Source organism: Leguminivora glycinivorella, chromosome Z, assembly GCF_023078275.1.
Source record: "Leguminivora glycinivorella isolate SPB_JAAS2020 chromosome Z, LegGlyc_1.1, whole genome shotgun sequence".
Lineage (NCBI taxonomy): Eukaryota > Metazoa > Arthropoda > Insecta > Lepidoptera > Tortricidae > Leguminivora > Leguminivora glycinivorella.
In genome coordinates, this window is record NC_062998.1 from 27,776,329 (window position 1) to 27,848,417 (window position 72,089).

Here is a 72,089-nt window from a genome sequence, read left to right on the forward strand (position 1 = left end):
CTGCCGCAGGCAGCATCATTAATGAAAGACGGACTCGCCTAGGTGTCCGTAAATTACAACAGCTGTTGTTCTTAAAACAAAACAGACGGTTAAAAGCCTTGTCCTCAAATATGTAAATAATGTAAATATGAATAAAATGTAAAAAAACAAAAAGAAAAACAAAAAAAAAAAAAAAAAAAAAAAAAAGAAACACAAAAAAAGCATCATGTATATAAAAAAGTATGTACATAAAATCGATTGAAAACTTCTAAATACGCCAGCTATTTCATTACTTTAATAAAATTATTCATGTGGGTACAGTTTATAATAGAAAAAAAATATAGGAATAGCTGACAGTCCTAAGCCTGTATAAAGTATGAAGGGAAGTATTCTAGTCGATATTTAACTAGTATGGTACCTACGGCGGTAGTACGCAGTACTCACGGATCGCGTTTACGCCACGGGAATCATTTTGTTTACGCTATGACTCAATTAAGTTAGGTACTCGTAGATACTCGTGGACCTAGTCTTTGGATCTAGTCTTTTTGTGGACGCGTACTCGCAAGACTTAGTCCGCGTTTTACCTAGTACGTCTCACCTCTACTAATAAGCAGGCACCGCTCCATACCTACTTCATAGGAGGTGTGAGTGTGAGTGTGTTCTTTGAAACGCGTTCATTAAAATAATAAAAGTAAAAAAACTACTAATATATACCCTTTTCTATGTGTTTGAAATAATTGATGTTATTTTTAAAACTAAGTAAAACTAGATTCAAAGATGTTTTTTTTTTTTAAAATTGTATAGATAAGTGCAAGGCCTTAATTGCACGGCTACGAGTACCTATGCGTATGCGATGTATGTACTTTATAGCCTGACAAGTTTTTATTTGACCCTCGCCGCGTTGCGGATTTTCAGCTGAACTAATTTAATTCTAATTCAATGGTTTCATCGCAAATATGCCCAAAATAATATTTAAAAAAGTGAAAATAATTATACTTAAGTTGTATTGATTAGTTGGTTTTGTTTTAGCTTAATATATTGCGTGTTCTTATTTACGGTATGGTCTGTAGCTCTGCCGTGAAAAATATTTAAAGAAATAAGGAGGCCGTTTCATCATTGCACCAGTACAAAACAAGGCCCACGTAAAAAGAAAATACATCGACGACTTCGATAAAGGTACAAGATTCATGGATTTTAGGCTGTGTGGAAAGAAGTAGCAAGTCTTAAAACCTAGCTTATAACATTTTGATTCTCTGAAACCATGTTTTAATTTTATACAAATATTAACGCGAAACCGGTACACGCTGTCCCCATTATACAGGGTGGGGCCTGTAACAAAGGCGAAGAATTGAACTCTAGGCTATTCTCCTTATACTGATCAACATTTGTTCGGCGACTTTTAAAAATAACTTGTATTTTGATTTTTATCACCCTTGAAAGTTTTTTCTAAGAGGTAATGTATTGCGAATTCTGTTAAGTCTAAAGTGTGACAGACAACGTCAATGACAACAATAATGGCGTACATTGAAGCTAATATTTATTTTTATGAAAAATTAAAAATTTAAAGACTTCATAATTTTTAAAAGTCACTGAACAAATGTTGATCAGTATAAGGAGAATAGCCTACAGTTCAATTCTTCGCCTTTGTTACAGGCCCCACTCTGTATATGTCGTACGTACATTATTGCCATATGAAAACGGTTTGTAGCGACACTGTTTCAGGCTTTAAAATGTTAAAAGTCAGGGTCTCCCTTTTATTATTTCTGATACTATGTTATTTAGAAAACATAATCCTTATGATGAAGCCTTTCGATTGATGTGACAAAGGTACAGGGTATCTTTTTTCTCGTGTAGCGGGTTCGATTCCCGGTTTAACCATGTAATTAATTAAAAATCTATTAATGCAGTTGAAACTAAGTAAGTTTCAAAAATAGCATCAAGCCTTCTTTTAGCAAAATATCCTATCTATGATATTTTAGGTACTTTCCCTCTATGTGGCATAGATGACGCGTGGCCCTGTATATTTGTTTTGTAAAACAAAAAACGCTAAACATATGTTGGTCAGTTTAAGAAGTCATTCAGTTTATAGTCTACAATTTAATTTTTGCCTTTTTATAGGTACCACCCGGTAGGTACAATGCAGGGCTCCTCAGTAGGAGTTCGTTAGAGAATAGTATGCACCAAAGAGCTAATTCATATTAGGTACATATTTTCGTAATGTTCCATCAGAGCTAGGTCGATGAAAATTATGTATGATGTAGAATATAAATTAGTTCATATTTTAAAAAATATGGTGTTTGTACCAAGAGCCGCACTTGTTATACAGGGTGATTAAAAATTCCTTTCCCTCTTACATTATTGATTTACCCTATTTATTTTGAGCACAGTTTGGTATGGTTTTTCGTGTACGTTAGTGTACGTAGGCTGCACATGAAGGAATTAGCCCATTAAATATACCAAGAACTGATTGTAATTCGACAATTAACTATGAAATAAGAAGTTCATGGAAGGAATTTTGGAAAAAGGACCAGTAAGTTAAAGGCAAATGGTATAGAAGTATCCAAACAGACTTACCAGTCAAGCCATGGTACAACAAGTCATGAATTAATGACTACAATAAAATCGCCATCGTTTTGGTTACACTAAGACACCTGCGCAAGTGCGCACCTAGCCAGACTCGGAATCGTTGGTGATGATGAATGCACCAACTGCGGTAACATTGGTGACGTACAACATATGACCTTTTCGTGTCCAACATATTCCCTGGCTCGTCTAATTCTAGCCACAGAAATAACTGAAAAGGAAGTGCTTGAAATCACAGACGATCCCTTCCGCCGCCTAAAAGTGTTATTACAAAATGTGGACTGTTTTCAACCAATTTACAGGTTCATTAAAAACGCTTTTGGTTCAATTTGACGTTTGACGCAACCTGAAGTGAGTTTAAAATATGTAAAGTGTGAACTATGAAGTTAACAAACTAACAAGCCGTAAAAACGCATCACCATCAAAAATAATGCGGAGAAGGACTTAACCCCTAAATGCATGATAGTGTGCCTGTACCTTTCTAATACTTGTAAAACTTTTCATCCAAAAGTTACATATATTTGTATAAATATGATTTAGCCTACTTAACTTCTAATACTGATTTAGTGTTAAAATCGATGTTAAATATTTTGTTAATTAGTTTTCCCAGAGTCAGAAAACCATTGTCACATAATATTTTTACATTTTTCCCATACAACATTTTTCTGTACAGTTTATAGTCTAAAAGTTAAACGACATACACGATTTCAAAAATGGTTTTTCGCTATCTTCCGTGGGTGTGTAAAGTCGCTGTGGGATTTGGTTAAAATTGTTTCGCTCTCCTGTAAAGTCGCGTTTTGGCTTTTACGCCAATTGAACCCAAAGGTATCGATATATTCATTTCGCGTTAAAAGAAAAAGCCTCTTACTTAATTGAAGTTTACCAATTTCCAGCGCATAACTGCTAACAAGCTGTATTTTTTTTTGTTTTCATAAATAAAATCCAAAATAAGTTAATTTGTCACATGCTGTAAAAGCATCCTCTTGCTTGTTCCGGGTGTATGACAACAGATCCTTTTGAACCATTAATTTTAACGAGCGACCTACGCTTCTCACCTTACTTCGATAACAACATATCATTTGATTTGATTTTGTCGGTGCAAAACGCTCGTACATTGTGAAGCAAATAGTAAACTTAAATTAATAACCACTTAATAAACGGTTGATGAATTTAAGCAATGATCAAAACGTCATTGCGATTGCGACATTTAAGCATGTAGCAGTACAAAGCAATAGCAACATTTTAAAATCAAATTATTTTATTAAATATTTTTTCTTAGTTTATTTTAAATAGATACCATACGCCAATGAAAAAGCGAGCAATGTATCGTATCTATTTTAGATTACGATTCATGAAGTTCCGCAAACGTAAAGGTACAAAAAACACGTGCTCCAAGGAAATTTAACTTGTCTACTAACTGATCCAGAATATTGTTGTGCGTAAAAAACATACTTAGATTTCGTAGTTCTTTGTGAAACCTGGTTTTAAAACGTTATACTTAACTAGTGTGAACATAAGTTTTGAGACAAGAGTTTTCACAAAAAAAAACCGGCCAAGAGCGTGTCGGGCCACGCTCAGTGTAGGGTTCCGTAGTTTTCCGTATTTTTCTCAAAAACTACTGAACCTATCAAGTTCAAAACAATTTTCCTAGAAAGTCTTTATGAAGTTCTACTTTTGTGATTTTTTTCATATTTTTAAACATATGGTTCAAAAGTTAGAGGGGGGGGACGCACTTTTTTTTCCTTTAGGAGCGATTATTTCCGAGAATATTAATATTATCAAAAAACGATCTTAGTAAACCCTTATTCATTTTTAAAAACCTATCCAACAATATATCACACGTTGGGGTTGGAATGTTAAAAAATATCAGCCCCCACTTTACATGTAGGGGGGGTACCCTAATAAAACACATTTTTCCATTTTTTATTTTTGCACTTTGTTGGCGTGATTGATATACATATTGGTACCAAATTTCAGCTTTCTAGTGCTAACGGTTACTGAGATTATCCGCGGACGGACGGACGGACGGACAGACAGACATGGCGAAACTATAAGGGTTCCTAGTTGACTACGGAACCCTAAAAATCGGCAAGATTTAATTATTATTTACGTATACCTATGGTTTTAAAGGTTATTTTTTTTTTCAATAAATTAAGTATATCTAGTAACACCATTATATACTTCGTCGTTCATCGGAAATCTTCGGTTGTCCGGAGCTGGCTCGGGATATCAATGCGATGTTATCTGCGAGACGAAGGTTGACTGCCAATTAGGTTAGTTTAATGTAGAAGCAGTAATATCTACTTTATTGCCAGAGTTACCACGCTAACTGTTCGGTATATTCTGACTTAGATAAGTTAAGGGAATATCAAGGAGAAGTTAAATATTGGACAACAGGAATATCTGAATGGTTGTCGAAATGTAATGTAATTTCTATATTTTCATGTTTAAGTATTACCGTAGTTCTAGTTTTTATGAAGTGTTAGAAGCCGCGTGGTCTGAAAGTAAGCCGAGCAGTGAAGATCGTAAGTACATTTTAAGAACTCTTCTTCTTCTTCTTCCTAACCTTAATCCCAACTTCATTTTGTGGTCGGGCCTTCTTGTGCGTTTGCGCCAGGCCGGTCTGTCCCGGGTTGTCAACGGCGGGGTATTGTGGGTTTTTAGGTCCCTTTCGACAGTGTACCACCAAGTTGAAGATATCTAGTAACTGCCTCTACCTCTCGATCGCTGCGTGCTATCAATGTTCAGCACAGTTTTTACGGAATAGCTATCGTCTCGCCTCATGACGTGTCCATACTATCTCAGTCGTTCCTCCTTGACCTTCTCGGCTATCGGCGCAACTTTAAAAGAACCTCTTACATATTCGTTTCGTACTTTAGCCAAGCGCGACATTTTATGAACTATTAAGGAAAAATTACCAGTGCTCGACACGCTAATGCCCAATAGATGACGTTCTTCTGTCACATTTATTGCCAATGACTTATATTTGAAAGTGGCATCTACTGGGACACTGTCAAGCACTGGTACTTTTACTTATTTAGTTACTCGACTTATTACTGGCAATGCAATAAAGGGTTCACGCCGTTAACGGTTAAGTGTCCAATATTTATTTTAAGTATTAAATAAACGCTGAAACAAATTAAACGAATTGTAACTATAATTTTTGAAGTCAATTTAAAACAAAAATGCAGAAATAGTGAAACTGAACAGTTAAAAAATTAATTCTCCTTCTTTATACTTCAGCATTTGATGTTCATAAAATCGGCAAAACAGTCGGCATACACCTCTCACCCTCTACCAAAACTAGGTCATAGGAAACCAAGACGAAGTTAGTGGTGAGAGAAATGACGTTATCATAACTTGCAATCAGACCGTCGCCTGTAACTTAGCTGCTTGATTTCTTTAATTTAATTTTGATGAAAATCTCGAGCATATCTACAGAACTGGTTCAAGCTTGAAAGTTCTAGTGTTCTCGCTAAGTTTCAACGTCGCTTTGTTCAACGTTATGTGTGTTTGTAGGCACTTTGTTTGAGACATCGATAATTCATGTACAGTCGAGGTCAAAAATACCTTTACAGTTGAGTGTTACAAAAATACCTTTACATTTAAATAATTTTACACACTGCATGACGAAAATATGCTTCCAACACACATGACAGATTCATCTTTTCACTTATCGAACCAAAGTTCAGTTTACAATCTGTCTTCCATAGAAACATTATCACAAATTGTGACATAATAGGTTTACATTGCATGTTACAGAATAAGATATCCTGTGAATGTGCCGTGAATATGTTTACATTTGCAGTAACACGTTTACTTCTATCCAATAGGTTTTTACTTATCACAAAGTCGTATATTACGAATACCTATGTGACTCGGTTGACAGTACATGTTACATTAATAGTCCGTTTTCACATTATCCGATCCGATATCGGATGTCGGAAGGATTTCAATAGAAAACATCCAAGACGGCGCCTGCATTGTATGGGATATCGGTCCGACATCCAATATCGGATCGGATAATGTGAAAACGCACTTAGGGTTTCATTTCATATGATTGTCCGTTTGAAATGAAATATACCTACCTAAGAAGCAAGAAATCGGCAAGTGTCTCCTTCTTAATAATGGTATATAACTCAAGATATTTTTGGTCGTCTAAAGGGTACGTTAAGAAAATGTCCATTGTAGTAAAACGCTTCTCTTCATGCGACTCGACAATCGCGTGTATATTTCAACACAGCAAACACAGCTTCCTCATAAATATGCGAAGGTGCCGAGGTGGGACACATATCGGGACTTGTGAATAAAATCTCAAAGCTTTTCACGCTCCATGAAGTTTCACTTTTTCGCCATGTAATTTTATGAGTTTTGCTGTCGAATAAGATACATATGTATTACCTACCTACATGTCTTCTGAAATAGGGACACAACCATTGCAACCATTGCAATAGATAATTTATATAAGATATGATAATTGATAATATATAAGAATAATTTAGATAATTATACATATATAAGAATAATTTAAGTTCATGTTACAAATTTAGTATCGTTGCAACAAGAGGAAAACAATTGCTGATTTTTTTAATTTAAGAAAAAGCAATTACATTCGTTTTGTATAACCAATAATTGAATTCATTGAACTTTGTGTGTCTTGTAATTCAATGAAAGTTACTAACATTAGGTGCATTTTATTGTTTTACTGGAAATTATTAATTTCCTTTATTTACAATATCTGGGCGACCGAGCTTCGCTCGATTCTATTTTATTGGGTTGGTAAGAAAGTAATGAGCGAATCATAACCAATATTGTAATTTTTATTTAATTTATTATTTTAATCATTTATCAAAAATATAACGGCCTTCGTTATCTACTACTTGTCTCCATCGTTCTGGTAAAGAATGAATAGCATCGGCGAAGAAGTTCTTAGGTTTAGATTCAAAAAACTCAGCTATGTACTGTCGTAGATGGGCTTGATCATCGAACTTTTTTTCATTCAAGGCATTGCTTAGCGATCTGAACAATGCGTAATCCGTAGGTGCTAAGTCTGGAGAGTACGGTGGATGAGGTATCACTTTCCAACCTAGCTCCAATAGCTTTAGCCGAGTCACTTTTGCAATGTGTGGGCGAGCATTGTCGTGTAAGAAAAAAACTTTAGCATGCTGTGGACGATTCTGACAGATTTTTTGGTTTAAATTTTCAAGCTGATTACAGTATACTGATGCGGTAACAGTCATTCCACTTGGTAGGAGTACCCAGTGAATAATACCATGAATATCCCACCAAACGGACAGCATAACTTTTTCGGGTGAGGCTCTGTTTTTGGTGCCTCTATTCCTTTTTCGTTTGGAGCTAGCCACTGACGTTTGCGTGTGTGATTTATATATAAGACCCATTTTTCATCTCCAGTGATAAGATGGTCCAACCAGTTGAATGTGCGGCGAAAAGACAGAAGTTGTATGCAGATATCGGCACGGCGGTTTAGTTGATCTCTATCAAGTTCGTGCGGTATCCAAACACTGTATTTGTAGTTTTTTCCCAACTCGTGTAAATGTGTTTCTATGGTGACATGAGAGCAGCCTAACTCGGTAGCAAGAGTACTACTCGTTAGCCTCGGATCTCCTTCAATTAAGGTTTTTAATTTGGCTACATCAATCTTCACCGGTCGACCAGACTTAGGTTGATCTGATAATGAAAAGTCGCCACTACGAAACCGCTGGAACCATCGTTTCGCCGTGGCCTCAGACACAACTTCAGGAGCAACACGCTGACATATATTACGCACTGCTTCGGCGGCTGAATGGCCAGACTGAAATTCATATAGTAAGCAATGCCTTACATGCACTTTTAATTCGTCCATTTTATTCCTTATATTAGCTCGGCGACAGCTAGTGAATGACTGACGAGAAACTGTGCGACTCGCCCTTTATATACTTTCGATCATAGAAGATTCTAGAACTCTCTCAAAAATTTTATGTGGAATTCAATCGATCGCTCATTACTTTCTTACCAACCCAATAATATATCACGTCTTTACATAAAAAAAAACTCTTATAAATACAAAAACAAAAAAAAGACAAAAAACAAAAACTTAATTTCTGGCCGGGATTCGAAACCCTTGACACCTACGATCTATCTGCGTACATTAGACCGACCTCGTACGACTGAGCTAAGCGGAATCGATGCGCGCGCGGCGAAATTAAGGACCATATTTTACGTTTACAAACGCGGAAGAAAAACTCATGAAAACTCGAAAATTCGCGTTTTCCGGGATCTAAATCGCTTTTTCACCCTCGAAAACCCCCACATAACAAATTTCAGCGAAATCGTCAGAGCGGTTTCCGAGATCGTCGGTATACAGAGTGGGGCCTGTAACAAAGCCGAAGAATTGAACTGTAGGCTATTCTCCTTATACTGATCAACATTTGTTCAGTGACTTTTAAAAATTATGAAGTCTTTAAATTTTTAATTTTTCATACAAAATAAATATTGGCTGCAATGTACGCCATTATTGTTGTCATTGACGTTGTCTGTCACACTTTAGACTTAACAGAATTCGCAATACATTACCTCTTAGAAAAAACTTTCAAGGGTGATAAAAATCAAAATACAAGTTATTTTTAAAAGTCGCCGAACAAATGTTGATCAGTATAAGGAGAATAGTCTAGAGTTCAATTCTTCGCCTTTGTTACAGGCCCCACTCTGTATATAAATAAATAAATAAATAAACAAGAATTGCTCGTTTAATAGTATAAGATTAATTACCGCCTAGGTCAACCTTCCCCGTGCTCATGGCCAACTTAACCCGGAGATGGGGTAGGTTGACTAAGGGCCACTTGCACCAATGAAAATGAAAGGTTAAGCCGAGGGTTAACCCACCATTTTATACGGAATTTGACAGTTGACAGCACTTGCACCCAGCGCCGGCCCGTGCACTCGATCAGAGTAGAGCGAGTTTGAGTTTCGGCGCCCTTGGGAAGAAGTTTTACGATGTAGATAAAAAAAACGCGAGCGCAGCGAGCGCGAAATTTTTTTCATAGTATTACCGTAATTTGAAGATTAACGCAATACCTACAGAATTTATGGATTTCATCATACAGAGTACGAAAGGGGCAAGGGTTGATATTTCGCAGTCGCACTCTAGTATGGTTGTGGGGCTGAACGTGGATATCATGTACATAAAATAACGAACAAAATGGAGTACTATAGTGGCCAAGTCAGGAAAGCAGACTTGAAATGAAAAAGCGAGCGCGGATTTTTTCCTAAGTAACTAAAGAGAACTGATATAAATAGTGAGCGCGAGCGAAGCGAGCGTGATTTTTTTTCCTATTGACGCAATTTATTGAGACAACCCGCTAGCGGGGAAGCAGCGAGCTTTCAAGCTTTGATCAACTGCAGAGCTGCGGTCTTTGGCATATTTTAGGGTATTTTGACTTCACAGCGACTATGTTCCTTCACAGCGCTAATATTTCGCCATCACTATTATAATTAAGACATTAACTGCGAACTCGATCGTCACCATCGGGATGCCCTATTTAGGTATTTTGCCACTAAGTGCCCTTCGGGATCTGAGTCCTTTGAAGTTCGCTCATCATCTGTGACTCACAAAATTGCGCCTCTCTGAGACGTTTTGCGCCTTTGGCTTTATGAGGAACTCCGCTATGGGCTATGGAATATCGGATAAACTCATAATTTTGCATTTGGATAACGTAACTTTGTATTTTGGCGCCCCCTTACCAAGTGGCGCTAGAGCGGCCGCTCCACTCGCAAGTGGCACCAACCCTCAGGGTTAGTGGGCTGTCATCTGTATCGTCTTATCCGTGAAGCTATTAAAAATAAAATTCAAATTTAGGTAAATATGTAGATACAGTCGAGTTCACAAATACCTTTACAGACCCAAATTCAAATGTATGTATACACGACCTTATTGTCATGTGTCATACCCAACATTCCCGTATCTCCAGTTCCAGTACCTAGTGGAAATGAGTTTCTCTCGACCTAAAAATGTATTCCATATATAAATAGCATTAAGTACAACTGGATTCATCGTTTTCTGTAAGCATAAGTTTAATTTATTTAGTTCGACCAAATAGTAAATTGCTGCATTTGCAAACCGCAATCACAAATCTACTAATTTCCATAACTACATCACAACTCATCGCCACAATACACAGTGAAACAATGAAATTAACAGCGCCCACCAAAGTTTCCGTAGAACGAATTCGTGTACCTCCTGTCGAGTTTATAGAACAAGTTTTATCTGGTGTAAACTAGTGAGATTAAGTTTTGCTGAGTTCAGAATGCGAGTTGTAATTAAATAAGATCGGTCAACTGCAAAAGCATGCACCTTCGCAATGCCGGGACTACTTAAATTTTGAACCCCAAGAATCTAATCAAAGTTATCTATTTTTAAATACTTAGTAAACCGGTTATAAAAAAAACACCTACAGGTTGTAATTTTATAACCGGCAATATTTTAGGAGGTGATCATAATGACCTCTGAAACTGAACCCATAACAATAAAAATTGTCTCAATTTTTTACCTTTAATTTTCCGAAATTATGGTCACCAAGCGCGGCGGTCTGGCGGTACATCAGAGTAAACAATCGTCCGCAATGTCCGCGATCAACTCGTCCCGTGTCGTTGTGTGATGTCACCGCTGCGTTTGCGGCGTGTGCGTACCTAAATGCTTCTCGTCGAGGTACAGGGCGTAATGTCAAACTTATTAAGGCACTAATTAAGCCCATGTGTAGTTTTAATATTAAAAAAAAACTCTCCCAATTAATACGGCTGATTAAGGTTGTATTTATAATTTGCGATAGTACTACAAGAATTTAACAAAATAAAGTTAGTTTGATTAGATTATATGATATAAATTTACTAATGTCAAGGAATATATTTAAGCGCTGCTTGGAAGTGGACAAAATCATATTTTCCACAAATATTTTTTATAAAAAGAAATGACATGTTTCTTTATTTTAATATCATATCACGTCAATATATATTTTGAAAAAAAAAAATCTTTCTACATTGGAGATTTTACCGGACTAGGAACCCTTACAGTTTCGCCATGTCTGTCCGTCCGTCCGCGGATAATCTCAGTGACCTTTAGCACTAGAAAGCTGAACAAATTTCAGCTTTTACTAATATGTATATTTAATATCGATCACGCCGACAAAGTGGTAAAATAAAAAGTGGAAAAAATGTTTTATTAGGGTACCCCGTAATGTGGGGAGTGATATTTCCTTCCAATCATATATATTGTTGGATAGGAATTTAAAAATGAATAGGGGTTTCCAAAAATGATTTTTTGATATTGTTAATGTTAAATGTTTAAAAAAATGTGCCCCCCCCCCCTCTAACTTGTATACCATAAGTTTAATAAAAAATATGTAAAAATCACAAAAGTAGACTTTCTAGGACAATTGTTTTGAATTTTATAGGTTGAATAGTTTTTGAGAAAAATACGGGAAACTACGGAACCCTACACTGAGCGTCCCCACACGCTCTTGGCTGGTTTTTATAATATTATTTTCTTTCAGGTACAGGGACAACTACAGGTGACGAATATGAAAAATAGTTATTTTGTTTGTTACGTGAATCCTTCTACGCCAATAACTGTGATTGAAGTCTACAAAAATGATCAGTTCATAGAAAATATGGTCCAAAAACTTGTGCACTTTTATAAAAACTCAACTTTGCCCGAAATTATATTGAGGCGAACACCGAAGGGAGCGAAATGCATTGATCTCGAATAAACATTGATCCCATATAGGTATGTCATGAAAAGCAGGGCCCAAGAATTCGTCAAAATCTTTGTAGCTATTCACAAAGTAGATATGGAATTTTGTAATTCATGTCAAACTTATTAAGGCACTAATTAAGCTCATGTGTAGTTTGAATATTAAAAAAAAAAAACTACCCAATTAATAACGATAGTACTGAATTTAACAAAATAAAGTTAGTTTGATTAGATTATTGATATAAATTTATTTATAATTTGCGCCAAAATCATATTTTCCACAAATATTTAAAAAAAAAGAAATGACATGTTTCTTTATTTTAATATCATATCACGTCAATATATATTAAAAAAAAAAATCTTTCTACATTGGAGGTTTTGCCGGACTAGGGACCCTTAAAGTTTCGCCATGTCTGTCCGTCCGCGGATAATCTCAGTGACCTTTAGCACTAGAAAGCTGAAATTTTGTACCAATATGTATATTTAATATCAATCACGCCGACAAAGTGGTAAAATAAAAAGTGGAAAAAATGTTTTATTAGGGTACCCCGTAATGTGGGGAGTGATTTTTCCTTCCAATCCTATATATATTGTTGGATAGGAATTTAAAAATGAATAGGGGTTTCCAAAAATGATTTTTTGATATTGTTAATGTTAAAAGTTTAAAAAAATGTGCCCCCCCCCCCCTCTAACTTGTATACCATAAGTTTAAAAAATATTTAAAAAATCACAAAAGTAAACTTTCTAGGCCAATTGTTTTGAATTTCATAGGTTGAATAGTTTTTGAGAAAAATACGGGAAACTACGGAACCCTACACTGAGCGTCCCCACACGCTCTTGGTTGGTTTTTATAATATTATTTTCTTTCAGGTACAGGGACAACTACAGGTGACGAATATGAAAAATAGGTTTTTTGTTTGTTACGTGAATCCTTCTACGCCAATAACTGTGATTGAAGTCTACAAAAATGATCAGTTCATAGAAAATATGGTCCAAAAACTTGTGCACTTTTATAAAAACTCAACTTTGCCCGAAATTATATTGAGGCGAACACCGAAGGGAGCGAAATGTATTGATCTCGAATAAACATTGATCCCATATCCCATCATATAGGTAGCAGGGCCCAAGAATTCGTCAAAATCTTTGTAGCTATTCACAAAGTAGATATGGAATTTTGTAATTCATGATACAACTATCAAAATAAATACAAATTACAAACAATACAAACAAATTACAAATTAGAAACGGTCTAGACCCCTTTATCCAAAATTTCAGGAAGCCTGAGGTCCCCGAAGGACGTTTCCCCGTACCAGTCTGGGGTTTAGGTATAAGATTGATTGCAATTGTGGTAGTTCCTACATTGGTGAAATGAAACGTACCGTAGCAGAAAGGGTCAAGAAATCTACCGTTACTGAGCATTTACTAGAGTCAGGGCCAAACCATTGGATTGAGCTTCAAGACCCTAAAAGTCGCTCTACAGGTCATGGTTCCTATAGTAGAAAATACGTGAAGCCATTGAAATTAAGAAGTATAACAATTTTAATAGAGACAGATTTTTTATCATCTTATCCACATGGAACCCAGTCATTAATAAATGCAAAAAGAAAACAATATCGCAGGTTGAAAAACCGAATACTGTGAGTGTTGTGTGTCGACAAGGTGACATCCCTAGTGCACTAAACGTTCAAGTGTGTAGTCATGACCAAGCTCGGGTAGTTCGAAAAACTCGTACAGCTAGAAGAGAGAAGATCCTCCGAGACCAACCCACAATGCCGTCCTTGAAACGTCGGATCGGAGCAGTGTTAAAAACATTATAATACGCGATTAAGTACCGTTTGCAATCTTAAATATTGTAGCATACAGCCCTCACGAGTCTCTCTCCCTTCCACATCCTATAAAAGCGGGGGTTCCGCAGGGCTCAGTCCTGTCGCCCACACTGTTCTCTCTCTATGTTAATGACATCCCCAAAATCAAAGGCGTCCACTACGCGATGTTCGCTGATGACACAGCTTTTTACTCTAGTTCTAAATCCCCAGCCCTACTCACCTCCCTTCTCCAGCGGGCATCAGTCATGCTAGGGGATTGGTTTGACCGATGGAGAATTGAGGTGAACCCAGACAAAAGTGTTGCTGTCATTTTCAGCAAACAAACGGTGGGAGGACTAAATTACATCAAACAAAAATACCCAAACATCAGGCTCCAAGGCAAACCCATAGAATGGAGTGACTCTGCAAAGTACCTTGGAGTCACATTGGACTCACACATGACTTTCATTAAACACATCAAAACAGTCGTAAACAGGGCTGCTTTCATCTTAGGTCGATTGCACCCCATGCTAAACCACAAGTACTTACGCTTCAGTCGTCTTTGCCCATACCTCAAAGAGAAACATGAAATCCCTCCAGACTTTCCAAAATAAATTCATTAGAAGAGCAGTTAATGCAGACTGGTACATCACAAATATAGACATCCATCACGACTGGAACCTCCCCTCCATAAAGAAACACTTTTATGGTCTGTTTCAAACCGACAACGAGATCGGACGTGACAAATGTTTAATATTTAATTTTAATTTTATTGTCACTTACAAAAATCGCGAACACAGACAATTAAACGGAGTGCACAATATTAACTAGGTCAAACGTTTGATTCTTTCTTTTATGTAGAAGAATGTTAAAATGAAAATGGGAGACGACAACCCTTTCAATCGGAGTGGACTAACGCCGCGAAGCCCAACAAAACCACAACCAGCTGAACCTGCCATCGAAGAAGAAATGGAGCAAGATGTTGGCCCCCCGAAGATGATTCCTACCGTGGATATCCATGGGTGGATTAAAAACATAGAGCATGCCCTACAAACGATCTCACTCTAGCATCAAACTCGACCGGCAAGATAAACGCTGAGCAAAGGACCAAAATTCAGGACATGTGTAGACAAGTTACTCACTACGCCGCGGCTATGGCAGTGGAATACCAAGGCCTGAAAGGCAACGCTCGTCTCTCTTACCACGCCCATCAAGCCCAAAAAGAAACAAGAGAACTCTCAAAACAATTCCAGGAACTCAAAAAGAGCATTGACGAATCCTCGAAATCCACCCCAGTACCTGTTACCTTTGCCGATGCCCTCAAAAATAATGATAAAAGGTATGTCCAGCCCACAAATATTACCTCGGTAACAATTTTTCCTACGGATAAACTAAAATCTAGCGAGGAAACGAAAACACTGGTACAGAAAATAATTCGGCCGGAAGAGCTCAACTTGCACGTACGAGGTCTAAGAAAAATCAAGAATGGTGGTATAATAATAAGCACCGAATCGAAGGAGGACATCGCCAAGCTTAAATCTGTGCAGTTAACCTCCTCTGGTCTCATTGTGGACGAAGCGCAAAAACGGAAGCCCAGAATCGTAATTGTCGGAGTCCCCTCAAGCATGGAAGAGACAGAATTTTTTAAATGCCTCTATCATCAAAATATATCCGATAAAAGCAACTGGACACTAGAAACATTTTTGGCCTCGTCTAAACTTAGCCACAAATCTGGGAGAAAAGATGCCGACACCTGCAATTACATTATAGAAGTCCCTGCAATTATACGGAAAGCCCTAATTAAAAACAACCGGGTATTTGTAAACTGGTCCTCTTGCCCAGTTCGAGATTTTACCTTAGTCACTCTCTGTTTCCGTTGCCAAGGTTACGGACATGCCGCTAAAACTTGCCGAGCAGTATCCAACACATGCGGACATTGTGGCATTATAGGACACGACAGAAAAGAGTGCCCCAACAAAGACGAGCCCCCGAAATGTGCAACATGTATGCAGTACAAAAAGCCCTGTGACCACCGAACTGGCGATGCTGAGTGCCCAGCAAGAAAACTTGCCGAAAAAAGGTTTGTTGATTCAATAGATTATGAAGGCGCCTAAGAGCGTCACTACGAGTGTAATATTATTGCATTCTATTTTATACTTTCTCTTAGATAAGTAATAACCTAGTTTTTTTCCTAAATTTATGACTAATAGTGTATTAGCTGATTTAGATAGCCTCTCTGTGTCGGAGTGCATAACATGCGATATAGAAGATTGTAAACAATATATTCTCGCCCACCCTAATCCTCTGACTATATTAACCCAAAATATACGCAGTATTTATAAAAAATTCGATAACTTCAACGTATTTCAACATAGGCTTGGCCACGAAAGTGATATAATCATTTTGACAGAATGTTGGTTAGCAAATCAGAATAATCTACCGAATATGCCATCATATAGTATGTATCACAGTAAGACAAATTGCAACCAAAACGACGGAGTAGTAGTATATATCAAGACCAACTTAAATATATCAGTTGAAGAACCTGATATCTCAGACTGTAGTCGTCTAACAATTAAAATCGGCACAGATCTTGCCATAATTGCCTTATACAGACCACCTTCTTTTAGAAATACAAATAGCTTTATCGAGTCCCTCGATGTCTATTTGGGATCCCTAAAATCTTTTAAAACTACTGCACTAATAGGGGACATAAACATTAATATTCTACCGGAGAATAGCGACCCCATGTCGCAAAACTATTTGAATCTATGTTCATTTCATGGAATGCTTCCCGCCCACATGCTTCCAACACACAAAAGCGGCTCTTGTTTGGACCATATCATGCTTAAAACAGTTTACCCCGCTCTTACAATCGTTACCAATTCTACAGTTACCGACCATAATGCTGCACTTCTGACCCTCTTTCGTAAAACACATAAAAATACGAGTAAGCAACTTTTTGCGTCTAGATTAAATAAAAACAAGCTAGAAAATGACTTACGTAACATTGACTTTGGCCCAGTTTATAATTCTACTGACGTAAATAGTAGCATGTCATACCTCATTAAAATGACACAACAAGCAATTTTGAACAACACAACAAAGATACGTATTAAAAATAACCTTTATAACATAAAACCATGGATAACACCAGGACTTGTGCGATGCATGAGACACAGAGACAAACTGCATTTAAAAGCCAAATCGAATCCACATAACTTAACAATACAGTTAACGTATAAAAGATATCGAAATTTCTGCAACGACATTCTAAAAAAGGTTAAAAACAGTTATGACCAGGCACAACTGCAGAAGGCGGGAACAAATAGTAAATTACTCTGGAAATGTATAAAAACCATAACATATACAAGCTCACAACGAGAGTCAACTTCAAATTTATTAAGTATATTACCATCGCAACTATCATCTGTTAATCACGTAAACAAGTATTTTGTAAATATCGGACAAGATTTAGCCAATAAAATCCAAAGCACTTCGCCTCAAATGCAACATGATCCAGCATGCTCAGATAACGATCAAAATCAAACAAAATCATTTGTACTACTAAATACGGACGAATTGGAAGTAGAAAGAATGATAATGAGCCTAAGAGACGACTCTGCAGTTGGCTGGGATGGCATTTCAAATAAATGTTTAAAGCAATATAAGCATTTACTGCTCCCTCACTTAACATACATTTTCCAAAGATGCCTCACCGAGGGGATCTTTCCCAAATGCCTAAAAAAATCTCTAGTCATTCCAATTCACAAATCTGGCAACAAAGACCAAATATCCAATTACAGACCTATTTCTTTATTACCCTCAACATCTAAAATATTAGAAAAAATTATTAATAATAGAATCATTCAATATCTAGAAAAAAATAAGTTATTGTCGAAAACACAGTTTGGTTTTAGATCTAATTTGTCAACCGGCGATGCAGTACATGAGCTAACAGATTACTTGGTCCAGGAACTGGATAAAGGAAACCAGACAATAGGAATATTTCTTGATCTCGCCAAAGCATTTGATACAGTTTCCATTCCCATACTTCTGCAGAAACTCGAAAAACTAGGTTTTAGAGGTACTCAGCTCATGCTACTTACAGACTACCTAAACGAACGTGAGCAATGCGTAAAAATCAATGACGTTATTAGCGCAGATATGAAAACTACACATTATGGAATACCACAAGGAAGTTGCTTATCCAGCACTCTATTTTTAGTGTATATAAATGACCTTTGCAATCTAAAAATGCAGAATGGAAAAATCATCTCCTACGCTGATGACACTGCCCTACTTTTTTCCGCGAAATCAACACAGGAAGTCTATGAGTATGCACAACGTGGTTTTCAGAAGGCCACTCAATGGCTACAACGTCACGTACTAACTCTCAACTCAGCTAAAACTAATTATATAAAATTTAACATGCGCAAAAATAACCTCGACACAAATAATTACAAACTATACGCCCATTACAACTGTACAAGCCTTGAAATCAACCGATGCACGTGTCCTGAAATAGCTATTACAAAAAACACTAAATATTTGGGTATTATAATCGATGAAACTCTCTCTTTCAAAGACCACGTCGAAAAATTGTGCAGTAGAGTGCGCAAGCTGATATATGTTTTCAAAAAACTACGAACAGTCGCGTCAACTCAACTAATCAAACAAGTTTATTATGCGATATGTCAGTCGGTGATCACATACTGTATTTCCTCTTGGGGCGGACTAGCTAAAACTACTCTTCTCAACCTAGAAAGAGCCCAGAGAGCCGTTCTAAAGGTAGCTACTTTCCGCCCATTCCTCTTCCCATCTAACCTTCTTTACAAGTCCTTTGGGGTCCTTACTGTTAGACAATTGTTTATTTTGAACATTGTATTAAAACAGCACGCCGCAACCCCGTACAACACTGAACATACTAACAAGAGGCGCAAAGATATTGTTTGTCAACAAAACATTCATAGGAAATATGCCTTTTCTATGAGATTTTTCATCGCTCTAGGTCCTTTTTTATATAACAAGCTTAATGCAATTTTAGATTTATACTCACTTAGCTACACGAAGTGTAAGGAAACTCTCCGAAAAGCCCTCCAAAATATGACGTACGAAGACACAGAGAATCTACTATTAGTTATAAAATGAATATATAGATAGGTAATAGGTAGGTCTAAACACACATTGAGATAAATAAGATTATTAATATATTATGTATAACAATGGTATTGATCTGCTAAAGCAAATAATAATGTAAATAGTTATATTATATAAATAACTTAAGTAGTGAAATGAATAAATGATAAATAAATACATTTTGTAAGTGAACATTAAAATTGAATTAAATTAAGTTTGAACCTTGTTTTGCCGTACCTCTCGCCTGAAACACAGGGTTTCCCTAGTTCGGGCAAATGTAAATCATCGATAATTTTAAGTATTTGTTGGATGTAATGTAAATATGCAATACTTGTTTTCAATAAAAATTATGTTTATGTACTTATGTTTATGTTTACTTTCAGGACACTTCGAGACGCTTTTTTGATAAAACTCCCCACCACCCAAACGCCCTTATTAACACAGCATCAAATTACACCCCTAATACCTAACCCAATCCCGGGCAGGAGACGCCCAAAAAACGTGCTAGATGACCCCGACGATGATTTCACAATAAGATTAAAAACTGATCCTTACAGAGATTTTCCGACAAACCTAATTTTTAAAATAGATTTAACTAACCTCACCGACACAGAATCTGAATACATAATAAATAAAACACAGGAACTGTCAGTACAACTTCAAACGGGACTAAGGGTGGGTGTACCCCTAAATTTTGCAAGTGACCTTATTCACGCGGCTAGAACCGCTCAGAGACAGGCTGCGGAGGCCGTTGCTCTGAGCAACATTTAACTTTTAACATTAAACACTTAAATTTTAATTTTAAATATAGTAATTCACACTCATAACAACGCCATCGGCCTGCACCTCCTCCTCTCGGGCTTGACCCGGATCGCCGCTACACACTCCTGTTGACTGACAGACAAACATATACAAAAACAGTTACTTTTACCTCCTGACTCAAACAAACTGATGGATTTAAGTACTGGTAGTACTTAAATCCATTTAAATGGGTCAAGACCCAGCCCCCCTCAGGGACTGGGCACTCTCTTTTTTCTCTTCCCCGGGATGTCCCTTCGGGACATCCCGGCGTCCTCTTTTGGATATGTTGGAGCATTGCTCCAAATTCCAACCACACTTATAAAAAAAACCTCAATTCCACGGACTGGTGGTTTTTACTGTAATGTTTTCGATTTGCTTCTATTCCTTTAATTATCTTTATTCCTTATTTCTTTGTAGCACTGATTCCTTTTTCTTGAACTGGTTTGTGGTTGTAATTTCCTTGGATATGCTCTTGTAATCCTTATTTCTCTGTTTACTGGCGTCTGTCTGTAACTGCAATGATTTATGTTCAAAATTAGATTTGATCAATGCAGTTCGCAACGGCAAAACTTACCTTTCTAGTCTACAACATTTTTAACTATTTGTTTGAAGAAAAACGTTGAATCGTTTCATATTTTAATTTGACATGTTTTATTATTGATTGACATCACCGTGTCAATCAATATTCTTTCAAAGTTTTAAACTGACTAAAGAGTTAGAGTATGTATACTTTTAATGTAGGTTTATTAGTTTTAGACCATATTTTATAATTGGCTAGCGATAATTTTTAAATTTTAAATTTAGTTCCTTAAATTCTCAAGCGGCCCTCATGTCAAACCCGTCAGTCATTATTTCGTCGTTTCTCAAGAAACAACGAGTTATAAAGGGTCCGTGCGGGGCCTGGCTCTTCAAGAAACCCTCTTCACGTCCTCTCCTCTTTCGGCGAGCTGCGGGCCGTGTATCTCTGCTTTCCAAACGGCCTGAACGTGTGACCTCGTCAGCTGGCCTGTCTGCTGGGGGCTCCATACGAACGCTGCTGGTCGTGCCTGACGCTCGAGCACGCAGGCTGCATCACTGCGCTGAGGCGTGGATCTGCGCGCCGCGCACGCTTGCCGCTGCGCGCCGGAGCCCCGTGTCTTCCTGACCGCTGCACGCCACTACTCCGAGTCTTCCCATACGTTGCGTGCCGCTGCTTCGGAACACATTTTGGTGTTCGTGCCCACTGCGAGCCGCTGCTTTGAGACTTCGGAAAATTACCTGACTTATTTTCACATACCTCGTGTCATATCGCCAATTGAAGAGCCGTACGTATAATAAACTTACCTACCCCTGATTTACTTATTTTCATTTCATTCCACTTTTCGAATTCTCTTCACCCCTAGGTCAGCGGTTACGTACCCTTGCAAAAGACTCTTGTAAGAGCACGTAACGCTACAATATGTGTAAAATTCGTGTACATCAGTGTACCGTAGACAGTAGTTTTAGGCCTTTATAGGACCATAAAGTTGAATTCCCATAAAGTTGAAATCTCGAAATGTTGAATTTCCCAGAACGTTGGATCTCATGTTGAAATTGCACTATGTTGAATCCTAAAATGTTGAATTGGCAAAAAGTTGGAATTTTCAAAAAGTTTATTTGCGTAGATTATGTCATTCAGTATGCGTGTAACACAATCTCTCCGTCCTACCGTCTTTATCCCTTCTTAACCGTGGTGTTGTGTACATTTGTTGCCCGTGGTCCTACCGCGTAGTCCTACTGGTAGTACCACGGGCTTTTTTTCATGTACGTAGTTCTATCAGTAGGACTACGACCAAATTGCTTTGCCCTTAGTTCCACTAGAAGTGATAGCATTTTTTAACCGTCGCCTCATATCTCAAGAAGGACGGTTATCAAGTCGTCTGTATGTTTTTTTTTCTTTTTTTTTGTTCCTTGATATCTCCGTCGTTACTGGACCGTTACTTTTTTGATTGAATGTCTATGCATACAGATTGGTACCATTTTTCTCAGAACCCAGTTCTGATGATGGGATCCTGGAGAAATCGAGGGAACTCCTCGAATCTGAAAGGCATACATATGGTGATTTTTGTGTTTTTAAAGGAACAGCATGCATTTAGGTACGGAACAGTGACATTTGGTGCAGTGGAACTGCTGATGATGGCCAGAACGGAACTCTTCAAATCTGAACGGCACGCTTATAGTGACTTTGGTATTTTTATAAGAACAGCATGCACTTTCGTCCAGAACAGTGACATTTGGTGCAGTGGAATTTCTGATGATGGTCAGAACCGAACTCCTCAAATCTGAACGGCACGCTTATAGTGACTTTGGTATTTTTATAAGAACAGCATGCACTTTCGTCCAAAACAGTGACATTTGGTGCAGTGGAACTGCTGATGATGGCCAGAACCAAACTCCTCAAATCTGAACGGCACGCTTATAGTGACTTTGCCATTTTTATAAGAACACTAGAACAGTGATATTTGGTACAGTGGAACTGCTGATGATGGTCAGAACCGAACTCCTCAAATCTGAACGGCACGCTTATAGTGACTTTGGTATTTTTATAAGAACAGCATGCACTTACGTCCAGAACAGTGACGTTTGGTGCAGTGGAACTGCTGATGATAGTCAGAACCGAACTCCTCAAATCTGAACGGCACACTCATAGTGACTTTGGTATTTTTGTAAAAGCATGCATTTAAGTTCAGAACAGTGACATTTATTTAGTTATGTTTGTTAAGCATGTTGAGTTTTCAAAAAAGTATAGTTTTTAAATATATCAGTTACTTTTGTGAAAGATTTATATATGTAGCGATATCGAATAGGCAACTGAAACAACGTGAAATTATTTTGCACGAAAACACAAAAAAGCTAAAACTCAGCTACAGGGATGTGGGTAAGAGCGTGCGCAGACAGAGAGCGGTCTGCGTTCTGTCAGAGTTCCGCGTTCTGATGACCGTTGACCGCTCAAGCGTTCCAACGCACACAGGCGGCGTTCAAATTCCCGCGTTCTAGTTTCGTTTGTGCCTTCGTACGTGAAACATGTCGCTGGTGGAAAGTTCGTCCGAAGAAGAAGAATTGTTGCTCTTGTGGAGCTTACAAGCTTCTAAGAAGAAAAGAAAGTATTGGGTGCACCCCATTAACACAACTAGAGAAGAACAAGGCGAATTTAATAGTATTTTTGAGGAGTTACTTGAAGATGAAAAGCGATTCTACATTTATTTTCGCATGTCGATAAATAGTTTTAATGAATTGTTTGACATCTTGAAACCTCATATCGAAAAGCAAAATACTAACTGGAGGAAGTGTATATCAGCAAAAGAAAGACTGGCCGTATTTTTAAGGTATGTATTTATTAAGGATTAAAAGAAAACATCAACAGTATTTCTTAAAAAAAAACATAACAGTATTTCTTCTTGTATTTGCAACAAAAACAGTGTGTTTAAAAGCAAGTGAGCCCTTAATAAAAAAATAAAAATTGCCCGTATTGTGAAAACAGAATTAATTATCTTACGTATTAACGTAACGTGACACATTTTCGTAATATTCTGTAGCTATTTGTAATGTCGTTGATTGTTGTGAACTTGGTGTTGACTGTCGTGAACGAACATACACTACAGTGTTGTTATCTTGACTAGGTGCACTAGGACTAGCCGGTTCCAGAAACTGTTCTGAGACAGGGCTGGGTACAGCCCACGAACTTGAACTTAGTTCATATGCACATGCAGGACTTGGAACAGACCCCGAATTTGGCGTAGAACTACCTGCTTGGTTAGATAATTGAGATGAAACTCGAGTAGCATTTGCATCACTGCCTTCTGCCAATTGTAGCTCGTATCGGGCAAATAGAGTAGCCATTTTTAATTTAACCATACTTTGAATTTTCGGCGGGAATGTTTTAAATGTTTGAGCATAACTTAAAAAAAAATAGTCGACTCCATCCATTTTGTTTTTATTTTCATTTTTGTTTTTTAAATACTCCAGTATTTTATCGCTGGAGTCTTCGCTCGTTCTTATTCTTTTTCTTGAAAATGGCTTGCTTGGACCAGGTGTCGCATCACTCAGAGTCATATCCACCGAAGAGTCGTCCGTAATGTTCGTGTCGGTGTGAAAAGTTGTATCTATGGTGGCTTGAGAAGGCTGACTATTACTTTCTGTTGGTCTTCTAACATTGTAATCATCCAAAAACCTCATTTGTGACGCCCATGGCCAAGTCTTATACTTTTTATAAGACTGGCCTGTAGAAGACTCATTATTTTTTTTGAATTTTCCGTAGCTGTCTCTCAGACTCTTCCACTTGGCTATCCATAATTTACCTAAAAAGAGAAAAAAATTGTTTCAGGTACCTTGCAACAGGAGATACTTATAAAACAATTGGACATTCATACCGTATGGGGTTTACAACTGTTGGTTCAATAGTGAAGGAAGTAAGTCAAGTAGTATGGAAAACATTACAACCAATATATATGCCAGAGCCCACTCAAAGAACATGGAAGGAGGCAGAGGCTGGTTTCAATGAGAAATGGAGATTTCCAAATTGTATTGGTAGTATTGATGGAAAACATGTTTATATAAAATGCCCGCCTAATACGGGAACATTACATTTCTGCTATAAACAAAGATTCTCTATTGTGTTGCTTGCGGTCGTGGATCCAGATTACAAATTTATTTTGATTGACGTTGGCAGCTATGGAAAAGACAGTGATAGTACGATTTTTCAAAGGACGTCATTCTATCAGAAAATTGTTAACAATCAGCTGAACATTCCTGAGTCAAAGCCGTTGCCAGGTCGAGAAAAGCCAGTGCCTCATGTTTTTATTGGAGACGGGGGTTTCAAATTAGAAAAATTTTTGATGAGACCTTTCCCAACTAATATAACCACACAGGATGAAAGAAAGAAAACATATAATAAGAGACTGAGTAGTGCAAGACGTGTCGTGGAGAGCACATTTGGCATTTTGGCTCAAAAATGGCGGGTATTTTTAAGCCAATAGAACTCAATGTAGACACTGCTGTTGATGTTGTAAAAGCAGCGTGCTGCTTGCACAACTACCTCAGAGTAAAAGGAGATTGTCACATCCATGATGATGAACCAGAGATAAATAACGATCAACAAAATACCGCCTTTCAATCTTTTCGTCGAACAAATACGAATAGAACAAATAATACAGCATATGCAATTCGAGATGAATATATTACTTATTTTAATCAATAGGTGTTATAATATACCAATAAATATAGGTAAAGATATGTATTACAATAATACGTAATAAGTATTAAAACAATAAATATAGATAAGTAGACCGTGATTACCTTTTTGATTTTTGTCGAGCTCCCGATATTTCGACGCAGTTGCAGGCATCATGATCACAGAATCAATATAAGTCTAATGAAAATAACCGTGAATCATTCAACTCTTAGATAAGTAGGTAAAAATAATTATGTATTAAATAGTAAAAAAATTACAATAATGTGATGTTTTACTTACTATCTCCAAATCCCAATGCTGTGGCAATTTGAAGCCAAGCTTCTGCTTTTTTGTCACGATTTTTATAGTCTACATCACTTAAATCGTACAATAAACTCCTTTCTCTAACTAATTCAATCAATTTTTCGGTATTTGCGACTTCGGACATCGCGGCGTTCCGGCGTTCGCTGTCTCGGCGGGAATAGAACGCTAGAACGCGACGTTCCGCTTTGCCCGCCGCGGTCAGACTGCCCGCTGTGTGCGTTGTCGCTATAGACGCGGTCCATTCTAAAGAACGCAGAGCGCGGAACGCGGAACGCAGAACTCCAGACCGCTCTCTGTCTGCGCACGCTCTAAAAGATTAAAATTACCACAATCCACTGTTTGTTGCGTATTGAAAAGGTTTCGGGAACGCCTAACGTTAAAACGAAAGCCAGGAATTAGTGGGTTGCAGGGTATAAATTATTAAAAAAAGAAGGAACGCATCTTAAGGATATTTGCTTCAAATTGTATGATGTTACCTCGTGACGTGGCTAAAAAGTAAAGATGTCCCAATTGTATTTTCAAAAGGTGAAACGTAGAGCAGGGCTAAGAAGTTGTAAAGCACAGAACGGCACCAGATTGGAATATAAGACAGAAATCAGCAGCAGAAACTCGATTGAGAAACTATACGAAAATGTATTAACAAAATTTGACTGCGTTCTGATGGATGGTGAAAGTTACATAAAATCCGATTTCTAAGAAATCCCTGGCCAAGAGTTTTATACTAGCAAAAGTAGCACAGAGGCTCCCAAAGACTGTCAAATAAAAAAAGATCTAAGTTTCCAAAAAAAAAACCTTCTTTGGCAGGCAATTAGCAGTTGCGGGAAAAGAAGCAGCTCTTTTGTCACTACCGGAACAATAAAGGGCAGCATCTATCAAAAAGAGTGCTTACAAAAGCGATTACTTCCGTTTATTAAGAAACACCACTCCTGGCCTTTATTTTGGCCGACCTTGCCAGGTGTTACTACGCGAAACCTGTCATGGAGTGGTACAAAGCAAATGGTGTAGCCGTGGTACCGAGATATAGCTATCCACTAAATTGCCTATAACTCCGGCCTATTGAGGAATATTGGAGTATAATGAAAGGGTTTCTTAAAAAGAGAGGCGGGGAGGTTAATTCCGCGGAGGAGCGGCGAAAACTGTGGACCTGGCGACAAAGAGGTATCCTGACGTGATGGTGCAAACTCTTATAAGTCGTGTTCGAAGAAAAGTACGATCGAGGGCTTATTCGTCGAGAAACCTTGACTAATTATGGTTTGCATTTCTCTCTCTCCTCAGCATTATTATTCCCATCTGATTTTGGGGTCTGCTTTTCATGTCCTTTCCTTCCACTTCGCACGATCGGACGTGTCGTCGACTGAAACGTCGCAGGCTCTCATGTCTTTTGCTATGGTATCTGCCCATCTCATCTTCGGTCTTCCTCTTCCTCGGGACCCAGCAATGCTCAGATCCATAGCAACGTTTCCTATGTACTCAGGAGGCCTTCTTTTCACGTGTCCATACCATCTCAGTCGACTTTCTTGTAGCTTATCGGCGATATCACGTACTCCGAGGCTACCGCGAACATGTTCATTGCGTATCCTGTCGAGCCTCGTTACTCCGCACATCCACCGAAGCATCTTCATTTCTGTGACTTGGACAGACCGGACATGTTCCTGCTTCATAGCCCACGTTTCACTCCCATAAGTTAGAACTGGTCTTATTATGCTTTTATAGACAAGGTCTTTAAGCTTCACAGGCATCCTCCGGTCGCAGGTAACACCCGTCACTTCACGCCACTTTAGCCAGGCAGCGGCGATACGGTGCTGCAAGTTCCCTTCCAAATTTCCTGAAGCATGTAACATGGTACCCAAGTATTTGTATTCGTCACATCTAGTGACTTGTTGTCCATCGATAACGAGAGGGTCTTCAAGTTGGTTGGGTTTGTTACACACCATGTATTGGGACTTGGAAATACTTAGCATTAGCCCACCCGCTTCTAACTGACGTTTCCAATCACCGAGAGCATCCTCTAACTCTTCTCGGGATGTTGTGCACATGGCTACATCGTCTGCGTAAATAAATGTCCATGGCGCTTTGGTTTGGGCATGTTCAGTGAGCGCATCCATCACCAGACAGAAGAGATACGGACTTAGCACAGACCCCTGGTGTACCCCTTCTGTAACCGCTATTGGCTTGGTTTGCCCCACTGTGGTTCGAATTACGGATTTCACGCTTTTATACATGTCAGCTATTATGTCAATGTACCTCTCTGGGATATTTTTCTTGCGAAGACTCCACCAGATTGTCGGACGAGGAACACGATCAAATGCCTTTTCCATGTCTAGAAAAGCGATGAAAAGCGGCGTGTTTTTGGCCCTGAATTCCTGTGCAACCAAGTTTATGGCAAACATAGGGTCGATAGTGGACAGCCCCGGGACGAAACCGTATTGGTTCTTTGATAAGGAGCTCTCTGCTCTTAACCGGGCATCGATCACCCGTTCATACAGCTTCATCGTGTGGCTCATCAACTTTATCCCGCGATAGTTATTGCACTCGTATCTACTACCTTTGCCTTTGTAGAGGGGAACGATGGTGCTTATTCTCCATGGGTCCGGTATAGTTGAACATTCCCAGGCTTTCAGAAATAGATGAGTAAGAAGGTATATTCTTTTCTCCTCCAGGCACTTCCAGGCTTCAATGGGGATACCATCAGGACCCGTGGACTTCTTATTAGACATTTTCCGTAGCGCCGCTTTAACCTCCTGGGGTGATATAGGTGGGATGAGCCCGAGATTTTTCTCGGCCACTGGGAGGTCGACCGTTATTGTTGTCGTATTTAAAAGCTGGTTGTAATAATTATACCACACTGCCAAAATTTCGTAGTCCTTGTACAAAAGCTTCCCATCAGTGCCTTTGATAACTCTGGTTTTTATGGGATCTTGTGATGCCTTATTTCGGGATTTTGCCAATTTATATATCTCCTTCTGCCCTTCTCTACTTTCAAGGGTAGCGTACAGAGATCCTGTTGCGTTTCTTTTTGCAATGGAAACCGATTTTCTCGCCATCTTTTTCGCCACTTTATAGGCGTCTCTATGTTCTTGGGTTTTGGTGGACTGCCAGATCTTGAAAGCCGCCTTCTTTTCTTGCAATGCTGCTTGAACCGTGGCACTCCACTACCAGGTCTCTTTGAGTGTTTTCCGCCCAGGTTTGGTACGACCAAGAACTTTATTGGCCGCTTTCATAATCCCAGATGATATTTGTTTCCACACGCTATTCACATCATCTTCCATGTTGATAGTCAGCTCTTCCAGATCTTTCCTAAACTTTTCTGCCTTCTCTCCTTTTAGCAGCCACCATTTAGTAATGTCCGGCGCCCTATCTTGTTTTGAGTTAGGCTTTTGGAGAAAGGTCATGTCCATAACTACCACACGATGTTGTGAACTAACGCATTCGCCAGGAATCACTTTGCAGTTTTTCACTCTTCCTATGTTTGCTCTGTTCGTAAGGATGTAATCTATCTGTGTACTATGGGGGCCACTTTTATAAGTTATCAGATGTTCGGGCTTTTTCTTGAAGAAACTGTTGACGATAGCCAAGTCATGGGCCAAAGCCGCCGACAGTATGGTTTTACCAGCATCATTCAGACACCCATAGCCATACCCTCCGTGCACCCGGCACCCGGCCGAATAAATTGCATTTTGCTCCTATGTGGCCATTTAAGTCTCCTCCAACAACGCATGCTTCTCCATTTGGTATCTGCTGCAGTATGCCCTCCAGGGTGGTCCAGAATGATTCTTTTTCACTGTCTCTAGAACCAACTTGAGGAGCATAAACGGATAAGATGTTGATAGTTTCACTTTGTACTAGCACTTTTACATACATTATGCGATCATTTATCCGATTTACTTCTAATACGTTGTTCAGATGTTCCTGACTGACCACTATGGCTACTCCATTTCGTCCGTTTGTTGAGCCCGTGTACATCATTTTGTAGCCTTCACCGATGTTTCGCGCCTTAGAGCCACGCCATTTGTTCTCCTGCAGACACGCAAAATCTATTTTTCTCCTGTGGAATAGCTCTGCCAGTTCCTTCGTCCTCCCAGTTAGTGAACCAACGTTTAAAGTTGCGAAGCGGACTTTCAAGTTTTGCTCTGGGACTAACGTCTTTAGCCGAGTCCGTCCTTTACTCGGTAGCCCTCGCACATTTGTCGCAGATGTAGGGCGATGTATCTGCGCGTCGTTTTGCGGCGACGCCCTATTTGCAGAATGTGCTCTTATAACTTGCCTTTTCATTTTTCTTTCTAGGGAAGTGGCTGTAGGTTAGGTTTATTAGCCCGGTGCCGATTGCCATCTGACGCACCAAAACCGACCGGTTTACGATCGGAAAACCCGTGGATACGATGGTTTAATCCTAGACGCAGGTGTTTTAAGCCCACGTTAAGTGCCGTCCAGTTATACCGCCGGAAACTCGGTCGCCATTGCCTCGTCAGTTATCCAGCAGGGAGCACCACGATGACTGCTAGAGTCACCGCCGCCGGCTATTCGTACGAACCACCGGCGCGGGCAGGTGAGGTTGACATTTGGGTCGGATAAGATCTTAATTCCGTTCTCCCCTTACTCCCGGTCCGTTTGTTAATGTAGGTAAGAATTTAGAATGGCGGCATTTTGTGAACATCAAAGGAGTGAGCCTTCTGTTGTACTATTATATATTCTGTGAAAATACATATTTCTACATAATCCAACATTCGCAAGTAGCTTTCACCAGAACCCGAAAGGCGACGGTTTTTTTTTCTTAAAAATTATTTCTGGTTCAGCTGTACTGGCATAGTATTTACTCTAAGAAGTATTTGAGGTAAAAAGGATTTATTATACATTGATGATTATTAAATCACCATGTCATGTTGACGTTGGTTTTATTAAACGAAAAGGCGGTACTGTACTGCTATTTTCCAGACACCAATATTATAAATTGAGGTCATATAAAGAAGGCTCAGAAATTTGGAGGTGCTCTAATTATAAAAAACCGGCCAAGAGCGTGTCGGGCCACGCTCAGTGTAGGGTTCCGAAGTTTTCCGTATTTTTCTCAAAAACTACTGAACCTATCAAGTTCAAAACAATTTTCCTAGAAAGTATTTATAAAGTTCTACTTTTGTGATTTTTTTCATATTTTTTAAACATATGGTTCAAAAGTTAGAGGGGGGGACGCACTTTTTTTTCCTTTAGGAGCAATTATTTCAGAAAATATTAATATTATCAAAAAACGATCTTAGTAAACCCTTATTCATTTTTAAATACCTATCCAACAATATATCACACGTTGGGGTTGGAATGAAAAAAAATATCAGCCCCCACTTTACATGTAGGGGGGGTACCCTAATAAAACATTTTTTTCCATTTTTTATTTTTGCACTTTGTGGCGTGATTGATGTACATATTGGTACCAAATTTCAGCTTTCTAGTGCTAACGGTTACTGAGATTATCCGCGGACGGACGGACGGAAGGACGGACGGACGGACAGACAGACATGGCGAAACTATAAGGGTTCCTAGTTGACTACGGAACCCTAAAAAGAAAAATGTACGGGTACAATCAAGATTAAGGTAAACATGTTCATATTATTTATACTCTAAGATTACGCAATCAGTGACTTTGGGTAACTTCAGCATCTACGTATACGTGTTCGATCATCTTTTCCCAAAAAATAGAGACCACGCCAGCGTACAATTACTCAAAAGTAAAATGTCTAGTTATTCGGTAAACGAAGACAGATTAGGAGTCGTGTTTTCTGCGGTTTGGCAGTCAATATATCTATTCAAAAACTTGCTAATATATTTAATTGCTAAACGGTGTTAGGTAGGATTGACGTACTATTTAATCATCTGCGGTAATTGCCTTTTTGTTTTGAGTTCATATTATGATGTCTGTTTTGTAGGATAATAATGTACACAAGCAGAAAATACATACATGTCGGCCAAATGAAGAAAAAAAAGCTATTGATAAAGCGCTGTCAAATTTGAAAAAAAATGTGTACAATGAAGCCATTGTAGAATTGGCAGACGCTGGCCAAACTTTATCCAAGAAATTCCTTTGCTATCGGATATACAACACGGTCTATATACCACAAGAAATAAAGCAATGGGTGTATCCAAAACTGTGTTTAAACATCTGGAAGCCGTTGAAATCCCGGATAATTTTTCATCGTTTGTTTTAGCCGACTACACATATGAGTTCATATTATGATTACTGGAACCGAAAAACTGCGTAGGTGCGTACTTCCTATGATGGACAAGGAACAATTTACAAAACCAAAATTTACAAGAAATAATCCTATGTTAAAATAAACCAAACTAATTGTATTTATGGTATATAAAGTTGACTCATTGAGTATCAGTTGGCTTTAAAAGTAAAATTTTAAATTTATTTCACTGTCCATAATGGGGGATCCATTACTGGAGAACTGCCGTCCATAATTGGAGAAAAAACACCTAGTTTTAATTTGTTAACTATGAAGAAACCAATAGGAGTATCTATTCTGCAATACGCTTGAAACGTAAAAGAAGGATAGGACATTCAAGATTTAACACGCATAGCGGTAGAATTTTTACATTTATCAGTGAAATATCAAAAACAGGCGAATATTTTCTTAACTGTCCATGATTGGGTCCGTTACCTTACAAGTTATTTTATTTTTTTAATGTTCAATCTCACCTATTTATTTTACCTACGTAATTTAGAAATGCTAGGCTCAAACACGTGAGAAGTTAAAACCTAAAAAGCAAGGCCCTCGTCGACGCTCGAGCGTGACGTGCAGCAAGGCAGGTCGTGCGGCGTTCATGATATAATAACAAACAAACGTGTTATAAACACAACACCCCCAGTATATTTAAATAAAAATGTCATCATTCACTCCAAATTTATTATTGACAGATAAGGCAAAGAAGATTAAAGATAAAGAAAGAATATATTTAAAGATTACATTCTGCATCGGATTGTACACCCGGTATAAGTGAATAAAGGTGAGCGTCAGAATGGCGGGTGTATTGGGTTGGCACAAAAGTAATGACACACTCTACAAAACTCTATACATTTCCTTTCTTAAGTTAATTGTTTTCGATAATATTCTAGTATGTTGTAGAACATTCTAGGTACTTCTAATGTGAGGGTATATAAAGCCGCCCTCGTGATTGGTTTAGTTAGATTGAAATAAAATGGACGAGCGACAAGTTCGAACACTTTACTTATACGAGTACTTGTTAGGCCACAGTGCGCGGGCTGCGGCTGACAATATCAACACTGCATTGGGCGCTGGAAGTACAAGCCATGCCACGGTGTCCAGATGGTTTGACCGTTTTAAATCAGGAGACAGGAGCCTTGAAAGTCAGTCACGCTCAGGGCGACCACCTGCATTCAATGATGACGATTTACGCCGCGAACTACAGTCGAATCCTGATGCTACTACTCGTGAATTAGCGGAGGCACTTAACTGCAGTCACCACGCTGTGGAATACCATCTGCATGAGCTTGGGTATCGAAAAGTTTTGGCTCGATGGGTACCGCACATCCTTACCGACGCCAGTCGTGCAGTCCGTGTCGCCATCTGTCAATCACTTTTGCTACGACCCCGACGTAAAGAGTTTTTGACTGATCTGGTTACGGGAGATGAATCATGGATTTATTATGAGAACGATACACGTCGTGTTTTTTGGCTGCCTCGAGAAGAAACGCCACCAACTCAACCGAACCTGAGTCAAAAGAACCACTTAAAAGTTTTGCTTCGTTGTTTCTGGGACTCGCAAGGCATGCTGTTTCATGAACTATTACACAATGAAACTGTAAACGCTAACAAATATTCAACACAGCTCACCGAACTATCTTCTGCTATCAAGAAAAAACGACGAAGACGAGCCACTGTAATTTTACTTCATGATAACGCTCGACCTCATGTCGCATCTACCGTTCGCCAACAGCTGCAGAACTTGGGCTGGGAGACGATACCCCACCCACCTTATTCTCCAGACCTCGCACCATCAGACTTTCATTTGTTTAGAGCCCTGAAACGACATTTGCGGGGTAAACAATTCAATGATTTCCATGATGTACAGGTGGAGTTGAACAACTTTTTCGAGGCACAGCCATCAGAGTTCTGGGCGAAAGGCATCCAAACTTTGCCGGATCGTTGGCAAGAAGTCATAGATGCTAATGGTGATTACATCATCGACTAAGCTTTTTGTACTGTAATAATAATAAAAAATATAAAACGTAAACCAAGTGTCTCATTACTTTTGTGCCAACCCAATATATCAAGCAATCCTGGTGTGGTATACGCCAAAATTCGAGCAATGTGCTCTTTGAACTCCAGAGACATTTAAGAAATTAATGACACCCGCCATTCTGACGTCAGGTTGGCGGGTGTACTTCCAGTTCTAGCTAATGACTGCCTACTCAAGGGTGAAAGTACTGCCTAAGGTTAGTGCTCGCAATGTGCTTCCACATGTATGAAACGCAATGCAATGCAGCATTAACATGCAGGCGCTTTTCACAAAAAAGTGATACTTATATTAGCTAAGGGTGAAGTCACATCTAGACCAGGAAAAATAGCTTGACCTGGACATAATTCGATAACCGTAATTTTCTTTTTCTGTCGTATAAAGTATCATTAGTGATAGTTAAAATACAAATTATTAATCAAATTAGGGTTCTGATTCAATTTAAAAAAAAATAAAAACGAACTTTGAATATTTTTTGATTTTATAACTAAAGTATTAAATGTAATCCGGAAAAAGTGCTCGTATTATGTTGTGACACCTGCATTTCATATAAAAACATCTAATTTTTATAAATAATTCATACAGAACTATCATTTATAAAGAAGGTTTAGTAAGTTACACATTTTCAGGCGTATTTCACTAGAAAATATTGTTAACCGTAATCCTGCAATTTATTATGAATATAATATTACGTGTGTTGATAAATTATTAAAACTTATACCAATACTTTTGGCGCTTGTTCAAAATCTTAAATATTGATAATTTTAGGAAAGGAAAAATACCTAACTAAATTGAAAGATGGTAAATTTTGCCGTTAATATATTATTAGTACTATACGAAATCAATTAAACAACAAATATGTAAGATTCATTACTTAATTGATATTTTTCTTACTTGCGCTTTAATATGAACGTTATTACCTGCAGAATAAGGTCGTGCACAGAGTAGGTATAGCTAGTATAGTAGTAGCGGGAACGGGCGGCGAGTCGTCAACACGTGTTTCGCTCGGCGATATCAAGGGCGCCGCGTTTTCAAAACGCTTCGATAACAAATATTTCACCGTCCAGTATAAGAGAGCTCCCTTATTACAAGTGACAAAAGTCATACAAATCAATTAGTCCGATAGGTCACGTTAAACTGGTCAAGTCGTTAGCTCAATAATAGTACCTATCGAGCTTGACGAGATGCTTGGATCACAACAACGTAATATGTATGAAAGCTTGCGGCGGCGCTTAAGACTGTATTCTTTCGAGTCGTGTGTAACGTATTTTGGCGAGGCAAATTTGAAGCACAGTGCGTGTCTGTCTCACTCACTCTTACGGTAAACCAGCTAATGAACTGTTTCACTTTCAGAGGATTTTTGAAGTAATTTGGGTAATGTGACATTGTCGCGGTGAGGTCTTTCCGGTACAAATTTATCGGTGGATCTTTTCGGATTTGTGGACGATGAGCCGATGCGATGTCGCTTCATTTTGAAGTGTCGACTCTCGCAAGGGAGTTCTTAGAGGACCGCGAGGAGCGCGTGTGACTGTTGAGTTTTTGAATGATTTGAAGTTTGTGAATGATTTTATTTTGTGTGTATTTGTGTGGGCATGAGGTGTTTGTGTTGCGAGAGTCAAATCAATAATATGAGTGGTACAAATTTTATTAGGGGGCCTCATGTGTGAGAAACTCAACACTCGAATGCTGCGTAACAATGCGAGCCGAAATCGCCTAATCGGAAGTGTCCGACTTGGTATCGACTAATCTATACACGTTGTAACATGAGAAACCAGAAATCAAAACCTGGTTTCTGGTATCTGGTACCCGGTAACCGGTATCCGGTATCCTGTATCCTGTATCCGGTAACCGATATCCGGTATCCGTTATCCGGTAACCGGTATCCGGTAACCGGTAACCGGTGACAGGTCTCCGGTATCCGGTATCCGGTAACCGTTAACCGGTAACCTGTGACAGGTCTCCGGTATTCGGTGACCGGTAACCGGTAACCAGTAACCAATGACCGTTAACCGGTATCCGGTAAACGGTGACCGGTATCCGGTAACCGGTAGACGGTAACCGGTATCCGGTAAACGGTAGACAGTAACCGGTAACCAGTATCCGATATACGGTATCCGATATCCGGTTTCCCGTGTTCGGTTTCCCGTTTCTGGTTTGGTTTTGGTTTTGGTTTTAGTTTTAGTTCTGTTAGTTTAAACAAAAACAAAACTGAAAACGAAAACGGAAACCGAAACGGGAATGGAAACGAAAACCGAAATCGAAACCGAAACCGACACCGAAACCTACACCAAAACCGACACCGAAACCAAGACCAAAACCGAAACCGAAAAAAATATTTAAGTTTCTAGAAGTAAAGAGTGACAGAGATAGCACTATAATCATTTAAGTTCCTGGTAGTAAAGAGTGACAGAGATAGCACTCATGTTAGTCAAACTCGTGGTATGTGCACTTCCCGCACACAGTAAAGAGTGACAGAGATAGCACTATAATCATTTAAGTTCCTGGTAGTAAAGAGTGACAGAGATAGCACTATAATAATAAAATTTATATTCCTGGTAGTAAAGAGTGACAGAGATAGCACTATCATAATTAAAGTTCCTGGTAGTAAAGAGTGATAGAGATAGCACTCATGTTAGTCAAACTCGTGGTATGTGCACTTCCCGCACACAGTAAAGAGTGACAGAGATAGCACTATAATAATTTAAGGTCCTGGTAGTAAAGAGTGACAGAGATAGCACTATAACAATTTAAGTTCCTGATAGTAAAGAGTGACAGAGATAGCACTATAATAATTTAAGTTCCTGGTAGTAAAGAGTGACAGAGATATCATTTTTGTTATTTAAATTTCTGTTAGTAAAGAGTGACAGAGATAGCACTATTGTTATTTAAATTTCTGTTAGTAAAGACGTAAAGAGTGACAGAAATATCACTCACGTTGGTCAAAGACGTGGTTTATGGACTACTATTTGGACCCCCCAATGTCACGCTTTTTTAATCCTTTAACATGGATTGTCACATTTAGTATGACGTAATATATGAATGACGCCTAAAGATTGAGAGAGACAGCAATATTGTTCTTCAAATTCGTGGTAGTGAGAACAGGGTGCGTAGCCGAATGGCACAAACGCTCACGAAACGAAACGCTAGTAGATAGGTATCTATCTCTATCGCTCTTGCGTATTGGCGCGACAGAGCCAGACTGCGTTTCGTTTTCGTTTCGCGTCGGAGAAATGGCATTCGGCTACGGGGCCTGAACAGAGACAGCACTATGTATCGCGCGGCCGCCGACTACGCAAGTCACCGCGTAATTATAATAACCGTTCGGCTCCTTTTTAGATCGTGTACAGTCAACAACACAGCTGGCAAGACAAAGTGCCAAAAATATGTATAGAGTATTTTATTTCCTGTACAAGTGTTGGTACTTGGTACATTAAGGTGTGTGTATACATATATTTGGCACTTTATCTGTATTCACAGCTGAGTTGCTGACTGTACCATTGTACCAATAACGATCAACTATGAACTTTTGTGGTTTGTTTTAAATAGTTCTATGCAGATATAGATTAGAATACCTATTCTATCGGTACTTTTTGTATGGGTACTTTTTGGTAAATTCATTATACGCGATTTAATCCGTTTCCATAGTTTTATTTCATGAGTAACTATCGCGGTAACCGAAGACAATATTACTTTTTGTATAGGTTATTATAATAACTGGACAAAATAATTATAATCAGTGCCGGCGCACTCCGCGATCACGATTCTTTCGCCGAGCTACAAGGCCTTGATATATAGGATGTATTATTTTATCAGCAACAAAAATATGTGATGATATTGAATTAAGGCAAAACAAGACATATAAACGCTCTCCATTATTTCCTCCCTGGTTTATGAAGCTAGAACAATGATTTTTAACACATACGAAATTCGTACACTGAAATAAAGTGATGATACTATAAATATACTCGACATTCAAAGTCGATAATCTAGTGACGTGAGAAGTTATTGATATAATAGAATTTTGCACAAAATAGGCTCACCCTTTGATGTTGAAAATGCCGCACACGAGCAGCCGACATTAAATTCTATTGCACGGCGCGAAGGTCGAAAGCCGCGCCCGCACCTGGGCGTAGGTAGCGAGATCGGGTGCACATGCGCTTACCTTTGAAATCGCCGACACGCAGGTGTCGCCGTTCGCCCTCTCTTTTCATTTATGTTTCTGTTTCAATCGGTTAGCCGTTTGCCGGCCGGCAATAAAGGTTGTTTTTTTAACCGACTTCAAAAAAAGTAGGAGGTTCTCAATTCGACTGAATGTTTTTTAGGGTTCCGTAGTCAACTAGGAATCCTTATAGTTTCCCCCTGTCTGTCTGTCTGTCCGTCCGTCCGCGGATAATCTCAGTAACCGTAAGCACTAGAAAGCTGAAATTTGGTACCAATGTATCAATCACGCCAACAAAGTGCAAAAATAAAAAATGGAAAAAAATGTTTTATTAGGGTACCCCCCCTACATGTAAAGTGGGGGCTGATTTTTTTTTTCATTCCAACCCCAACGTATGATATATTGTTGGATAGGTATTTAAAAATGAATAAGGGTTTACTTTTACTAAGATCGTTTTTTGATCATACTAATATTTTCGGAAATAATCGCTCCTAAAGGAAAAAAAAAGTGCGTCCCCCCCCCTCTATATTTTGAACCTTATGTTTAAAAAAATATGAAAAAAGATCAAAAAAGTAGAACTTTATAAAGACTTTCTAGGAAAATTGTTTTGAGAAAAATACGGAAAACTACGGAACCCTACACTGAGCGTGGACCGACACGCTCTTGGCCGGTTTTTTTTGTATGTATGTTACTCGATATCTCCGAGAATTGTGGACCGATTTTCAAATTATTTTTTTTAATCGAACGGGTATAACCCCGAGATGGTCCTATTGGCACCAAGTCGGGGTCTGATGATGGGATCTTGGAGAAATCGAGGGAACTCTTCAAATGTTATAGGCACATGTAATGTTTTTAGTGTATTTTTAATAGGTACACCAATATTTACGATTGATGGTAAAAATTTTAATGTCGCTGAGCTGATGATGGAAGGTCAACTCCTCAATGGTTAGGAGTTAAAGGATAATTCTTTCACTACTGTACGTATATAATATCAATAGGAACCACTAAAATCAGTAAATAAATAAATTTTTCTTTAATATAAAACCGCCTTCAAAAATAAGCGCGTTACAAAACACGGAGAAACTAAAACGCAAAAAATAATAAACCTTTGAATTCAGATTTCTTATCGTATTGCAATAATCTAAACATCCAAATTATAAACAAATCAATTATTTTTGGAGTCGGGGCCAGCCTGGGTATGGTTGGGTGGGGCAAACAGGCATGAGGGATAAGAAATCTGAATTCAAAGGTTTATTATTTGCATTTTTATTTGACATTTTATAAACTGTACGAAAAAGATCCGGATATTCATGCAACTTTTCCATGGTTTCGAAATATCTGTAATGTTCGGATAATTTTCGCATAGGGTGAACCCAATATCTCCTGTGCCTCTGCATATTGAGAATTTGCAGCAAGGCAAACGCATCTTCATCATCGGACGAGGAAGACGTTTCCGCAACGAAATCAGCCTGTATAATGACGCATCGAGCCGTGTTTTCACCTCTTGTGTGTAATTTAGATTGCGTCCGCGCCCCGTCCGCGCCTCGTCCTCGCCACGCCCGCGCCACGCCACGTCCGTTGTGTTTATTTTAGACGTAAGACGCGCCCCCAGGCGGCGCGGCGCGCGCCACGCCGCCTGGGGCGCGTCTTACGTCCTTCCTATACAAAATGTACTGAGGAGACGATTTTTGAATTACACTCAGGTGGCGTGGCGCGGACGTCCGTTGCGCGCCCCGAGAACGCGACGCTCTGGTGTGGCCGGTACCTTACGTCCCTAACCTATTAACCGATCCGCCGCGGTGACGCGGCCGGTGCGCGGCGCGCTCTCCCAGGCCCGCGCCCCGCGCGCTCCCCCCGCCCCGCGCCAGCCGCTCTACGACAACTTTGCACCCTTTTAAATTACTGACATTTACAGTTTCTTAAGCGCGACCTTCACAGTATTAATATTGATAAAATCATGATTATAGTACAGAAAAACCTGGTCTTAAGCAAAAAAATCTCAGTTACAATTTATACCTACTGAGAAATTCATGTTTATTTAAGCGTTAAAAATATATGTTTAAGATCGGTGATAAATGTCTATATATACTCAATACAATGCAAATTGATATATATATCATGGTCACCATTTTTACCTACCTAGATATTCACATTAAATGAAAACGGTAAAAAAAAGTACACAATCAGATTTATTTTCTGTGTAATATCGCTAATAACTGATCGCATCTGAGTGCACCACAAAGTTAATCTAACAAAGTTTTCGGTTAACTATTTTGCTGTTAGCGAAAAGTGGGATAATGTACTTTATCTCATGATTTTTATAAGATATGAATACGATCGTATTTTTTTTTATCTATGTACATAATTACTATTTGATGCTTAATAATAATACCCAATAAAATATTAAAAAGGACGAGTTATTGAATTATGTCCAGGGTACCTTACTTTTACTCCACTAATCTATCAGCATCGAGCCTCATTTTGTGTCATGAGAAATCGCTCGTTAGTTGCGTAACTACGCATGTTCATTCTAACGAGTGTACGCACGCATGCTTCCATCTTTCCGTTCGCAAACGTTTTCATACCAACGAGCGATTTCTCATACATAAAGAGAGACCCTTAAGAATAACATTCAAGTTATTCCCGGCCGTTTTATTAAGGGTCCTGTGACATATTGAATGACGTTTCTTGTAGTGATGCCAAATCGATACTTATAATTTTTTTATGTATATGGCAATGATTGTGTATAAACCAGCCAAGTCAGTTAAAACGGTCTTCATTAAATAATAAACTTATTTATTATTTTGACCAGAATTAATGTCTACTGTCAAATTACAAACATATATAGAATATAGGAATCATACTACCTGATTACTTATTTCAAATTAAAATAATATTTTTGAATAATGGATTTCTATAAAATTTTATCGCTATACATATATAAAAATTAAAAAGCATAAAAAGTGAAAGTTAAGTAATTTATTTGTTTATTTACATGTTTTTAACCGACTTCAAAAAAAGAGGAGGTTCTCAATTTTTCAAACGTAGAAAGCAGCTTCAAGACCTTCAAAAGGTATCTATTTAACCTGAGTACCAAAAGCAATCGCTTGCGTGTGGATAAATTTATTTTAAAACACATAGAATTTATCGCAGGAGAAATTAAATTGGCCATGATGAAAGAAAGTAATTTAAAATGTGTACCTGGAAGTAAAGAGATGAAAAAAAAGCGAAAATTATTTTCAGAAATTAAAAAGAGAAAAGAAATATCAGACGATTCCATTTTTTCGGAAAATCCTTGTTTAATAGAAAACTGGAAAGATTAAGGGGGAAATAAAATTAAGAAAAAGAAGAACACTAAAGTTAAGTACATCCCATTATTACAAAACGGTAACCTAACCAAAACTGGAATCAAACAGTTAATTTTGACAAATACCTGCGCTTTTGACTCAGTGAGCCAAGTTTTTGCAACTGCTTGCGCAGATGGATTCAATGTTGGTACTGCTATTTTTAGTAATACGACAAATAATTTTTGCAATTTTGTAAAAAACATGATTGACGGAACGACAAAGCAAGAATTATACAAAAAAACCGGCCAAGTGCGAGTCGGACTCGCCCACCGAGGGTTCCGTACCTACAAAACTTTTACGTTAGTCACATAATTCTAAAGACTGGGCTAGGCTAGAAGTATAGGTTCTCTAATGGGCATAATTGTGTTTAGCGCCACCTCTCGACGAATTCGCGAACTAATTAGCACAGCTTGCGTGAGGTTTTTTATAATGTTAACCAAATTCAACATTTTTAGGGTTCCGTAGTCAACTAGGAACCCTTATAGTTTCGCCATGTCTGTCTGTCCGTCCGTCCGTCCGTCCGTCCGTCCGTCCGTCCGTCCGTCCGCGGATAATCTCAGTAACCGTAAGCACTAGAAAGCTGAAATTTGGTACCAATATGTATATCAATCACGCCAACAAAGTGCAAAAATAAAAAATTGAAAAAAGTGTTTTATTACAGTACCTCCCCTACATGTAAAGTGGGGGCTGATTTTTTTTTTCATGCCAACCCCAACGTGTGATATATTGTTGGATAGGTATTTAAAAATGAATAAGGGTTTACTAAGATCGTTTTTTGATAATATTAATATTTTCGGAAATAATCGCTCCTAAAGGGAAAAAAAGTGCGTCCCCCCCCACTCTTACTTTTGAACCATATGTTTAAAAAATATGAAAAAAATCACCAAAGTAGAACTTTGTAAAGACTTTCTAGGAAAATTGTTTTGAACTTGATAGGTTCAGTAGTTTTTGAGAAAAATACGAAAAACTACGGAACCCTACACTGAGCGTGGCCCGACACGCTCTTGGCCGGTTTTTTATTTTATTTTAAAGTAGGTGTTTTATGTAAAATTTCGTAGCTATAAATTTTAACACCCTTATTCATACACTAAAGTATCCAGCCGATAAAGTTCGTTTGTCCCTTTCTATCACACCAATACGTCGGAAAGGGACAAACGAAATTTATCGGCTTGATAACTTTAGTGTACGTTTATGAATAACGGGGTAAGTAAGTATGGTAAACATCAGAAAGGGTGAGTAAAACAATCTGAAAGGTTCTAAGTTTAATTTAAAGGTTTTTTTAATCTAATCCAAATTTGGTTATGGTAGCTGAAAAAGTATACAGAATTGTATAACGCAAGTTTCTAGCGGGAAATTACTAAATAAATATTATTTAAATTTTAACTTCTGATTAGCAGAAACGTCTGCGCTGGAGTATCGATTCAGAGGCCGTGAGTTCAAGTCTCACCCAAGGCAGACATTTTCCACTTTTAAATTAAAAATATTATTTAGTAAATACATTATCTATTGTTGTATTTTGCCTTGGACCTTATAGTACCTATAGGTACTCTTGTATATGCGAACTATAGCCAAGCGATAAAAGGTAGCTGAATAATGTCAGATTGTACGACAACGAGAGACGTGAGCCGACTGCGCGAATGAGTCGCGCTTTCTTACGTCAGAAATTGCTTGACAAATATATCGGGTGCACCTGCCCGGTAATTAATGGACAACCTTTTAACCACCAAGAGGGCACCTTACAGAAAATCGACATTAAGGTTTAGTAAAAGTCGCCTGGTTTTCGAGATTTTCATACTTTTTAAAATTTTAGGTAGTAGGTATTAAAATTTTAAAAATTGTGAAAATCTCGAAAACCAGGCGACTTTTACTAAACCTTAAAGTCGATTTTCTGGACCAATATAAGGTGCCACTCTTGGCAAATAAGGGGTTAAAAGAAAACGAAACTATGGCATTGCAGTGACAGGTTGCCAGCCTCTCGCCTACACCACAATTTAACCCATATCCCATAGATTTTCTGGACCAGTATAAGGTGCCCTCTTGGTGGTTAAAAGGTTGTCCATTAATTACCGGGCACCCTGTATAATATCAAGTCGTACGAGAGCAGCGAACGTGTGCAGGCAGCGAAGGGAGCCGACCGCGCGAATGATGAGTTCGCGCGGCGAATCCCGCGTGACATCGTCCATCGACACCCCTCCTCCCTCCCAAACCCGCCCGCAGCGGCGCGCGGTGTCTCCGCCCGCCTGTGTATCGTCCTTCAATTTCTTTACATATCGAAACTTATTACTGAAGAAGAAGGTTCAAAATTGAATTAATACAGGTGTATAGATATGTATGATAGTGTGTATGTACGATAAAAAGTATAATTCATACACTTAATTGTAAAAATGTAATGTATAGGGATTAATTAATTTAATTGGCAGCGGCCGAAGATCGCAAACGTCGCAAATATGCCGGTCTCCTGCACAACCACATATTTGCGGCGTTTGCGGTGGAAACCCTAGGGCCATGGAGCGGCGATGCCCTTAACCTTTTCCGCGTATTAAAAAAAAAACTCCGGGAGACCTCAGGTGACCCTAGGGCTGGCTCATTCCTTGGCCAAAGAATTGGCATTGCTATTCAGCGAGGGAATGTAGCCAGCCTCATGGGCACACTTCCACAGGGGACGGACTTGGGGGACCTTAGATAGTTTTTATTTATTTTAGTTATATCTTTTCATTTTGCTAGTTTTAAGATTTAGTTTAATTTAGGTTGTATTTTAGTAGTTTTAGTAATTTATTTTATTCTTTTAATCGATTGTTAAAGTTTGTGTAAATAATAAAATTACTTTTCCTAGATAGGTAATTATTGATATATGGCAAAACGAAGGAAATTGTTTACACCTCCGCAAATAAGTATCTAAAGATAATTTTTAATTTACCATGTTACTTCACGTACCTAGGTACTTATTTTAAAAACCCTAAAAATGTCTATTGAGTTTCTGCCACAGACCACCATGTGGTTTCTGCATATTCTGCGCTGTGCATAGAATTTGCAGAGACATTGCACTTGCAGAGAGCGCACGCAGACACCGGCGCGGCGCCAGTGGACGCGTCTGTGTGCGTGAGCTAGGTATGCATACAACTACAACTACTGTAGGCACCGCCCCCCTCAGTAGATCGATGCGATAACATCAATTTTAAAACTTCCCGAGCCTCGTGGCGCCCACCATACAAAATTTTTGCTAGGGAATTTTGATTCTTATTGTACTTGAGATTGAATTCAATTTCAGTTACCTATTCGAAAAATTTAATAAACAAAAGAAATTATATTTTATTTGTTTATGAGAGTTAAAATTCCATTGAAACCATTATGTACTTTAGAAAGTACATTCGGCGCCACGAGGCTAGATCACCTACAAATTCGACACTCAAAAGTGTCCGATCGCTTAGTTGCAAATGTGTGCGTCTAGTTGACAAACGAAAACTTCGCAATGTAGTAAAAACTACTTTCATTTTTTTACAAAAACAACGTTATTTCTTAGTAATTAAAGTTCAATTTCAAATACAAGTAATTGGCGGTTATGGCATTAATAAATGTGATCATCGCGCAAGCCATAAAATTTTATTACCGCAGGTGGCAAGTGTGCATATTTTTAAACAAATCCACGTCTTATTGCAACCAACATAAGTTTAATTCAGTTCGCGCTGCTGCGCGGTAGTTTAGAACGATGCGATAGTCCATCGATAATGAGATAATCACCTAAAAACGCGACGAACGCCGTCCACTGCCGCGATCTAGATAATGAATATGACACTGAATTGTGCAAACTATTGGACATAAACCGTGGACGTGGCCTTGAGCGTTCGGATGAATCGGATGGTGTCCTACCGCAATCTGAGGCGCTGAATGTTTTAAGACTGTGCACACTTACGCCGTGTCTTGCGTGGGCGACGGTCGCGCGACCGTCGCCTTCACGTCTCATCGCATCGTCTACTTCCATATCGATAAGGTTTGATTTCGTATGCGTCGCATCGCCGTCGCGCGACCATCGCGCGACCGTCGCCCACGCAAGCCATCGGCTTATCAGTCGCGGTCGTCAGCCGCGTCCGTCAGACGCGTTCCATAATTTGTTTCAAGCTTTATACACAAGTTTTCCTTTCAATAGCAATAGCTAACGTAACGCTTGGCTTGAGTAATAAAAACTATATAGTTAAATTAATGAAATATGTATAAGTAGGATATTGAAATCTTCTTTCTTCGTTGAGCCATCACAGCTAACTTTAACTTACAAACGGTCTTAAGCACCTGCACTTCTGAAGGCGCTTAAGTCATTTTTGCTAATAAAAAAAACCACAACGTTCTATGAACATTGGTCAAGTGCGAGTCGGTTTTCGACTTTTCCATACAAAGAACTCATGAGCGCCTGAACGACTATGATGGCAAAGTTAACGTTTCGCACTTTCAAGACTTTACGTATATATCTCGGAAACGATAAGAGATAGAGCAAAATGGACTTCAAATTTGGGCTTTCGGTGGCACAAATTCTATGTTTTCGTCAACATACACCTTTTTTTGGACCGATTTGAATAAAATTTTGCTCAGTCAATTTATAAACAGTCTTAAGCGCCTCCTTTTTAGTAGGAACTTAAGTCATTTTGTACAAATGAAAAAAAATTTGAACAAGTTCTAAAAGAAAAAAGACAGAAATGAATTTCTTTATACCTGTCCAACTCACTTACACAATTTTAAGACGTTTAGTAACTACTTGCAGCGGCAGTGAGTGAAATTCGTAATCTGAGTTTTTTTCTCTTAAGTCCGACTTACGCTTGACTGTAGATTTCTAATAGGTTTTCCTGTAATCTACAGGGAGAGGGCTATCTCATGTATTTTTTTGAAAATTTTAAGCTAAGTAGTTTCGGAGATAAGGGGGGGAATGGTCATTTTTTGCTTATTTTCTTAAATTACTTCTAAATTACCAAAACAAAAAATATAAAAAATATATATTTCAGATGCTGATAAAATGCTCTTTCATTTGATATGTAACACAATATAGTTTTAATAACTTTGATTTTTAATTTTCAATTTGACCCCCCAAAAGTGACCCCTGTGATTAAATTTCATTTAATTAAATTACATGTCCGTCTTTGGGCCACAGGTTTACATAAGTGTGCCAAATTTCAAGTAAATCGGTCCAGTAGTTTCGGAGAAATCGGCTGTGACAGAGGGACAGACAGACACGCGAGTGATCCTATAAGGGTTCCGTTTTTCCTCTTTGAGGTACGGAACCCTAAAAAGGGCACAAATTTTGGAAAATTACTTCGAGAGCAGACATTATAGAGGAGCAAGAGAAATAGCGTGTCATTGTAGTGTCACTCATATATTTGAGAGAATTTTAATGGGTGATATCTACAGTGCAGATGTAAAAGAAAGCTGCACGAGCGAAACATGCGCTAAAATAATGTTGAAAGAAAATTAGCTTTCCTCACACTGGACACCAACAAGACTGGAATTTCAGAGGCAGCAGACTCCATGTTGTCGGAAAATACTATTGTGACTTGCCGTCGCAATGGCTGCGAAGGGATCAGAACATTTACGTACAGTTTACGAAACGTTGTAAGCTTCGAGCTAGAATATTTACCTTCTGGACCAAAAGATAACCTGAACAGCATCGGTCACTACAGAGCACATTGCTATAGGCAAAATAAATGGACATGCTTTGATGATTTATGTAACACAACCCGAAAAAGTCAAAAAAATATGATTATGCACTGCCTGATTTACGGTCAAAAATGATAATATTAATAGGATAACATAATGTAAAATAATATAAACTTTGCTGCTTGCTGCATTTTAATAATGTTCATTGATTTTAATAAACGCAACAAACAGCAAAGTATGTAGTAGTCTGCTTGAAATAATATAAGCATAGACTACTATAAAGATATCTCTACTGTGATTTTGTATTTATCTTAGAGATTCATAGATTACAATGGCAATGTGATACTTTCTAAGACTGTAATTATTTATATTTATGTTTAGTACCTACTAAAAATAAAAAGACTGATTTGTATATTAGGTACATGGTTTTATTTCTATCTTTCCGAATGTATGATCACGGACTTTAATTGTTTATCCACTTCTAACTCGTTTTATATTGGACACACCATAGTAATAAAATAGCAAAATTATTGTGACGTCTAAATGGCTCAACAATTAAAGCCCTTGAGTAAACCTACAACCTACATCTTAAAAAATCGTTAGGTTCGCATTGCACGTATAGAGTATAGACATATCGGAAACTTTAAGAGGTTACGTGTTTTTATTGATTTCCGTCAAAGGCCATGCCAGGATAAGCTAAGTGAATCTGCCTCCAGCGAGTTTTGGCTTGAATTTTTTTTTATTGATTCGTCTTTGTATTAGTATCGAGTATGCCAAATTTCAGCTCACAAAACTTTATAGTTTAGTAATTAAAAAAAACGATTTTTTTTAAATTATTATAAATGGGCTTACTCTTGACCACAGACTAGCCAATTTGAACATTCTTCGATATTTTTTTTCTGGGCAGCCGATTTTTTTTTTTTTTTTAAGTATTATCATGCTAGCGACACCTGCAGATTTTTCATCAAACTAGCCTCTTTAATAAGCCACCAAATGAATATAAATACTTAATTTTATCTGTGGTAGAACAAGGTGTTTTTTTTTATTTGAATACATCACAATACATTTTACTCCCATACACGCTTGTTAATACGAATCGCTGACAAACTCCAGAGAAACGTGCATGTTCGTCATAAACACTGGCCACTAATAAAAATTAAAAAAATACATATATGAATATCTTTTTTTATAAAAAAAGTCACAAGTTGCAAAAAAATTTTCTTATACAATTTGTATGAAAAAAAAAAAATTTTTTACATGGTGTTTTTCTGATGCCAATGATGACTGTAAAACACTCTGAAACACAGAAATCCCCCTTACCTCCCTTGTTGCACAATATACCATTTTATGACATGTGACGTCAATTACTTCACACAATATTACATTTGTGCCGTTGTATTATGGGTCCTGTGACACATTTTTGTTCATATAGCCTTGGTTTTAGGACGTCTGGTCTGGTTTTTATGTTAGAGCTCAAGATTTAAGTGTTGGAGGTTGTGATTTATGATAAACTCCATAGACCAATTGTCTGTCAAAGCAAGCCACTATTTATTATTTTTCTTTATGTCATTCTTGTTCAATCATTCTATGTAAATAAACGTATACAATATTTCGATCTACTTAATATACTTTATTATGGTAGCAAATCACGGAGTATTTATATGAATTTACAAGATATATATTCTAAATGAGTGAAAGAAAATAAATTACGCCCATAACGTAAATAAATTTTCAAAAATAAGTTCGCTAATTTCAAATTTTCAAAACAAATTCTATCAAGAACCGTCATTATGTCAACTTCCACAACAACGTGTAAAATTGATATTGGTTGATTAGAAGGTAAAGAAAATTGGACAACATGGAAATGCAAGGTACTGTTACTGCTAAGAGGTACTCCTGGAGGCCTAGATGCTATCAACGGCAATCTAAAGCCACCGACTCAGCCAGTCTCAACAGCAACCGTCGATGTCATGGCAACTTATAAAGATGCTCTACAAGAATATAACAAGACGAATAGTGCAGCTATGCTTATCTTAATGGCTAATATGTCTGACGTTACTCTACAAAAAGTCATGAGATTAACCAGTGCTAAACAAATTTGGGATGAGCTTCACACCCTATTTGACAGCACGTCAGAAGATAATTTGTGCTACAGGTTCTTCAGCTATCGCAAGGATCCCCTTCATGACATGTCAATGCACATATCTAAGCTTAAAAACATATGGCATGAACTCAAGGTCGAACTTCAAAAGGATAAGCATGAACTTCCTGACATCTTACTTATTTGCAAGATTCTTGAAACGCTCCCCGATGACAGTTACTTCCCGTTCAAGTCAAGCTGGATGCTTATGTCTAAAAAGGATCGTAACATTGACAATTTGACAGCTCAAATATGCAGTTACGAAAGATCTTTGACAAGTAAAGAATCTGAAACATCTGAAGCACAAGCACTAGTGTCACTAAATTCCGCACGTAATAAAGCTAAGAAGAAAAGCGGGTATTGTAAAATTCTTGGACACAATGTCAAACAATGTCACAAATGGATTTCGGATGGAAAATCTCCAAAAGTTGAACCATCGAAAACCAAGACTGTTAATACAAACTTGAACCTTACTCTAATGCAAGTAGAGGTCAACGGGACAGTCACAAATCTAGTAGATCCTGGGAATTGGTATGTCGACAATGGAGCTACAAGTCACGTAACCTGTCGAAGTGATGTATTCTCCAGCTTTCAACATTTCAATCATGAAATCATGATGAAACGGTTACATCTGCCAATGGATCTAAAAACAAAGCGATTGGAAAAGGAACAGTTGAATTATTAGCAAAAGTTCATGGTCATCAAGAACGAATCCAACTATGTGATGTCTGGTACGTCCCTGAAATTAAACGAAACCTATTTCCTGTACTTGCTGCTCAAGATAAACTTGATAATAGTGTCTTTACATCTGAAAGAGAATCCTGTCAACTGATACATGTTGGAAGAGTTAAACTGATTGGATCACGAATCAAAAATGGAGGTCTCTACAAACTAAATGTTACTGTATCGAATCAAAATCCAGAATTGAACGTGGTGTCAAGAGAAAACACTTTACAGCTATATCACGAGAGATTTGCTCATCAAAACAAAAGACATGTTAAACAAGTGATTGAAAAGGAACATGGCATTAAAGTTAAACTTGATTCAGAATTATGCACTGGATGCATCTACGGAAAAGCACACAGACATAAATTTGGAACAAGACAACAAGCTAATGCACCAGGTGAGATTATACATACCGACGTATGTGGCCCTTTTCCAAATTCATTCACAAATTTGCGCTATTTTGTATTGTTTAAGGACGCTACAGCAAATATCGTCATGTTTACTTCATCAAGCATAAGTCAGAAGTTAAAGACAAACTCGTGCAGATGATCAACGAAACGAAGACTATTGGCCATACCATAAAAACAATACTTAGCGACAATGGCGGTGAATTTAAAAATGAAGCAGTTGAGAAAATTCTTCAATCTCATGGTATTCAACACCGATTGACAATGCCTTACACAGCTGGCCCCGTAGCCGAATGGCATTTCTCCGACGCCAAACGAAAACGAAACATAGTCCGGCTCTGTCGCGCCAATACGCAAGAGCGATAGGGATAGATATCTACTAGCGTTTCGTTTCGTGAGTGTTTCGTGAGCGTTTGTGCCATTCGGCTACGCACCCAGAGCAGAATGGATCCAGTGAAAGAGAAAATTGCACTCTTGTAGAAGCTGCTCGCGCCATGATGCACGCTCACGAGGAACTCCCACTTGCCTGTTGGTCAGAGCTCGTCAATACGGCTGCTTATATCTTAAACAGAACCGGACCAACCTCACAAGAAGGAAAATCACCATTTGAACTCTGGTTTGGAAAGAAACCTGCAATAAAACATTTGAGAGTTATTGGAACAGAATGTTTTGCTCACGTTCCTAAACAGAAGCGAACAAAAATGTCCAGAAAAGCCCAAAAATCGTATATTGATTGGGTACGAAGGTGATGATGGCTATCGGTTACTTGGTTTTAACAAAAATAAAGAACCAACACTTATCAGGTCGAGAGATGTAACCTTTAACGAATCTATAATCAGATCTGTTGGATTAGAATCAGATGCTCCTAATGCAAATGATCAAGAACCCACTACTGAAATAGAAATTCATTTCCCAACGGCAGAGGAAAATCATCCAATCTTTGATGCAAGGGAGGATATAGAGCAAGAGGACGAAGTATCTTCTGATATGCCTCAAATCTGGTTACCTATCAAAAAGTCGAAAATTGTAATGTCGATTATTAGAAGCCCGAAAACACTTCCCATTTTATTAATTCTCCTAAGTTTTATTTGCCCGAAAGTACTTTTCCCCTATTATTATTTTCCCGATTCTTATTTCGCCGTAATTTTGTTTCGCATATGACGAATCATATGCGAAAAAACAAAACGAATAAACACTTATTTAAATCTCTAAGAATAATTTGACAGCTACATTTTGTCGCGTAAAGTTTTTATTCCGAAATATTATTTAAAGGTTGAACACGCCAAAAATGGGGCACACTTAAATGTTTATTATAAAAAAAATATAATAAATAAATAAAAGATGTTTGATTTAAATATGAGCAAATTTAATGTATTTTAAATGCAAACCATTAAGAGCGCTTTCAAAAAATCTGCTTGCTCGCATTTCGACGCCGGCGGCGCTGGCGTGCGCCTGTGTGCAGACGCACACTATAACCAGAAGCATAACGATTGTAGCCTGCGGTACAGACATAACGTGCGATCCTCTTCGAACCAACCTTACGTGCGGCTAGAGCGAAAGGGATAGTATTCATGGTCGGTACCGCCACGCCGTCAGTAGCGTTGCGGACTAACCATTATTGATACTTGCGTAAAAACACCACCATATACATATATTACATATTTGCATACATGATTTCGTGCATAAATACTTGACCTTTTAGTTTAATTATTAAACTTATCACAGTTTTTTTTATTAAAACGTGTGTAGCCTTGGAAGAAATAAATTAAAAAACTTTTATAATATAATAAATTGTGTATATAATATTGTCTTCTGTCACCGCGATAGTTACTCATGAAATAAATTTATGGAATCAGATTATATCGCGTATAATGAATATAATCCGTTTTCTTAGTTTTATTTCATTTTGTATATGATATGTTTTCTAGGTTCTTTTCGGTGAAGGAAAACATCGTGAGGAAACCGGACTTATTCCAATAAGGTCTAGTTTACCCCTTGGGTTGAAAGGTCAGATGGCAGTCGCTTTCGTAAAAACTAGTGCCTACGCCAAATCTTGGGATTAGTTGTCAAAGTGGACCGCAGGCTCCCATGAGCCGTGGCAAATGCCGGGATAACGCAAGGAAGATGATGATGTTTTCTAGGTACATATATATAATGGAACTAAGATCGGTTTTCTTTAATTTTAAGTAGTTTTTTTATATTTAAAATGTGTTTTTAGGGTTTCGTAGTCAACTAGGAACCCTTATAGTTTCGCCATGTCTGTCTGTCTGTCCCTCCGTCCGTCCGTCCGTCCGCGGATAATCTCAGTGACCGTTAGAACTAGAGAGCTGAAATTTGGTACCAATATGTATGTATATCAGTCACGCCGACAAAGTGCAAAAATAAAAAGTGGAAAAAATGTTTTATTAGGGTACCCCCCCTACACGTAAAGTAGGGAGTGATTTTTTTTTTCATTTCAACCCTAACGTATGATTTATTGTTGGATAGGTATTTAAAAATGAATTACTGAAATCGTTTTTTGATAATATTAATATTTTCGGGAATAATCGCTCCTAAAGGAAAAAAAGTGTGTCCCCCCCCCCCCTCTAACTTTTTAACCATATATTTAAAAAATATTTAAAAATCACAAAAGTAGAACTTTATAAACTTTCTAGGAAAACTGTTTTGGACTTGATAGGTTCTGTAGTTTTTGAAAAATATGGAAAACTACGGAAGAGCCGAGCGGCTATTTACCAACGCGGCTTTAAAAACCGGCCGAGAGCGTGTCGGGCCACGCTCAGTGTAGGCACTGAGCGTGACCCGACACGCTCTCGGCCGGTTTTTAAATATTATGTTGTTTTAATTGCATGGAGCACAGGAAGGTCCACATCTATGTATTAGTTTTTTTGTAAGGAAATACAACTCTACGCTACGCCTACCTGCTTTAGTTGACTGTTGACACACTGAGACAGTGGATGCGCCAGAGTATAAAAGAGTGATTACCATCTCTTGTCAAAGATCTTGTTGAGACGAATCAAACGAACCCAAACACGAAGTGGTTTCAAGACCTGGTCGTGGAATACTCTTGACTACCTTCCAGCTTCATCATCAGATCCTGGGTACCATCTCTTGTCAAAGATCTTGTTGAGACGAATCAAACGAGCCCAAACACAGAAGAGTTTCAAGACCTGGTTGTTGAATACTCTTGACTACCTTCCGGCTTCACCATCAGATCCTGGGTACCATCTCTTGTCAAAGATCTTGTTGAGACGAACCAAACGAGCCCAAACACGGAGTGGTTTCAAGACCTGGTTGATGAATTCTCTTGACTACCTTCCAGCTTCATCATCAGATCCTGGGTACCATCTCTTGTCAAAGATCTTGTTGAGACGAACCAAACGAGCCCAAACACAAAATGGTTTCAAGACCTGGTTGATGAGAACTCATGACTACCTTCCGGCTTCATCATCAGATCCTGGGTACCATCACCTCTTGTCAAAGATCTTGTTGAGGCAAATCAAACGAGCCCAAACACGAAATGGTTTCAAGACCTGGTTGATGAGAACTCATGACTACCTTCCGGCTTCATCATCAGATCCTGGGTACCATCACCTCTTGTCAAAGATCTTGTTGAGGCGAATCAAACGAGCCCAAACACGAAATGGTTTCAAGACCTGGTCGATGAGAACTCATGACTACCATCTGACTTCATCATCAGATCCTGAGTACCATCTATTGTCAAAGATTTTGTTGAGACGAGTCAGTAACCTAAAATGATATTCAATAATAAATAATACTTACTAAAAATATTAGTCAAGTTAATTAGTTAGATACCAAAGTCGTCAACCCAAGGATCAAAGTTTTCGGTCGCAGTATACATGCAACAGTACAGTCAAACACGCACACAAGTGCGGTTTTGGACACGGCGGGTGCCGCACACAATGACAAAATAACTTCGCGATCGTCGAGCCGCGTGCGGAGCGGACTAACATACGTCCTACCTCTACAAGCTCTGCCGCGGTACTGACATCGCAAGCGCGCGTAACCGGTAATAAGGAGGCATTTTTAAAAAATCGTCAAAAATGTTAAATTGCAATTAATAGAAAACTTTTGCATAAAATCTGTTTGAGTAAGCGTTGCAGATTATTTTTATATTAAAACTACTTCAAAAACACGTAAGTTTTCGAAGAAATTGACACTTATTCTGAGGTGATTTCTGAAACAAATTGGATTCATCATATCCTCATTTACTCTATTCTTAAGCCTTATAACAAAGAAGTAGTCTCAGAAGATTGTAGTACAGGATATACATAATACAAATTTACCACTTGAAGCATTCAAAACTATCCAAATTTTACAAATTAGACGGACTAAGTCAGCACTTTTCGCGGGTTTTCCTAAACATGCACCAGAAAAAAAATCATAATTAATTAAATGAGTTAGTTTTTAAAAATCCAGTCTCACAACATGTAAGTTAAGAAGATGTCCTAATCGAATCCTGAACTTAATAAGTCTTTTAGATGACGGAAAGTGTAGCATTTTGCCGACTAAAACTATCAATTTTACATTATTAGTGACGTTTTCGTTGAATGAAACCCTCTTGGGAGCCTCTGTGCTACTTTTGCTAGTATAAAACTCTTGGCCAGGGATTTCTTTCCTTAAGATGCGTTCCTTCTTTTTTAGGGTTCCGTACCTCAAAAGGAAAAAACGGAACCCTTATAGGATCACTTTGTTGTCCGTCTGTCCGTCCGTCCGTCTGTCAAGACCCTTTTTCTCAGGAACGCGTGGAGGTATGAAGCTGAAATTTATATCAATTACTCAGGTCTACTGTCCCTTGAAGCTGTGAAAAAATCAAACTTCTAAGCCAACGCAATCAAAAGATACAGCCGTTTATGCCGCAAATTTTCGACACTTGCAAGGGAATCAAAACCTACAGGGTGCTTCCCGTGAACTCAGAATCTTGAAATTTGGTACGAAGCAACGTCTTATCTAGCATAGATAAAGGAAAAATTACGAAAACCATAAATTTTTAGTTACATCACATAATATATTTTTTTTTAATAATTTTAACCTTACTACCCATTTCCTCATAAACGCGTAGAGGTATTAAATTGAAATTCATACCAAATACTCAGGTCTATAATACCTTTAAGCTGTAACAAAATCAAACTTCTATGTCAACGCAATCAAAAGAAACAGCAATTTAAGCTGCATATTTTGAAACTCGCAAGTACTCGCAAGGGAATCAAAACCTAAAGGGTACTTCCAGTCGACCTAGAATCTTGAAATTTGGCATGAAGCAACGTTTTATAGCACACATAAAGGAAAAATTCCGAAAACCTTAGGTTTGTACGGAACCCTCGGTGCGCGAGTCCGACTCGCACTTGGCCGGTTTTTTTTATCCTTTATACCCTGCAACCCACCAATTCCTGGCTTTCGTTCTAAAGTTAAGCGTTCCCGAAACCTTTATACCCGAAACCGAATACGCTACAAACAGTGGATTGTGGAAATTTTAATCTTTTACCCACATCCCTATAGATGAGTTTTGGAGTTTTTGTGTTTTCGTGCAAAATAAGTTCACGTTGTTTCAGTTGCCTGTTTGATATCGCTACATATATAAATCTTTCACAAAAGTAACTGATATATTTAAAAACTATACTTTTTTACAATTTATTTGGCATCAAAAAAAATTCTATACCTTTTATTATAATGAAGCAGCAAATGAATTTATATGCCTCAGTTCTGGCGTGTTCAACCTTTAACCGCTATATCAAAAGTCCGAAATTCGAATTAACGCATTAAAATTCCTATTATAAGTTTAGTATCATTTGACAGCAATTTTGTATGGCGTATAGTTTTATAATTCGAAATACTACTAAGCCCCGCAGTATCAAAAGTTCAATAAATCCTTAATTTTCTAACAAAAGTTTGTTCCCGACCCTCACGGTCGCAGTTCTTACTTGACCTATGAGTCCTTGCCATAAGAGTTGGCGGCAAAGGCTTGTTTCTGTAGGGTCGCAGTTCTAACCTAACCTAACCCACTTTCTTACAAATATTTGTTTCTGTGAGGGTCGCAGTTCTAACCTAACCTAACCCACTTTTCTAGCACAAGTTTGTGTCTGAATGGTCGCAGTTCTAACCTAACCTAAGCCACTTTTCTTGCAAATGTTTATTTCCGTAAGGATCACAGTTCTAACCTAACCTAACCAACTTTTTTAGCAAATGTTTGCTTCTGCATGGTCGCAGTTGTAATCTAACCCACTTTTCTAGCAAAAGTTTGTGTCTGAATGGTCGCAGTTCTAACCTAACCTAACCCACTTTTCTTGCTAATGTTTGTGTTTGTGAGGGTCGCAGTTCTAGCCATACCTAACCCACTTCCCTAGCACAAGTTTGTTTCTGTATGGTCGCAGTTCTAACCTAACTTAACCCACTCTTATGGTAAGGGTTTGTTTCTCTATGGCCGCAGTTCTAACCTAACCCACTTTTCTTAGCAGATTTGTTTCCGTGTTGGTCGCAATTCTAACGTAACCAATTTTTTTTGTAATCTAAATATATAAAAGAAGAAGCTGACTGACTGACTGACTGACTGACTGACTGACTGACTGACTGACTGACTGACTGACTGACTGACTGACTGACTGACATATCAACGCACAGCCGAAACCGCTGGTCCTAGAGATTTCAAATTTGGCACGTAGGTTCCTTATATAGTGTAGAGGAGCACTAAGAAAGGATTTTCCAAAATTCATCTCCTAAGGGGGTCAAATGGGGGTTCAAAGTTTGTATGGGGAAACAAGATTAGTTTGATTATTTTATTCGAAACTTCACAGGAAGATTCCTTAAGACATATGACTGAATACGTGTTTCAGGTTTTTTGAAAATTTAACCCCTAAAAGGGTGAAAAGGGGGTGATAAAGTCAAAAAATCTATATGGGTATCGTTTTTATGGTTTATCGGGTCGCTGATCACGATAAATACAACGTTTTTTAAAATCTAACGAGGCGGAAGTGAAATACCTTCTCCCCTGTTGTGGTGCAATGGGGTTTAAATATCAAAAAAATATATAAAAGAAGATATTGACTGACTGACTGACATATCAACGCACAGCCGAAACCGCTGGTCCTAGAGATTTCAAATTTGGCACGTAGGTTCCTTATATAGTGTAGAGGAGCACTAAGAAAGGATTTTCCAAAATTCATCTCCTGAGGGGGTCAAATGGGGGTTCAAAGTTTATGGGGAAACAAGATTAGTTTGATTATTTTATTCGAAACTTCACAGGAAGATTCCTTAAGACATATGACTGAATACGTGTTTCAGGTTTTTTGAAAATTTAACCCCTAAAAGGGTGAAAAGGGGGTGATAAAGTCAAAAAATCAATATGGGTATCGTTTTTATGGTTTATCGGGTCGCTGATCACGATAAATACAACGTTTTTAAAATCTAACGAGGCGGAAGTGAAATACCTTCTCCCCTGTTGTGGTGCAATGGGGTTTAAATATCAAAAAAATATATAAAAGAAGATATTGACTGACTGACTGACATATCAACACACAGCCGAAACCGCTGGTCCTAGAGATTTCAAATTTGGCACATAGGTTCCTTATATAGTGTAGAGGAGCACTAAGAAAGGATTTTCCAAAATTCACCTCCTAAGGAGGTCAAATGGGGGTTCAAAGTTTGTATGGGGAAACAAGATTAGTTTGACTATTTTATTCGAAACTTCACAGGAAGATTCCTTAAGACATATGACTGAATACGTGTTTCAGGTTTTTTGAAAATTTAACCCCTAAAAGGGTGAAAAGGGGGTGATAAAGTCAAAAAATCTATATGGGTATCGTTTTTATGGTTTATCGGGTCGCTGATCACGATAAATACAACGTTTTTTAAAATCTAACGAGGCGGAAGTGAAATACCTTCTCCCCTGTTGTGGTGCAATGGGGTTTAAATATATATAAGAAGATATTGACTGACTGATTGACATATCAACACACAGCCGAAACCGCTGGTCCTAGAGATTTCAAATTTGGCACATAGGTTCCTTATATGGCGTAGAGGAGAACTAAGAAAGGATTTTTCAAAATTCTCCTCTTAAAAGGGTGAAATGGGGGTTCAAAGTTTGTATGGGGAAACAAGATTAGTTTGACTATTTTATTCGAAACTTCACAGGAGGATTCCTAAAGACATATGACTAAATACATGTTTCAGGTTTTTTGAAAATTTGACCCCTAAAGGGGTGCAAAGGGGGTAAAGTCAAAAACACAATATGGGTATCGTTTTTATGGTTTATCGGGTCGCTGATCACGATATATACAACGATTTTTAAATCTAATGAGGTGGAAAAGAAATTTTCTCCCTGTTATTGTGCAATGGGGTTAAAATATCCAAAATAGCCATAAGTATAGCTTTAGTTTTTATCTTTACTTCTGGTTCAAGAGATTTCAAATTGACACGGAAGTTCCTTAGAGGCGCACTAAGAAAGGATTTTTCAAAGTTCACCTCCTAGCATGATAATTTGACAGGGGCAAGGACAGGGACAGGGCCAGGGACAGGGACAGGGACAGGGACAGGGACAGGGACAGGGACAGGGTCAGGGACAGGGACAGGGACAGGAACGGGATAGGGTTAGGGATAGGGATAGGGATAGGGATAGGGATTGGGATAGGGATAGGGATAGGGTTAGGGATATGGATATGGATAGGGATAGGCATAGGCATTGGGATTGGGATTGGGATTGGGATTGGGATTGGGATAGGGATAGGGTTAGGGGTAGGGATAGGGATAGGGATAGGGATAGGGATTGGAATTGGGATTGGGATAGGGATATGGATAGGGATAGGGATAGGGATAGGGTTAGGGATAGGCATTGGGATTGGGATTGGGATAGGGATAGGGATAGGGATAGGAATAGGGATAGGGATAGGGATTGGGATTGGGATTGGGATAGGGATATGGATAGGGATAGGGATAGGGATATGGATAGGGATAGGGATAGGGATAGGGATAGGGATAGGGATAGGGATAGGGATAGGGATAGGGATAGGGATATAGGGATAGGGATAGGGATAGGGGGATAGGGATTGGGATTGGGATTGGGATAAGGATAGGGGTAGGGGTAGGGGTAGGGGTAGGGGTAGGGGTAGGGGTAGGGGTAGGGGTGGGGATAGGGATCGGGATCGGGATCGGGATAGGGATAGGGATAGAAATAGGGATAAAAATAGGGGACGGGGACGGGGATAGGGATAGGGGAGGGACGGGGACAGGGACGGAACGGGGACGGGGACAAAGATAGAGATAGGGACGGGGATAAGAATAGGGATTGGGGTCGGAATAATCGGTCGGCAATCGATATTTAGGCAGTGTAAAATGCAGGTGGCCCAGTGGGAAGGTATTAGTAAGTAGGCATCGGCGAGTATCCTGCATCCGTAAACTATTACATTCAATGTGCTGTAAGAAGATCGTTGTTTGCTTGCCTTTTATATGTTTACGTTTGCAATAAGTATAAGCAAAATGGAAAAAATTGTAAGCGATAATGCAAGGAAGTACTTTTTACCCTACCGACCATAGCGTCGAGATACTGGCTATGTGGGTTGTATGAAGTTTCCCAGTATAAATATTTATATAGGTAAAATACATACATATTCGCACCTACGCTGTGGTCGCTGTGTAACAATTCTACAATCATTGCAAGAATTTCTTTTAAAACAATATTAATATGTGTAAGGTACAGTCAGCCAAAACCGGACCGTACAGCAAATAGATCAGTTACAATGGCCCCCCAGTCGAGAATTGCCCTGCTTTACCTTAATCGAAATAATCGCGGACAGATGTACCTACAAAGAAACCTACGGATCCAAATGAAAATCTTATTTTTTGTAAACGTTTCAATAAGAATACTTTTATTACGCGGGCGAAGCCGCGGGTAAAAGCTAGTGTTTCTATAAAATGATATTAGTGAAAATGACATTTCGATGTCGCGTAGCATCGGATTTATGAAAAGGTGGTTAACAAATTGGTTGTCAAATGATAAAGTTGGCAACCGTTCTTCTGGTTATAGAGTTTCGGGAAAACGATAATGTGGCATAGCAAACTAGCGATATTTTAAAAATATGGTAAACAATGTATTTGGATTATAAAAATTCTGTCAACCGTTTTCGGACAAGTGATAATCGGACAAAAGATTTTCGAAACATCGATAGGTTACCCTCAAATTTCAGATGATTTACCATGTCAACAAGAGGAAGATCCTGTAGAAAGGTATGATACTCCTGAACCTGATGGATGTCGAGTTAACTACTCTGATGATCATGAAGATCATGAAGAAAATGATGATCATGATGAAATTCCTCAAACGAGAGTTCTCAGAGATAGATCGAAACTAAACCCTCCACTTTGATATGACGACTTTATCATGTCAGCTATAGTTGAAGATTTAGATGAGCCCAAAACTTACAAGGAAGCCATGAAGAGTCCTCAAAAAGCTGAATGGATAAAAGCTATGGAAAGCGAGGTTAAATCCTTAAACTTAAACAAGACATGGATTCTTGTAGACCAACCTAAAGATAGAAAACTAATCTCTTCTAAATGGGTCTTCTTAAAGAAAACCAATGCAGATGGAAGTCTTGATAAGTATAAAGCCCGACTCGTAGCGAGAGGCTTTACGCAAGAAAAAGGATTAGACTACGACGAGACCTTTAGTCCTGTTGCTAGAATGGCAACTATACGGTCAATTCTTAGCATTGCAGCGAATGAAAGACTTTCCCTCACGCAATTCGATGTAGCTACAGCTTTCTTAAATGGTTCGATAAGTGAAGATATCTACATGAACCAACCAGAAGGTTACAATGATGGCACTAATCGAGTATGTAAATTAAAGAAAAATTTATATGGTCTCAAACAAGCACGGAGATGCTGGAACAAATGTATTGTTGATTACTTGAAATCAATCGGATTTAAGCAATGCGACATGGACCCATGTTTGTTTATTCGGAACAGGAATGGAAACAAAATCATAATGGGACTATATGTTGATGATGGCTTGATCGCCTCTACTAATCAGAAGGAATCTGATAAATTCTTAACTGAGTTGAAAAGAAGGTTCAAGATTACAACAAAACCAGCGTCATATTTCCTTGGTTTAGAAATTAGAACCATAAAGGTTTCACAAAAACACTATGCAAACAAACTTCTAGAAAGGTTTGGAATGAGTGATTGCAAGCCTGTAAGCACTCCTATTACTTATAAAGGAAGCACAGACAACGATGTCAAATTCCCTTACAGAGAAGCTGTTGGTGCACTGGCGTACCTAATGACCGGAACCAGACCAGACATTTCATATGCCATAAGTGTTGTTTCCAGAACACTAGCGAATCCATCTCATGAAGATGTCCTGAGAGTAAAACGCATTTTCCGTTATCTAAAAGGAACTATTGATTCGGCTATTGTATATAAGAAAGAACATAAACCCGGAGTGTTAGAATGCTATAGTGACTCTGATCACGGCGGTGATTTCACTACTGGACGCTCCACTTCAGGCATACTTTGCTTATACTCAGCAGGTGCAATATCCTGGGCGAGTCGAAGACAGACGCGATTTCGAGCACAGAAGCTGAGATAGTCGCAGCAAGCGAAGCGGCCCGAGAGATAGTCTGGCTTCAAATAAAGCGTAAAAGAGCGTAGCCGTGTTTGCATAGAAAATCGGCCCTTTCGCCAAATGTTCACTGTAATTTTTTTTTAAAGAGCTCTCATGACAAATATTATTTACTGTAAGTTTGAGGTTTCTATCTTTTTTATTTTCTGAGATATGATTTTTTTTATTAATTTACATAATATCCATTTTTTTCAACATTGGCTAATGCGATTCACTTGAACTTTTGGGACAATAATATACATGTAATGACTCACATGTTCTAGCAATAATATTTAATAGTGCCGAAAAAAATCTTGGCTTGAAGTAGGAAACAAAACTTCAGTATTTTTTTCTCGCTTTTTAGAAAAGCGACACCTACAGTTCTTTGTCAAGTAATTGCTTATATAAAGGCCTGCAACATATATTTTTTTCAAAATAATCCAGTAGGTACTTCATACTAGAAAATGGAATAATAAAGGATACTACTCATACCGCAAACGAGCTACACAGTAAATAGGTCAATTTTAGTCGCAAACCTCTTTATTATTAACAATATTGGTACTGGAAGATTGCATTCATAAGGGTATTACATAAGATGTCAATATTAATGTCAAGCTGTTATGAAAGCATTTAATGCGGTTTCGATTAGATTACTTATCATTGTTTTGCAGCAATAGTAGCAATTTACGGACTTTAAATAATTGATACCAATAATATCATGACACCAAAAGTGACACCTACTAGGAAATGTGCTAATTGTGCTAAAAACTTAAATAAAACTAGAGGGAAAAGGAAAGTAATTACAGCAGAAGACCTGACGTTTTATTCGAAGTTTTTATCGCCGACACAGGCGTTTTGTATCGGCGATGTAATCTGTCCTAGATGCCGAACGAAAGCATATCGTGTACGTAGTAATACGCCAGTGCTACCTGAGCCAAATACAAGTACAAGTATAAGCTTTGATCGCATAATCTAGTTCGTCTAGTTCATCAATGGATGACACCACTTTTGTTGTACCTACACATTCAACAAGTACAGACGTTCATGAAGATTATGTTGAGTTGGCAATTCAACGGACCGTTTCTTCACATGGGTACTGTTTTATTTGTGGGAAGAAGTCAAACTTGAAAATTATATCTAAAAAAGCCAGACTGGATGCGTTTGAAAAAACTATGATTTACATTCCAAGCAAGAATAGGTGTTGCTCTTCTCATATAATTAAAGATCGTATTTATGAAGATGATTTGCATTCCCTCAGAATTCACTCTAGCAAGTGTTCACTTAAAGAGACTGATGTGACACAATTGTTCGAACATATGAGCATTAAATGTAAAGCCTCAGTATTTGATGCGATCGACGATCAATCTATTCCAGAGAAACAGATCCTTATTTTGACTGGTTTAACTTGGGAAAATATTATTTCTCTAAAAAATATGTTGATATCTGTTATTGTGAAGGTTGAATATGCAATCGACTCATGCTTGACCAACTTTAAGTTTGGAATCTCAGTTGTCTATGTGCAGACTTTTGAGTTTTCAAACGACACTCTTTTGACAGGACTCATGATGTAAACATGATTGTGTAAATCAATATTAATAAATTATAAATAAATAACGTTCGGATAAACCAAAGTGCCTTCCTATTGTTCCAAGGACCTCCTGTGGGAATTACCACAGGTTATGGCCCATACGCAACGCTAAGGAACATTGTATTCAAAGCTAGGAAGTGTTTGTATTTTTCAGCATTATTTAGTCAGCTTTCGTACGGCGAGAATAACGTTAGCAACCACAGTTGTTGACAACATAACCTTAGCAACGGGAGTAACATCATAGTTAAAGAAAAACCGTAAGTAAATTACATCATGGACAGCAAGGACAACATAAAGACTTTGAAATTAAATACGAATTATTCTAATTGGAGAAAACTAGCTAAATTATTTCTGGATGCAAAAGGAATTGGAGCCGATGATAAAGGTAAAGACGCAAAAGCTAAATACTATATTTTAAATTCAATAGATGAAAATATTTTACATTATGTGATTAATTGCTCAACCACAAAGGATATTTTTGAAAAATTAGATATTGTCTTCAATTACAAAGTGGAAAAAGACAGTCACCTCAGAGTTATAGAATTTTATAACTACAAATTTACTGGAGATATACTTCAAGATATTAGCAAATTGCAAAATATGTGTTTTGAACTAGAATCTACCGCAAATAAAATAAATGATGACATGCTTATACAAAAGATTTTGACCATTTTACCTTCAACATTAAATTACTTCAGGACTGTATGGGAGGTAACTCCGAAGTCTGACCAAACCATACATACTTTGATCGAACGAATTCAAAAAGAACTTAAGCTTGTTGAAAATAATTATTCAATAGTAGTCAATTCAGATATAAATAACCAAACAGAGGAAGCAATGAAAAGCAATGAAAGAATTTGTTTTAATTGCAACCAACGAGGGCATATTGCGAGATTCTGTAATAATAAAAAATGCACTATATGCAATAAAAGTGGCCACACTTCCAGTGAATGTTTTTCTACAAAGGTATGTAGGAAATGTAACAGGAAGGGACACATTGAAAAATTTTGTCGCACTTTTAGTCTGGTGAGTGAACAACTGAAGCATACAACTAGTATTAGAGCCATTATTGATTCGGGTGCATCCTCTCACATGTTCTATAATAATGATGTCATTAACTCCACAGAAAATGTAAATATAGAAATAAGATGTGCTAATGCAGAGAACCTCGTCGCACAAGCCATAGGTACAGTAAAAACAAATGGTTTTGAACTGGAAGATGTACTACATGTTCCTGCAATTTCTAGAAACCTGATATCTGTAAGTTCAATCACTGATCATGCAGCTTCTGTACTCTTCGTTGGAAACAAGGTAACTGTAAAGAAATATAATCGCATTATTCTTACGGGATATAAAACTAGAAACGGTCTTTATGAAACAGAATTTTCTGCTAACACTGTTCGCGAGGTTTTGCTTTCTGAGAACGCCGATATTTGGCATCGTCGGCTAGGTCACGTATCGGATGTGCCGCGTCTAGCTAAACTGGTGAACGGTATCAAAATTGGGGGGGAACATAAAGAAAACTTTTGTGAAATATGCATTAAAGCAAAAATGACTAGAAAACCTTTCAAAAATAATAGAATTAAAGCAAAATTTCCTTTAGAAATTATCCATACGGACATTTGCGGTCCGATAGAAATTCCCACTTGGGATAATAAAAAATATTTTATTACTTTTTTGGATGACTTTACACATTTTTGTGTTGTCTACTTAATTACTTTTAAAAGTGAAGCCTTTGATAAAATAAAACAGTTTGTGACTTTAGCGGAGAACCATTTCAATACAAAAGTTAGGAAAATCAGATGCGACAACGGAAAAGAATACTCGAACAATAACCTAATGTCTTGGTGCAGCTCTAAGGGCATAATTATGGATCTAACAATACCCTACACTCCTCAATTAAATGGAAAAGCAGAGCGATTAAATAGAACCTTGTTAGAACGAACGAGAGCATTACTATTCGATGGTCGAGTTCCAAATTATCTATGGGGTGAAGCTCTTATAACTGCAAGTTTCTTAATCAATAGAAGTCCTACCGAAGGCAAAGACAAAACTCCAGCAGAGATGTGGTTTGGCATCAAACCTGATGTATCACATGTAAGACGTTTTGGTTCAACAACTTATTATAAAATAAACTCTGGTGTACGAAAGCTAGATGTCAGATGCAAAAAGGGAATCCTGATTGGCTATATCAGGAATGGTTACAAAATATGGGTGGATGAAACAAAAACAATTGTAAGAGCGAGGGATGTAAGAATAAATGAAGATGAGCAAGGTATATATATAAATGAAGAAAATGATGAAAGTATTAGAGGTCTTTGGACAATCGACGAAGAAACTGAAGAGACAGTTAGAGAAGGCACAACACAAAATGAAGATCAAATAAACAGGCAGGAAGAAAATCAGGTCAGAAGAGTCAACAGTAATGAAGGTCGAGAAGGAGATACATTAAGAAGAATTGAAACAAGTAGCAATGGAGAGGAGGGTCGAGAAGGAGGTACATCAAGAAGAGTTGGAGGAAGTAGTAATATAGAGAAGAGTCGAGAAGGTGATATGTTAAAAAGAAAAGTAAGAAGTAGAAATGCAGAGAATGTTCGAGAAGGTGTTATTCATTTAAGAAGATTAGGAAGCGAAACAAGTGAAGATGAAACAAAAGAAGATGAAACAAAAGAAGATGAAACAAAAGAAGATGAAACAAAAGAAGGTGAAACAAAAGAAGGTGAAACAAAAGAAGATGAAACAAAAGAAGATGAAACAAATGAAAGAGAAACAAATGAAGGCGAAATAAATGATGGCGAAACAAATGAAGGTGAAATAAATGAAGGCGAAACAAATGAAGATAAAACAAAAGACAATAATGAAACAAATGAAATAGAAACAATTGAAGAAGAAGAAAATAATGAAGTATTTTATGATGGGAATGAAGAATTTTTTGATAACGAAGAAGTTGAAAATCGAGTTGGAAGTATTGAAAATCAAAATATTGATAGTGACGTTAATCAAAATAGAAGAGTTCAACCTACCAGAGACCGCAGATTACCTGATAGATATAAAGATTATTTAATGAATTATGATACTGAAGCTTCAATGTTAACCTACGAGGAGGCAATAGAATCAAAAGAAAAGGATAAATGGAAAAAGGCAATAAAAGAAGAAATAAAATCACTTGAAGAAAATAAGACGTGGTCATTTGTGGATGAACAGGAAGCAAAAGGAAGAAAATTAGTTACTAGCAAGTGGATTTTTACAGTAAAGTCTGATGGCAGATATAAAGCCAGACTAGTTGCAAGAGGCTTTCAACAAAAGTACAAAATAGATTATGACGAGACGTACAGTCCGGTAGTTAATAGTACGTCTTTAAGAATCTTACTATCTATTGCAGCGGCAAAAGGGTTAAAAATAAAACAGTTTGATGTGAAGACAGCCTTTTTACATGGAGACTTGAAAGAATGTATATACATGAAGGTACCCAAAGGCTATAGCAACAAAGAAGGCAAAGTATGCAAACTAAACAAGAGCTTATACGGTCTGAAACAAGCTCCACTAATGTGGAATATTAAGTTTACAGAGTTCTTAATAAAGATGGGGTTCAAGCAGATGAAACTTGATCAATGCATTTTTGTTATGGAGGGTGAAAGAAAGATTATTCTTGCGGTATATGTCGATGATGGATTAGTTCTTGGAGAGAAAGAAGAAGATCTAGTGTACATAATAGAAAGAATTAGAAAGGCTTTTGAACTAAGAGTCTTAGATGAAGTCACCAATTACATTGGTTTGGACATTAAGCAAGATGAAAATGGGATTAAAATTTTTCAGAAAACATACAGTGAGAATATCATTAAGAAATTTAACCTAAACAATGCCAAAGAATGTAAATGTCCAACAATTCTGATAGAACAGCATCCGTCAGTAAAGGTTGATACTAAGTCTCATGAGCTTTACCGAGAGATGATAGGGTCATTGTTATATCTTTCGAATAAAACGCGACCAGACATTAGTTTTCAAGTGGGTTATTGTTCGAGGCATCAAAATTCTCCAAATTTAAATGATTTGAATAATGCTAAGACAATTTTGCGATTCCTGAAAGGCTCAACAGAAAAAGGGATTCACTTTAATAAAGATGATAAAGTACTCAGGGGTTATTGTGATTCGGATTTCGCGGGAGATCCAGACACTAGGCGCAGCACTTCTGGTTTTGTGATTTGGCTGAATGGTGGACCAGTGGCATGGAGCTCAAGAAAACAATCAGTAGTCGCACTGAGCAGCACAGAAGCAGAATTCATAGCAGCAGCAGAATGTTGTAAAGAACTACTATTCATAAGGGATCTGATTTTTGAGATAACCAAGGAAAAACTAGAAGTTGAGATGAGAGTAGATAATCAATCTGCAATTTGGCTTATGAAAAAAGGAATCATGGGGAGAAGAAGCAAACACATAGACGTAAAATACTATTACCTAAAAGAGAAAATTGACGAAAATCAGATTACAGTTAAATACTGTCCGACGGGATCACAGATGGCTGATATACTAACTAAAAGTTTACCGGCTGTAAAGTTTGAAAAATGTCAACGAAGATTAGTGTTTTAGTGATATTGTGGCTAAAATGAGTCATTGAGTGTAGTATAAGTGCGGGCTAAAGTGAACGTTAATAATTTTTTCGGCTCATGTCGGGGTTTGTTTATAATTATCGTAGTATGTAAGTTTTTATAGGGTGTGTAAAAATAATACAGGAATGTGTATTGAAAGAAAACTTAAGGATTCTGGAAGCATGAAATAAAGTTAGAATTAAGGGGGTGCTTAATAATGATTCACTTAAGGGGGTGTAAGTGTACTAATGGTAAGTGAATCAATATAAAAGCAACCAACAAACCAACAAACGAACTTGAAAAAAAGAGCCACACATTCATTTAGTCATTATTTACACAGTGTTCTGAAGTTATCCTTAAGTATTTTTTCTAAATTTTATTTATTCCAAATATTATTATAATTTTTAGTATTTTAGTATTTGTTTAGAGAAGGGAAGGATACGTAAATTTTATAATCGAATATGTATTTGGCAATTAGTAATGATGTATCGAGCGGTGGAGAATAAAGATAAGTATGAGTCGAGAGGTGGAATAAATAAGGGAGATAGATGTAGTTAATTTATATATTAGTAGCGATGTATCGAGTGGGAGAATAAAGATAAATATAAAGCGAGAAGTAGAATAATTAACTGTTTATTTATATATAGCGATGTATCGAGTGGGAGAATAAAGAATAATATGAGGCGAGAAGCTGAATAATTAACTACTTATTTATATATTAGTAGTGATGTGTCGATTAGTGGGGAGTTTATATTATATGAGAGTACATGTAGATATGCAATAATTAATATTGGATGATAATGTTTTTTGAAACCTTTTGTTTTTTGGTAATGTGATGAAAGTTTTGATATATCGATACCTCTGGGTTCAATTGGCGTAAAGGACATTTTGGCGAAAATGAGTTATATATACAGTTTTGTTCAGAATTTCAAGCGCTATCGATCTGTGTAGTTAAAATTTCGATATCTCTTAAAAAGTTGCCTTTACGACCAAGATTTTCTACTATGGACTTGCAAAAATAGCTTTTCTGAAGGGGCGTAAATATCAAGTCATTAATTTTAAATTATTATTTGTGTCGTAAAGGAAATCTACAAATAAAAATATAGTCGTAAGTCACCTTGATATATATTGTTGCCCTTTAAGCCCTTACTTTCTAAGGATCACTTTCTATAGTAGTGTGATAAAGTTGGGCGTAAAGGACAAGTTTTTTTGTTCTTCGTCCTTTACGGCCAGCACTAAAAATATTTTATCCGCAACTGTAATCGATATCTTTGGGTTCAATTGTCGTAAAGGACATATAATGAAGGTTTCCAAGAGAAAGATAAACCCACTTTTTTGTTTTTTTGACCTATATTTGTGACGTGTATAAGAAAAATATGCAGATTACGAGTATCTTTAACCTAGTGTAGCAACCGTAGTGATAAACTAAACGATTTAGAAGATAGATGGTTGTAAAGGACACGTCAAAATATTATAACGTCCTTTACACCCATGATTTGATAGGGTCGTAAATGACGGTCTTAGATGATTTTTATATAAAGTCGGGGCGTAATTGTAACCGAAATGGTACAAATGTTGTTCTAAGTTTACAATTAAAAACTGGAAAAATGTATCAAAACGTACTTAATATGGCATAGAATAGCTCTACATCAGTTTAATGCAGTGTATTATTTATCTAAGCTATCTTAGCAACAAAAAAGAACAAGACTAATATTTTATATCCAGTTTTGTAATAAAGAAACAATATTTGCTTAAAAACTATCTAATACTTTGGCAACAAATTCAAAGTTATTTTTTTAGTATTCGCCGCTGTCTGAATAGTCAGTAGGTTACGCATTCAGTCTTTAATTCTAGCAGGGAAATGCTTTCGTAGTATTATTATACTGCGGCGAGATGTAGGTAATTAAAAAAAACATTATGGTAATCAGGGTACGTACCCAAATGCACAAACGCTCACGATAATATCTATTTCGTAGCTATATATCTTTATCGCTCTTGCGTATTGCACCAGACTGCATTTTTGTCGGCGTCTGGTGTCGACGATTGCCATTCAGCTACGCCGGCAGTAAACTTTAACAGTAGACTATACTAACATTTAGTGCGACAATAACAGGTGCGTTTCGCTAGCGAATGAGCGTTAGCGTTTGGTGACTTGGCTATGTACCCAGGTACTTAAAGCATTGACTATAATATTTCTAGGATTGAACTCATAATTAAGATTATTCTTATTTAACAGGTTTAAGACTAAATAACAATCTTCTGTTTTAAAATTATCAAAAATATGAATCAACATAGTAGGTAGTCTTGTGACTACAGTTTGTATACGCGTCCTAACTTGCGTTTATAAATAAGTACTTAACTCTTAGTTATTCTTAAAACTTCTCTCTACTTTAGACTTAAAATTACTGTCGTATTAATATAGTCTACTATTCACAGTTGCTGATTAAAGTTTACGTGATTACCATTAGTGTTTTTATATTTACTTAAACTACGAAAGCGTTTCCCTGCTAGAATTAAATACTGAATGCGTAACTTATTGAGACAGCCGAGCGGCGAGTACTAAAATAATAACTTTCCAAAATATTAGATAGTTTTTAAGCAAATGTTGTTTCTTTATTGCAAAACTGGATATAAAATAATCTTGTTCTTTGTCTCTGCTAAATATTTAGATAAATATACACTGTAACACTAATGTGGCTATTCTATGCCATATTAACTACGTTTTGATACATTTTTCAAGTTTCTCAATTGTAAACTAAGCTAAAAACAGTTGCCATTTGTACCATTCCGGTTACATTTACGCCCCGAATTTGTATAAAAATCATCTAAGACCGTCATTTACGACCCTGTCAACTCTAATTGTTCAAAAAAATCGTGGGTGTAAAGGACGTCCATAGAATTTTGACGTGTCCTTTACAACCATCTAACTCCTAAACCGTTTAGTTTATCACTACGGTTGCTACACTAGGTGAAGGATACTAAAAATCTACATATTTTTCTATATAAGTACGTCACAAATATAGGTCAAAAAACAAAAAAGATATAAACATTTTTCTAAAAAAAAAGTTGTTTTTTGCTTCTCCTGAAAACCTGCATTTTGTCCTTTACGCCAATTGAACCCAAAGGTATCGACGATACCTCTGGGTTCAATTGGCGTAAAGGACATTTTGGCGAAAATGAGTTATATATACAGTTTTGTTCAGAATTTCAAGCGCTATCGATCTGTGTAGTTAAAATTTCGATATCTCTTAAAAAGTTGCCTTTACGACCAAGATTTCCTACTATGGACTTGCAAAAATAGCTTTTCTGAAGGGGCGTAAATATCAAGTCATTAATTATAAATTATTATTTGTGTCGTAAAGGAAATCTACAAATAAAAATATAGTCGTAAGTCACATTGTTATATATTGTTGCCCTATAAGCCCTTACTTTCTAAGGATCACTTTCTATAGTAGTGTGATAAAGTTGGGCGTAAAGGACAAGTTTTTTTTTTTCTTCGTCCTTTACGACCAGCACTAAAAATATTTTATCCGCAACTGTAATCGATATCTTTGGGTTCAATTGTCGTAAAGGACATGTAATGCAGGTTTCCAAGAGAAAGATAAACCCACTTTTTTGTTTTTTGACCTATATTTGTGACGTGTATAAGAAAAATATGCAGATTACGAGTATCTTTAACCTAGTGTAGCAACCGTAGTGATAAACTAAACGATTTAGAAGATAGATGGTTGTAAAGGACACGTCAAAATGTTATAACTTCCTTTACACCCATGATTTGATAGGGTCGTAAATGACGGTCTTAGATGATTTTTATACAAAGTCGGGGCGTAATTGTAACCGAAATGGTACAAATGTTGTTCTAAGTTTACAATTAAAAACTGGAAAAATGTATCAAAACGTACTTAATATGGCATAGAATAGCTCTACATTAGTTTAATGCAGTGTATTATTTATCTAAGCTATCTTAGCAACAAAAAAGAACAAGACTAATATTTTATATCCAGTTTTGTAATAAAGAAACAATATTTGCTTAAAAACTATCTAATACTTTGGCAACAAATTCAAAGTTATTTTTTTAGTATT

At 37.7% G+C, this 72,089-nt stretch overlaps 2 protein-coding genes across 2 annotated transcripts; both read right to left on the bottom strand.

Moving 5' to 3' along the window:
* Nucleotides 1-21,049: 21,049 nt before the first annotated feature.
* On the bottom strand, nucleotides 21,050-25,868 carry LOC125240444. The gene is made up of 3 exons (XM_048148338.1): nucleotides 25,541-25,868; nucleotides 24,032-24,368; nucleotides 21,050-21,284 (listed from the first exon to the last, which is right to left on the bottom strand). The coding sequence occupies exons 1-3, from the start codon at nucleotides 25,686-25,688 to the stop codon at nucleotides 21,050-21,052; spliced, it is 720 nt and encodes a 239-aa protein (XP_048004295.1). The 5' UTR covers nucleotides 25,689-25,868.
* A 1,006-nt stretch (nucleotides 25,869-26,874) lies between these two features.
* LOC125241869 lies at nucleotides 26,875-30,149 on the bottom strand. Its single transcript, XM_048150553.1, has 2 exons — nucleotides 29,825-30,149; nucleotides 26,875-27,705 (listed from the first exon to the last, which is right to left on the bottom strand). Exons 1-2 carry the CDS (start codon nucleotides 29,834-29,836, stop codon nucleotides 26,875-26,877), a joined length of 843 nt encoding a protein of 280 aa, XP_048006510.1. The 5' UTR covers nucleotides 29,837-30,149.
* Nucleotides 30,150-72,089: the final 41,940 nt, after the last annotated feature.

Excerpts from the sequence above, each read along its gene's own strand:
- LOC125240444 (XM_048148338.1), bottom strand. The coding sequence starts at position 25,688 with ATGTCCGAAGTCGCAAATACCGAAAAATTGATTGAATTAGTTAGAGAA. Across the intron at positions 24,369-25,540 it reads AGCATTGGGATTTGGAGATA|GTAAATTATGGATAGCCAAG; the intron begins GTAAGTAAAACA and ends TTCTCTTTTTAG. Across the intron at positions 21,285-24,031 it reads TCCAGCGATAAAATACTGGA|CGGCTCGCAGTGGGCACGAA; the intron begins GTATTTAAAAAA and ends GTCTCAAAGCAG.